Here is a 72,089-nt window from a genome sequence, read left to right on the forward strand (position 1 = left end):
TCCCTATCACCTATTTAACCCACCCTCCACCCACCCCATTCACTCTGGTAACCATTAGTTTGTTCTCTGTAGTTAAGAGTTTGTTTCTTGGTTTGCCTCTCTCTCTTTTTACATTTTTATTTATTTATTTTTTTTAAATCAGGCTCTTTTAACCTGTAGGAAAGAAAAGGCTTACAGTGTCATGGTTAAATTCCCTCTTGTTTTGAAATGATTTTACCCTGGACAAATTGAACACAAGAACTGTGTATTTCAGGGAAATTTAATCCTTACTTATGTCTGCTAACCATGTAAAGAGCTCCACTTTTCTTGCCTCAACAGTCTTATTCTTTTGTCTTCATGTTTGCTTTATCCACTGCTACCTTTGGATTGTTATTAGTGCATCCTCCTGTTTCAGTTTTTGCTTTGCCCTACATGAGGGGGATGTATCTTCTGGGTAAACACCTTCAATAAAAGTTTGCTCTTTGCTCTTGGAACTTGTGTTGTAATCTTGTACAATAACATACCCCTTGTGTGTGTGTGTGTGTGTGTGTGTGTGTGTGTGTGTGTGTAACTTTAGTGCAAGGCCTTTTACTGCTTTTTCCAACTCTTTCTTGAAACTTTATAGTTTTTATTCTTACTTTTTTTTCAGGTGCTCATTTAAGACATTATTGCCCCCATTCTCCCAGAATTGTCTCTCTTCATCCTTCTTTTCTCTGTTTTTCTTTATTCCTGCATGCTGTTGTCTTTTTCTGTCTTATTTCTTTCCTATCTTTCCTCTTGTTTGTGTCTTCATATCCTCATATTTTTTTTTTCTCTTCTAGAACTCTGGGCTAAATAAACTTCTCCCCATAGGATTCTTTTTCCTTAACTTTCCTCTGACACCCTCATTTTTCTTTTAACCTTTTCTTTTACTTTTATTAAATCCTTCCCTCCCCCCAAATCCATTAACTTTTTTTTATTTTTCAACTAAAAACCTTCCCTTCAATCTATTCCAAACCCAAGAGATGTTTGAATCACTTTCTCACCTCCGACTTTCATCTTGACCTTCTCCTGACCACTTTCTTGCCATCCTCTACACTGAAATTGTACTTGCCAAAGAAGTTCTAATGACTTCTTCCTGGACAAATTGAATGTTCTTTCATCTGTGATCCTCGTCTTGCCCGGCAGTAATTCTATCCATAGGCTGGTAGATCGTTTTGAAATTCTTTTGAAACACGATGGGCAGCGGCTTCTTCTTCTTCTTCTTCTTCTTCTTCTTCTTCTTCTTCTTCTTCTTTTTCTTCTTCCTCTTCTTCTTCCTCTTCCTCTTCTTCTTCTTCTTTGAACTAACAAAATATCTTCTACAGTGTGCATCATTTTGTTTCTTTTGCTTATGAGAACTAGTGAAAACATGCTGTTTGCATTTCTAATAGCTGTTTTAAAATAAACATTTCAGTTCGGTTTGAGGATCATTAAATGGCTTTCTGAATTTCGGTAGGGTCTTCTTCCCTGCCCCTTCCCTGAAGGACAGATTTCTGAGTCAGTGTTGTACCCAAACGTACACACTAAATTTGCCTAAATCTAATTTTCAAGTTATTACCACAATCAGGAAATCTATTAAATGACTTTTTGGAAATAACTTCCTGAGTTATTTTGGTTTTTATAAACAAAATTGAAACCTTCCCAAACTCAAATTCTGGTAAAAATTGGAATTGTAAATATTTCTGAATTAAACATGAAAGAATAAAAATTCCCTTCCACAAATCTAATTAATAGTGAAAATTGCATTAGCCTTTATGACTCCATAAATCTTTTTTTTTTTTTTTTTGCTTTTGCGACTATTTTGGTTCCTGACAGATTTTTTCATCATTATGAACAACAAGGGTAAAAAGAAGTTCCAGTGATAAAGGAAAATATGGTTTAGAAAGTATAAAGATTGTGTCTCTGTAACAAAAGCCTTAGAATTCCAAGTTCAGGCTGCCACTGTCTATTTTCGCCTGCTAAGTGCAAGGGGGTATGTAGCCTTAGACTTCTCTAATTCCTTCGTGCAGGTTTATGTCACTCTTATTAACATTATTTAAATATAGCTTTCTTAATTCCTGAGAAGGGTGCTGAAAATAGTGTTTTGACTAGTAAAATGGAGAATACAAAGAATCCACAGACAAAGGCAAGATATGCCTGAGTGATGTATGTCATTTTAATAACATAATTACTTGATAAGCACTTACATGATTTAGCTACTGATCTTCAACCTTTCAGAGCTGAGAAATGAATTGCTGATGTATTGTACTCAGGTACTGTCAAAAATTTGGAGCAATGCTATATTCTGTGGTATTTTAGTAGGCATATTCCTGAGTTATATCATCAAGTATCTCATCATGTAAAATAGGGCAGTTAAGTGAAAATATTTCATTGTAAAGCCAGATTGTTTTCTGAATTGGTGCTCTCTTTAATTTCTCCAGGCTGGAATGATTGTAAAGTAGGGAAGGAATAATGTACAATCTTTTTTTTCTGATTTATGAATAACTGGGAAAAATGCAGAAGTGTAATCTATTCAACATTCTACCTGGATTATGCAACTGACATTTTCTAGAACATCAAGTTTAGGCACTGTCCCTGCCTTGAACTTAGACTTATGCTAAAGAAGTGTATCTTCTGTGGACATGAAGAGGAAACACTGATGATATTTCTAGGAGTAAACATACTAATTAGTCTACCTGCAGTGAAATGTTGTGCTTGGAGTAAGCCATCCAATGTGATCCTGTCCAACTTCTCTTACATAGGTGAAGTTAGGTTAAAATGATCATTTATGGGCAGTCTCTAGGAGGTAAATGCCAATATCCATTTATTCATCAACTTTTTTTTTTTTTGTGGAACACTTATTTGATGCAGATACTCTTCTACGTGCTGAAGATGAAGCAAGAAATTGTCCTTAACTCACTAGGGGAGAGAGATAATTAAAATTACAGGCAATTCTTGGTTTTATGGACAATTACAATATGGTAGGATAAGTGCTATAATAGTCTTAAGCCCATGGTAGACTAGGAACACACAAGAGAAACATTCAGCCAGGTCTGGAGGTACATGGGTATGGTTCATGGGAAACTTCCTGGAAAAATTAGGGGTCAAGCTTATATTCAAATAATGAACAGTGTTGGGCAGATGAAGAGATGGCAGGGCACAGAGAATAATCCAGGAAGTAGAAACAGCAAGTGCAAAGTCCCAAGGGTGAGAGAATGTTACTCAGGGAATGTTGTACAGTGGGAGGGGAGGAGTGGGGAGAAATGAAGATGGAGAGAAAAGTAATGCCCAGATCATGACCAGTTTTTTTTTCCTGCTAAGGAGTATGATATTTATTCTAAGCATAATAAGGAGCTGTGGATCTATTTTCAATAGAGGAGTGATATGGACAGATTTGCATTTTAGATCACCATAGTTATATAAGGATAGGTGAAGTGGGAGCAGGGATGGAAATGGAAAACAGAGCCTGGTCAGAAGGTTTTATAGTTATCTAGGAAAGCGATGATGGTGCCTGAGAAGAGGAAAGTAGATAGGTTTGGGGGAGATGTAGGAGATAGAATTGATAAAATATGGTGATTGGCTATTGAGAATGAGAGAAGGAAGACAGTAGAAGGACTAAAGAGTCTATTTAGGCAATTTGAAAATGGTGGGGCAATTTAGAAAGAGAGAACAGGAAAGGAGTGGTATGTTTGGGGGTAGGGAGTTGAGTTCAACTTTGGATATGTTGACTGATTATGTAAAAGAAGATGGAGACAATCCTACTCTTGTTTTGAGGGTTATTAGAGAAAGTTTCTCATTGGCAAATTATAGAAATAGTATCAAAAAATCTTCTCAGCATTAATTTTATATTTTAGAACTATTTCCCAAAGAAAAGCTGATTACTCACAAAAATATTGTTGAAGCTTGGGGAGCGACTTGGGCTTAGCTTTTCTCTCAAGACTGGGAATAAGAGAGTGTATGGGTGAGTGGACTCCATTGACAACGGAGTTTCATTGCTGTGAATTGCCAGTGAGCTACCTGATCCATCTCCTTGAAGGAACAAGCAGGTTGGATACTACAGACACCAGACAAACTAAGGGAATGTCTGTTGTTAGAACAGTAGTCAGAAATGTACTCAAGGTAAAATTGAAGTGGAAGTATAATCAAGGTAGAAATTGAAGTTAAGGATGTGTTGTGGGTGTGGGAGAAGGATAAACTAGAGAGGAGAGTACAGTGTGTCACAAAAGGAAAGGAGTAAAGCAAATAATATGTGCTGGATTACCAAGCAGGAGAACTGGAGATTCACAGGCCTAGGATAGAGAATAATGGGTTAGGGTTGTAAGCAAATGAGCTGCTGTAGGCCTGTCCCAGAGACTGAAGCTGATGCTGGAGGCTGCCTTTTGGATATTTTTAGGGACATCATGCTGGCTCTATTCATGAGGTCACCAATAGGGCAGATACACATATTTCCATACTTGGGTCCCCTTTTCCGGTAGACTTGTATTGTAACCTCTTCAATTTTGGCAGTTTGAGTGTTAGAACTTCAGGTCTGAATGCTACTCCTGTGGGTGAGTAACATGCTTGGGATTTTGAAATGGGGAAGGATGTATATGGTGGGGTACCTATGGGATGTGCAGGCAAAGCTGGTGGCCAAACCCTGAGGAGGCCTATAGGTATAGATCTTCTGTGAGATTTTGGGGTTGTGGGAATCCTTTCAGAAGAGGTTGAAAATGAAGGGTTGATTTGGAAAATAGGTGACAGTAACTTCTTGGTGTTGTCTCTGCATGCAGTTCTAAGGAGGTGTTCTCTTTAGTCACTGGCCCTAGCAGGGGAGCTCATGAACATTTTGCTTGTAGGGAGCTTGGTTAGGTAGGAAAGTAAGCTTCTGAGATGCAGCTTTGTGATGGCTAATTTTACATGCCATCTTGACTGGGGCATGGAGTGCCTAGATTAAACAATATTTCTGGGTGTGTTTTTGAGGATGTTTCTGGATGAGATTGGCATTTGAATCAGTAGACTAGGGTAAAACAGATTACCCTCCCCATTGTATGTGGGCATTGTCTAATCTGTTGATGGCCTAAATAAAACCAAAAGGTGGAGGAAGGAGGAATTCACTCTCTCTGTCTGACTGCTTGAGCTCAGACATTGGCTTTGTCCTGCCTTTGACTGGGATTTACCTCTGGTTTTCAGATTGACCCTCTGTTTTTCAGAACTACATCACTGGATTGCCTTGGTCTCCAGTATTCAGATTGTAGATTATAGGATGTCTCAGCCTCCATAATCATGTGAACCAGTTCTTTATAATAAATTACACACACACACACACACACACACACACACACACACACACACACCCTATTGGTTTTGTTTCTCTGGAAAACATTGACTAATAACAGGCTTAGAATGAAAAGATCACCTTTGCCTTTCATTATATTCTGATCTGGGCATGGAAGCAGGTACTTGTTACCAGCAAAGGGACACAAGATACCTCTGCTGATGTCAGAGAGCGACATTGCCATGGAGTCAAAGGGCAAGTCTCAATGGTGATAAATGTGCAGCCTTGAAACTGGGACCATGCTGACTGGTCAGACCATTATAGCAAAAATAAATTTGGCTTTCAGCCCACACATTAGTTGTATAGACACATTGAAGGGCAGGTTTGGATGAGCATCCCCCTAAATTCTTATTTCTCCTTGATACCATGACCCAGGGTACTCATAGTTGAAAAGAGGTATGGGGAAGGCCCATGTATGCTCCTATCATTACACACAGGTTGTTGCATTCAGAGAGGTCAGAGTGACTCATCACTCTGATAAGTCATTGCACAGAATCTCCCTTGTTGGAATGAGCCCAGGGCCTAGGTTAGTTGGTGCTGTTGGTTATAAAATCCATACTGTCCCTATTGAAGTCTGTAAATCTGGCTTTGGGTGCATTTTAGTTTTGGGGCCTGTCAAACACCTATCTCAGGACAGTAAGAAAAACAGGGACTTTCTTATGCGGGGGACAGAAGATTCACACATTCTATCCATGAACATTCCTAGATAAACATGAGATAAGGAATGCCTCTTGCTTGAATTTCCTGAGAACTGTTAAGTCTACGTTTCTCAAAAAGTGGCACCTGTAGCACCTGGTAGACTTTACTCCAAAAAACTAGGAGGAATGACTGTGGGTGACATATATAGGGCTCTTGCCAGGAACATTTGTGAGCATGAATTCTACCCCTTTGAAGCTGACATAAGTTAGTGTAACCCATTCCTTTTCCCATGAGGGTCATTTCCCTGAACCAGTGCCCAGCCATCTGGTCACCTCAGCAGATGAACTTGGGGCATTCCCTCTAAAGGGTCCTAAGGGACCCTTTCTGCTTAAGATGGTCTTGATTGCATTTAGGCAGAAATCCTAAAAGACACATAATGGACTTTCTTTCCTGTCTAGGAACCTGTTGGTTTGGCTTTTGTGGGAATCTACTTGGGAGGCAATTCTGAATTTCCTATTAGCAGATGATTGTGGTCTCTTGTCATAGCGATTTGGGAGCTTTGACAGAAGGTAGGGGTGATTAATGGTGACAAGGATGGCCTAGATATATTTGGATGGTGTCAGTGCATATTTAACAGGCCAAATGGATTTTTGGCTCTTGTTTTTTTTTTTTTTTTTAATCCTCATACGCAAGGCCAATATGCTTATTCTGAAAAAGTTCCAAAGGGAGAAAATCCCATCCAACCATTATTCATCTATTTCAGTGTCTAACAGCTTTTAAATATCTTCAGATGTTTTTTTGTTGGACAGACAGGGAGCCATGTTTAGAGCATAAAACTAATTAGGATTACAAGGGACAATAAAAATTATGGCTTATTGGTTTCAAACTGTTCTGGAGAAGGCAAATGGAGGTCTGATCAGGGAGTGGGGGGGTTGAAGGCCTTGATTCTCATCCTCATCACCCAGATATAGTAGCTTTCATCCAGACTGTTAGGGAAGATTCATTTGTAGGGTGCATTTCTTGGCTAAGAAAAGGTCTAAAAACTATTGGTACAATTTATTTTCTTATTTCTAGATGTAGAAACTGGTCCTCAGAATGGTAAAGCAACCTGCTCAAGAACCTATAGGCATAGAATCAAGGCAGAATTTTGGCCTCCTTACTCCTGACTGGTTTCTTCTTTGTTTCCTAAATTCTCAGTATGATTCCAGGACAACCAATGACCTGAGTGATCTAGTCTTAAAGGACACATTAGAGATACAATAGTTTCATGTGAATTTATTTAAAATATGGTAATGTGAATATCAAACCTTTAACAAGGAGAACCAATATGTGCAGTGTCCCAAATTTATTTGACTATGGAATCTTCTTTTCATGGAGCAACTTAAGGGGCCAGTTTTCCGTGAAACAGACTTTGGGAAGCACTCTATTCAAATGTAGTAATCAATGAAGATCTTGAATCATTGGCAATTGAAAAGTATTTTGGATGTAGAATGTCCTAAGCAAAATATGCTCCTGTTGAATTGCATATGTGATATTACTGACTGACCAATTGGAAGTTGAGAGGGAAGTTGCCCAAGTAACTCAATAACTACAATTGTTGAAAATATCCTTTAGGGAAATAGTATTGGATAATGTAAATCTCCTCATGATAAAAATTGTATAGATGTTGTAGGCAATATTTGGGGGGAGGCCACATATCCCTTTTCTCATTCTTCTGGGTTATTATTATTCTAGGTAAAAATACCTTTATAATTACCAATACCAAAATACTAATTAACATGCCACTCTAAAATATTCTATCATTTTACTAGCTTGCTTACTAATCAGAAAAGATAGCACTGCATGTAAATTAATAGCACAGGCTACAACAGCAGATTTCCCAGGTTTGTGTCCCTACTCTGCCATTTACTGGCTCTGTGATTTTGAGTAAGTCACCTAACTCCTCTGTGCCTCATCTTCCTCATCTGTAAAATGGGGATACTATTTTTGGAATGCAGTTCTGAATTTTATCATGAAGATTTTGATTCTTTAAAAGGAAGTAGTGCCAAAGTGTAGAAACACTTCATCAAAAATGGAAAATATAGGGGCACCTTGGTGGCTTAGTTGGTTAAGCGTCTGACTTCCACTCAGGTCATGATCTCACGGTTCGTGAGCTTGAGCCCTGCGTCGGGCTCTGTGCTGACAGCTCAGAGCCTGGAGTCTGCTTCAGATTCTGTGTCTGTATGTCTGCCCCTCCCCTACTTGCTTTCTGTCTCTCTCTCTCAAATATAAAAAATAATGGGGCTCCTGGGTGGCTCAGTCGGTTGAGCGTCCGACTTCGGCTCAGGTCATGATCTCACAGCTCATGAGTTCAAGCCCCGCGTCGGGCTCTGTACTGACAGCTCAGAGCCTGGAGCCTGCTTCGGATTCTGTGCCTCCCTCTCTCTCTGCCCCTAACCCACTCGCATTCTGTCTCTCTCAAAAATAAATAAACATTAAAAACATTTTTAAAAAATATAAAAAATAAAACATTAAAAATTTTTTTAAAATAAATTTAAAAAATGGAAACTATAGTATTTTGCATTTTTTCCTGGTATTCCTCTTAAAGTTTATTTATTTATTTTGAGACAGGGGTGGGAGGAGAAGGACAGAGAGAGAGAGAGAATTCCAAACGGACGCCACACTGTCCGCGCAGAGCCGATGCCAGGCTCGAACTCGAACTATGAAGAGTGTTGGACGCTTAACTGACTATGCCACTCAGGTGCCCTTCCTAGTCTTCCCCTTAATCCCCACTGTGTGACCTGCTTTGAAGACTTTCTAGCCTTTATCTGTACTGGTTAAAAAATAAAATCTCTTTTGAAATTCTTATTTATTCCTCAGAATTCTTTATTAGAATTCTTCACATTTACTTACACAGCATTCTCTTCATCTGTAGAATACTTTTTCTTTGGAGCAGGAGAAAGAGTATGGTATGAGAACCAAACTGTCCCCCTACCAGGATGGAAGATGACCATTTTGGAAAAATCTAAAATACTTACCATTGGTCAGCTGGAATAATTCAGCGTACACAGCCAGGATTAAGGCCTAGACCAATAGTTCTTCCCCTTGACCTCCTAGGAGCCCTTTCACCTTCTTTAGGAAAGGAAAAGTAGAATTAAGAAATAGTAGAAGATACTGAAGATATGCAATGAAATTGCACCAGACTGTTCCACAGCTGAGACTATTTCTTAATACGTAAAGATGATTGGAAAAGTTACAGTTGCTACCTGAGATATTTCCAAAGGAGAGGGCAGATTTGACTAAGTAGGGATGGAAAGCCATGGGGGGTTGGACAATAAAGTTGGTATCTATTCTCACTCTTAGGATTCAATTCATTTACTCATTACATCCATTTACTTATTTGTGTTCCCATTGAAGATGAACTTCTGAATGGCAGTACTATACATATTAATCTTTCATTCAGCTTTGTCTTCTTAGCAATTGCAATATTGTGGCTAATCTTATGTTTTTACTGGGTATTAAAAATAAATTCCAGGGGTGCCTGAGTGGCATAGTCGGTTAAGTGTCCAGCTTCGGCTCAGGTCATGATCTCACAGTTTGTGAGTTTGAGCCCTGCATTGGGCTCACTGCTGTCAGCCCAGAGACATCTGTCTTGGGCTTCGGATCCTCTGTCCCCCTCTATCTCTGTCTCCCCACCCCACTTGCTTTCTCTCTCTCAAAAATAAATAAACACTAAAAAAAATAAATACTAGAGTTGCATTGTAGGATGAATTTTCTCAAGAAAATGATATAATCATTGTCTTAAAAGAACATGAAGGAAAGTGAAGGCAGTGGTTTCTGGATTAAATTTACTTGTTCAAGTTTGAAGCTGAGATAATTTTCTGGTTTAAAAGTTATAAAAGTCTACCAAATAATATGATAAAGTAATTGTTCATAGATGTAACCTAAAAACTATCCTAACTCTCAGAAGTGATTTTGTAGTCTAATCATTGCCTTATCCAAAATAATCCCACATGATAATCTTATAAAGAACACTCTTAAATGTCTCACTCTTAAATTTTATGAAGTTTTATAAATTCCCTGGGGAATTTTAATTTTTATTCAGAATTTTTATCTTCTTTACTTCCCAAAGTAAATTGAGGCTTCTCTTAGTAGTTAATTTCACTTTTAATTAATAAAGTTCATCTTCATTTTGAACCTGAGTCATTCTTCACTTCCACCCAAATACGTGCACAGTAATGTTTTATAGTTCTGATTTATTTTGGCATTTTACAAAAAAAATAGAGTCCCAACCTTCTTCCTTATAATACAGATTGGATTTGTGCATTCTACTAAGGATTTGATTGCTGTTGAATAAAGTAGTAGTATAATTTCCAGTTATTTTATTTAATGTTATGTATTAGAATGGGGCATCTGGTTTTCCTTTTGAGCCAGATTCATATGCTGCTTTGACTACCAGTGGCCGAAATGAAACATGGCCAACCATGTTAAGATGACAGTTCCAAGACCTCCTGGTTTCGTCTGCAGATCAGTTAACAGTAAGCACATGGTGAATAATTTAGTAATACTGTCAGTTAATTGAATCCCAGAAGAAAATTCTTCTATTCCCCAACTGCTGAATAGTTATAATAATTGTTAAAGCATTTTTTTATCATATTTTGTTTCACAAGTACTTTACAATTAGAGTAGTTAATTAGCTCAATTCTAGCTAATTTAATTAGCTCTTCATTGCAAGAAACATTTCCGGATATTTACCATTGTTATCCTCATTTTGCGGATGAGGAAACCTGTAAGGATTTGGTTTATGGACTTTTGTGAGTTCAAGGAATCATTTCTACATTTCATTATCCATTAACTTAAGATATTTGTAGAATTCAAAAGGGAAATCGAATAGAGTATTTTACTTAAGCACGAATATATCTGGTAGTAATTAACTCCTACTAATTTTAGAAAACTGTTCATGTAAAATTCCTGAGGATATTTGGTTTTAGACCCTTAATATTTAGGCATGTTCAGTGGGCTGGCAGGAAGTATAATTAGGGGAGTGCTTATATATTCCTCCATTCATCACTTCATCTGGGGTTTGTTTTGTTAAACAGGGGTTAGAATACATAGTAAATGTACATCCGACTTAAAAAAAATCTGAAAACCACAATTATCTGACCTATTCTCTGAATCATCGACTGTAATTAAACAAATATGAGGAAAAACAAAGTTCCAAGTCTGCCATTAAACATTTAAAATATGGAAATGTTAGAGATTCAGATTTTTTGGCAATATTCCAGAGCTTTTGTACAAATATCTTCTCTTATTCTGTTGTTCGATGTAGCTGTGGTTTACTTTTCCTAATATTTATTAAATGGAAAATCAGAGCAAAAGAAACATAATTCAGTCAGTCACCAATGTTTATGGAGACTGTTGAGGCCAGAACATGGTCCCTAATGTTATGGGGAATTGTAAAAAAGCCAAATCCCAGGTCCTTAGGAAAAAAAAAATCCACTATCTAATGGGGATTGGGGATAGATAAACAAATGGCAGTCCTTAGACCTTACTTCTGTCTCTATAAAAGGCCTGGGATAAGATTATTCCCTAAGGCTAGGACAGAGAAGGCTCAGGAAGGGGAGAGGTAGCAGATTGAAACTACAGAAGTAGAAGCACACAAACTGTAAGTCAAGGATGTGTGTTAGTCTGATAAAAACAAAACAAAACAAAGCAAAACTCTTCTAATTCCAGAAATGAAACTAGCATCAAAGTCTTGGATCTTTTATTTTATTTTTTTAGTTTAGTTTTGTTTTAAAAATTTTAATGTTTATTTATTTTTGAGACCGAAAGAGTGCGTGCATGCACACAGGAGGAAAGGGTCAGAGAGAGGGAGACAGAGAATCCTAAGCAGGCTCCGCACTGCCAGTGCAAAATCTGATGTGGGGCTTGAATCCATGAACTGTGAGATCATGACCTGAGCCACAGTCAGATTCTCAGCCAACAGAGCCACCCAGGAACTCCAAAGTCTTGACTTTTTTTAACCTATGAGTATTTATAAAGAGGCATAGGCACATAGAGTGTGCATAAGTATTGCTGCTAACTCCATATTTCCAAGATAAAAGAAGATTCTCTAACTAAAGAAGGTCATTGGGTTACAGTTTCTTACCACTCCTGACAGAGTTTTATCTCTACCAGCGTGGATGGAATTGTTCCAATTGCTGAGGAAAATGGGTCTTGTCCAGTCAGAGGGGGATAGAACTTTTGTTAGCTGATCAATGGGTAGATAAACAGTGGTGTAGACTGGCTATGAGTTCTTTTGAAGGCTGGTTTATAGAGGAGGCCCTTGGGTGTCTTAAAAGGCCAGTAGGTACAGTCCTGATACTTAGCTAAGTGACTGATTAGGCAGTGGTTAGGCTGCCCACATGGAAGTGTTAGAAGGGAGACAGATGATACTCTGCTCATTTTTCAGATGAGAAAACTAAAGCTCAGAGAGGTTAATTATATTTCCCGAGGTTATATGGATAATTATGATGGGCCTTGGGTGTGAACAAAAGCGTTTCTGACTTTAAGATCCATGCTTTTATTAAGATAATAAGGTGGATATGATAAATAGATGGAACAATTATAGAACCTAACAATGGATTCAGAGACAGAGAAACTAAAATTTGCTTCAGGAAACTGGGGGAGCATTTCTCTATGGTTTCTCACTATTATTGAAGATATTGACTTAGTTTACATCAAGATGCTTTAATGCACCACAAATGTTTCTCAAAGTTGAATACTGTATAGGCTCTTTATTTTAATTGTGTAATAATAATTATTATACTTTATTATTAACCTTTTTATTATAAGAAATCTCAAACACAAAGAAGTATAGTAAAATTAGCTCCCATATACTCATTATCCATCTTCCACAAATTTCAACATTTTGCCAATTTTATTTCACTGTTTTCTCAACTTTATCATTGCTGTTTGCATGAGTATTTCATTTAATTTTATTTTTTAAATGTTTATTTTGAGAGAGAGAGAGAGAGAGTGTGTGTGTGCACACGTGCACATGAGTGGGGGAGGGTCAGAGAGCGAGGAAGAGAGAGAATCCCAAGCAGGCTCCATGCTGTCAGTGGGGGGCCTGACATGGGGCTCAGTCTCACAAATCGTGAGATCATGACCTGAGCCAAAATTAAGAGTCGGTTGCTTAACTGACTGAGCCACCCAGGCACTCATACATGAATATTTTAAAGGATCAGACATTCTGTTGTTTTACCTGTAAATATTTCAGTATGTATCTCTAACAATAAGGGCTTTACAAAATATAACAATGATGATATTTCACCCTTAATAAAATTAATAGTATCTTCTTAGTATTATGTCATATTCAGTCCATAGTCAAATTTTCCCGATTGCTTCAAAAATATATTTAGTTTGTTCAAATCAGGATCCAAACAGTGTCCACACATTGCCTTTGGTTGTTCACGTCTTAAGTCTCAGTACTTTCCATCATTTCTTCTTGCTCTCCCCTCCCACTACTTGCTGCTGTCAATTCTTGGATTCTTGCATGCCATGAAATTGCTGGAGATATGGAGCCATTTGTCCTATAGAATTTCCCATGTTCTGCATTTGGCTGATTGCATCTTATGGTATTGTTTATGTTTTTTGTATTGTTCCTAAGTCCCCTCTGTTAACTATAAACTGGTGATTAAATTCGGAGGCTTAATTAGTTTCAGGTTCAATTTGTTTTTTGAAGAAAAAAAATTTTCTACTTCCTATTGTCTCACCTCGTGAATCACATTATATTTGGTTGTTCTACTTCTAGTTTGTGCAGTGGTTGTGGTATGTTGGCCTGATCTCTTCATTATAAATGTTCCCATCAACATTTTGTTAATGGCGTAACAGTCATTAATATTCATTGCCTAGAACAATTATTCCATTAGGAGTTAGAAAATGATGATTTTTTAGTATTATTATTCCTTTTACATTAGCTGGAATCCTTTAAATAATTTTCCATCATCAGCTTTTTGTTACCCTGAAATACGGTTTATACAGATGGAACAAGATACATGCTTGATCCTTTCATCTGATTTATCGGTTTTCATAGTAATGGATTGGTACCCTAGCAATCTCCAGTGATGACCAATGAAGCTTTTTAGTATCATTTTGAACTTATGTGTGTGTGTGTGTGTGTATATATATATAATATTTGTTGTATTTAACTCAGGTACAATCATTATTCTTTTTTAATGCTAAAATTGACCCATTTAAGGCCAGTGAGAACCCTTTAAGTTGGTTCCTGTGTTCTTTTAACATGACCACATTAGTCTTTGATAAATTTTTAGCTTTTCATCACAACAGATACTGGGGGCTTATCTTATGCATTTCAGGATCCACTTGGGATCCGGTATTTTTCCAAGTATCTCTGGTTCCTTTTATTGAGGAATGGTATTTAGAAGCAACAATCTGAGAACTAGAGAAAAACCTTATGTATTCATGCTAACATTACAATTCAAATGGAAAACCATGAATTTTTGGCTGAACTTTTATATTTTATGCTCATATTTTTTTCTTCCATTGCCTCTTAACAATATTAGAATAATTATTTATTTGCTTTATGCTACAATGTACCCATAACAGGTGCACTAATAATAACACCAGTATTAATGCTAACAGAAAGACTAATGAATGCAGTTTAAGATTTATTTGGTGTTCTTTTGTTCTTATAATAATATACCACATTCTGTTTTGAAGTTATTTCAAGTGTTTCTGTTCTCTGTGTGGTTATACTACCAACTTGATATACAGTTCAGTTCATTTGTTTTAATTAAAAAAATTTTTTTTAACATTTATTTATTTTTGAGAGAAAGAGACAGAGTGTGAATGGGAGAGGGGCAGAGAGAGAGGGAGACACAGAATCTGCAGCAGGCTGCAGGCTCTGAGCTGTCAGCATAGAGCCCGATGGGTGGCTCAAACTCACAAGCAGTGAGATCATGACCTCAGCTGAAGTTGGATGCTTAAACGACTGAACCACCCAGGCACCTCTCATTTGTTTTAACTTTTAAGAAATGCTTTTTTCCTTTCTGGTTGATTTTTAGTTATGGAAAGCACTGACCTGGTCCCAAATTCAAAACTATGTAAAAAGATACATTAAATCAAATGTTTTCATCCATGCTCCCTCCACATTTCCCTTACCTCCCCCAAAAAACCAGTTTTTATTAGTTTTGGTTTATTCTTCCATTATTTATTTTTTTTAATTTTTTTAAATATATGAAATTTATTGTCAAATTGGTTTCCATACAACACCCAGTGCTCATCCCAAAAGATGCCCTCTTCAATGCCCATCACCTACCCTCCCCTCCCTCCCACCCCCCATCAACCCTCAAATTTATTCTTGAAAATATAAGCAAAAGTGTATATTTACATTAATAGTAATACTCACCTTACTTACAAAAAAAGAGCATACCACAAACATTGCCTTGTACAGTGATTTTTGGTTTTTTTTTTGAGAGAGAGAGACATTTAAGGAGAGAGAGAGAGAGAACAAGCTGGAGTAGGGCAGAGGGAGAATCTTAAGCAGGCTCCACACCCAGCATGGAACTTGACTCGGGGCCCAATCTCATGACCCTGAGATCATGACCTGAGCCAAAATCAAGAGTTGGGCACTTAGCAGACTGAACAACCCAGGCGCCCCCCTTCTTTTTTGTTTTCTGTGATTTTTTAAAACTTAACAATATGTCTTGGAGATCATTCCTTATTTGCACATACAGTAGAGATCTTGCTCATTCCTTTTTACAATTGCATCATACTCTACTGTGTGATAATACAGTAGTGTATTAAACCAGTCCCCTTTCATGGATGTTTGGTTTCTTTCCAATCTTTTGCTGTTATAATGGTGCTGTAATAAGTACTTTTGTGCACAGAAAATTCATATTTTGCTTGCTTATGTTTGGAGTAGATTCCAAAAAGTAGATTTGGGTAGATCTAAAAGGTTAAAGGCACAAGGAAATTCCCCTTCACATGTAATTATACCATTTTTGAATTCCTGCCAGGAATATAAGAAGGCCTTATTTCTTCTAGACTTGCCAATAGAATATGTTCTGAAGCTTGATTTCAGGACATACCCCTTTTAAATATTTTTAAAAAGTTTATTATTTATTTTGAGAGAGAGAGAGAAAGGGAAAGAGAGGGGAAGAAAGACAGAGAATGGGGGGAGGGGCAGAGAGAGGGAGAGAGAGAATCCCAAGCAGGCTCCATGCTTTCATGCTGACAGCACAGAGGGATTGGGGGTCGATCCCACAAACCCATGAGATCATGACCTGAACCGAAATCAAGAGTTGGGTGCTTAACCAACTGAACCACTCAGGTGCTCCATGACAGATCCTTTTTAAAGAGAGAAAATTTCTGTAGACTCCCAGTGTTGATTAAAGTTATTTTTATTATTATATTACATAACTATGAGAAAACAAAACTATATATAGATTCTTTACACTTATAGTTATTATAAAACAATAAAACAAAAGCAAATATATATTAAATATAAACAAATTTCAAATCCAATACAATTTGTATTAACAAAATTAATACAATGAATGATGTTATTTTTCTGAAATGAAGTGGTCATATGAGATGTAAATATGATATTGACTCTCGCAACACTCCAATTCCTTACACTGCATGTGGATTGGCCAAGACCTTTTCGGTTACAGGGACAGAAACCCAATTAAAATTAGCTTAGATAATAAGATAAGAACAACAACAAAAAAAACTTTTGGGAATATATGGGAGCATATATACATAATTGGGAAGATGAAACCAGTATTTAGGAAATGGGTGGTCCCAGGGGTTACAATTTTTTCATTTAAATTCTGTCTCTACTTTTGCCCCTGGTTTCTTCCATGATAGCTTCATTCAAGATGACCCATGGGCAGCTCCAACTGAAATCATCTTTACAGATCAAGATCATCTGAGAAAAAAAAAATTCCCTGGTTCCCTCCTAGTGTCTACAATTACTCACCAAAAAGGACTGATTGGCTTATTGGGGTCTGTCTCCTTTGAACCAATCGCTGAATCTTCTAATTAGCCATATTCTCCTTTGAACCAATCACTGAATCTTCTGATTAGCCAGCCTGAGTCATATGCCCAACTCCAAAGACAAAGTTAGCTCTCTTGATTTTCAGCCTTACCAAAAATCCCAAAAGGAAGACCTACAAGACAGATATCCTCACCATTGTGGAATGACTCAATTTTCCCACTATTCTCTATAGGAACTATTGAAAAATCTTAGTTTGGTTATAGTATATACCATTATATGACTTCTTCATATGATATAAGTTTATCATTTACACATTAGGTCTGCTTTGCTCTTTTTTTCAGTCAGACTGTAACACTGAAAATAGAGTTACCTGAAAGAAACTTGGTCACTGAAATGACATTACGCTTCTCAGTTCTAAGAAGTCATTAAGAAGATAGTTATGTGATTTTAATTTGAGCTGTCATAACTGTGAGAACCCAAGATTAAAATATAAAATACTTCAAGAGAAAACATCCAGACCCCCACCAAATCTGTGCAGATGCTATTTGAGGATTAACTCTTTAAAGCATAGATAAACATGGAATAAATAATTTCACTAATATGATTTTCTAATGGTTGTTTAATGATTTGAGTGTTTTAAAATCTGTTAATAAATTGAATATCAAATTTGGTATCCAACTTATAATTTACAAAAGCAAATATAAACATGAATATAAAATAAAAACAAATGTAAATATAAATCTACAGGCCAAGTATAAAACTTGTGCTCACAAGAGCTTCAGCTTAATTGGGTTTACTTTAAACTCATTTTTGTGAAATCTTTTTTGTGTGGCAAGAAATCCAAGATCTCTGAATATCTCTTATGATGCTTGGGATTGAAGGGGTTCTATTTGCTATAATTTACCTCAGTCTCCCCTCTCAATTATACTTTATTGGGAGTAGAGTTTAAAGACTAGAGAAATCTGTACTGCCTAGAAAGCTCAATCCTAGGAACTGAGAAAGAAACTTTGAGAGACTCCTCTAACTATTTTTAAGGTGTATAGGTAAAGCTTAGTGGGCATTTGGAAAAATTTATCTTCTTAAAAAAACTATGTCTTTTTTATGAGTGCTCTTTTGTAGGTGTATGACTTTTGATTTCAGCTCAGGTCATGATCTCAGGGTTATGGGATTGAGCCCCACATTAGGCTCTGTGCTGAACGTGAAGCCTACTTGGGATTCTGTCTCTCTCTCTCTCTCTCTCTCTCTTTGCCCCTCTCCCATGCTCATGCATACTCTCTTTCCCTTTCTCTCTAAGATAAAAAACAAAACTGTATCTTTTTTTAAGTTTATTTATTTATTTTTGAGAGAGAGACAGAGAGAGGGTCAGGGGGAGAGATTGTGTGCACACATGTGTGAATGGAAGAAAGGCAGAGAGAGAGAGAGGGAGAGAGAGAATCACAAGCAGGCTCTGTGCTGCCAGCACAGAGCCAAACGGAGGGCTTGAACTCATGAACTGTGAGATTATGACTTGAGTTGAAATCAAGAGTGAGACACTTAACCAACTGAGCCACCCAGGTGCCCTCAAACTATTTCTTTTTAAAGGTAGTTGTACCTACTTCAGGTTGAAATGGACAGAGAGAAAAGGAAGGTTACTGGCTTTGCTTAGCTACAGAAGTCATAATAAAGACAGAATATCTAGCTAATTCAGCAAGTGTTTCTTGTGTACTTGATCTTTGTCTATCTCTACTAGCCAAGATTTTCTCATACATAGAATGATAGGTGGAGCTATATCATCACAAATTGTTGGCTTCTTTACTAAAGAAGTCTTTTGTGCTGAAGGAATAAGAGACTGGGTTAATATGGAGGTTAATGTAAGATATTAGAGAAAATTTGTTTCCCCATGAATTTTGACTTTTAAACAAAGATATCTTTTCTTCTCATAAGAACAGATATGGTAAAATGGTAAAATATGGAGAATCAGCCATGTGGCTGGTGTAAAGATATTAGAATCTTTGTTTTGAAGTACCAAATCTTCTGTACATAATGCTAGAGGGAGTTCTTACAGAAATTGAGGCATAGTTAAAAATGAACTGGAGTCAATCTTTATAAAAATTTACTTTAAAAAAATAACATAGTTGCATTAAAAAGGAGCACTGACTTTAAACAGCTTTTATATTTTGAAAAACAAAAATTTAAATGGGAGAAATGACCACCAACCATTTAGAAACCATACTGACATGATTATGAAAAGGCTGAGGGTGATTGAATTCAAGAACAGTGATGTTGCTTCACACGTGTCTCATGGCGGGGAAAAATATAAGATACCCAATCCTGAGGTAAGGTTGACTTCATGAATCACCCAGTTTCACGTAGATGCTTCCAATTTCTTAATGTGCCACAATTTTTGTGAGTGAATTTTATTAATGGTAACAGGATGTAGGTGCACAAACCCTTCCCTATGTCATTGTGAGATGGGAACCCTTAGTATGCAAAATTTCTATTGAAATTAAAGGTAATTTGCATAAGATCCACATCAGTTGCTTAATGCATAGTGTGGGCTGGCACCTGGTGCCTGTGACAAAACAACCTGAAAACCCCAAACACATAATGGCTTTGTGCATGAATGCTGCTCAGGAAAGTGCTAGCTATTAAATATTTTCATAGTATTAAATATCCTGATATTTAATCTTAAGCAAGACTTTTAAAATCACTTATCATCACATTGCAGTTGATATGTAAATTTTAAAGCAATATTTCAAAAGGAAGCAAAATAATGCAACTAAACTATTTATAAATGCTTCCATTTTAAAATAGTTTGCATCATATAAGAGTTAATTTGAACTCTCTCATATCAGTAAAATAATTATGTCATCAAGTGGAATTGAATCTTAGTTTCTCAGTTTGCACAAAAAAAGAAAATTCAAAAGCAGAATCAGAAATTAAATTGAAGTATAATCAATGTGTTTTTAGTAAAAAATAATAATAATAACATATGGCTGATGTTTTCAAAGCTTGGTTTTTATTTTATTTTTTAAAATTTATTTTCATTTTAAAGCTTCAACAGGGTTTTCCAGCAGGTGTCACTGTAGGCAAATATAAAATGATAAATACATAGTTCATACAGCTTGCCGTCAATGATTCCTTGAGAAAAGAGCAGGTTTATATTCAGACTTCTGAATTATTATTATGTGGTTGTTGTTAGTATCAGTTTTCTAGCATTATCTTCTGTCCTTGTTGATGCATTCATAACTTAGAAACACTACTTAGTTGAAGAAACAGAAGTGGCAGTGGGCACTATGAAATGAGAACACGACAAACAGCACCCATTTTGAGGGGTAGAACCTTTACCATCTTATAGATGAGAATCCTGAAATCTTGAAAAGTCAAATTAAAACATAATATTTTAATTCTGAAGCCTTTGGGGATCTTCCCCTAACAGGTTAATCCATAATTTCCAATTTTTATGGTATCTGTATATGCTTTGTTACAAAAACTAAAGTTTCATCAGGAAGGAAAAGCTTTAAAAATATTCAGCAAAACACTTATCATTAGTCTGGGATAAATATTAGAAAGGGAAGGATGGTAATAGTAACAATAGTATTATTGGTTCCTTGAAATTATGGCTCAATAGTTGGGTTAGAGTTAAGTTCATATTATCCACTTTGCAAAGAACATTTCATTAGACCACAGAGGAACCATTTCTGAACATATGATCACAAGGAAATCCAGACAATCCATTCTTTCTCTTTTCCCTCTTCTTTTTAGTATGCACAGCACAGGGAAGGGGAAGCAGAGTAATAATAAGGTACTGGCAGGAGAATTTTTCAGGAGTTATTTTTGCTGATTTCAGGTTTTCCGGTTTCCTGGTAGCTACATCTCCATGTAGCTTTCATAGTTTCTAAAGCAGTGTTTGGTCTGCATCTGTAGACTAGACTTGCCTGTTGACGATACGACATGTGCAGATAGAATTTAAAAAGAAATGCACGCAACGGAAAGTGGTTTGGAGTACTCTCCTCACCCCACGCCGATGAAAAAGACCCACACGATTGAAAAAGTTATGTTTTATACAGTTCATTCTTAGGAGGACAAAATTACATTCCATGCATCTACGCAGGTAAGTAAAAATATTATTTTCTCCATTTTATAATCAACTCACAAACTCTCAGGGAAATTGCTGCTTCCTGTGACTACAGTTCTCAAGCCCAAAATAGGATCCACATCTCCTGACTCACTTCTTTTCTCTAGAACACGTCACCTAAATTAGAGTTCCTTTTTGGCATCTAAATACATGTTTTCCTTTTAATAGTACTGCCAGACTTGACTGAGGCCTGACTGTACCTGGACTACGCTAAGTACTTCACACATGTTCTCTCAAGTAGTTTTCTCCTTCCTCCCCTTTCCTAGAAGCTGAGGACTATTGTCCCCATTTTACTGATACAGGAACAGATATAAAGAGCTCAACATGCACAGGATCCTGCAGCCAGGAAGGACGAAGAAGGATCTGGGATTTGGGTCTTGTCAAATCCCAAAACCTTCGCTCTTAACCACTACATGCCCACAGCAAAAGTGGCATTGTTATTTAGGGGAGTAAGTCACACAACGAACAACAACTCACTTTTTCGTGGGCTTTAGATTAGAGCCAGCTTCATCCTGCTAAGATGTTCAGCTATAGTCCTGTAAAGTGACTGGCTATATTTAGAAGAATAATCTCATGATCTCTAATGATGTTTCCCTGATTTTGCTTATTAAACACAACCATACATCTATACACTTAGGACAGGATTCTTAAAATCAAAGACTCATCTGAAAAAAGAGAAAACAAACTCTGAGCATTATCATCTCATGTCACATTTAAAGAAAAATAGCAAAAATAGTAAAAAAAAAACCACAAAGAACTAAGAATTAGTCATAGTTTAGTTTGCAACATGTTAGAACATTTCCATTTGAGGCCTTCCATTTGGGCTGTAACCTCTGTAAATGAAATGTGATTGAGAGTTTACAGTGGATTTGAAGTCAGAGAATCCTAGAGTGAAATCCTGACTCATTTCCCTGTTTCCTCATGTCTAAAATGGTGATAATAGCAAATAACAGCAAAAATGTATCCAGGGATTATTGTTTGCTAGCACTCTTCTAAATGTTTTATAGATGTATCTCACTTTTTTTTAAGTTCATTTATTTTGAGAGAGAGAGAGAGAGAGAGAGAGAGCAGGGGAGAATCCCCTGCTTGATTCTTCATGGCTCTTAAACTACCATGGGAAAATGCCTTCTTACATCATTACTATGAATATTAAAAGAAAAATTTAAATGAGGTTATGTATGAAAGGCACTGTCATATAAACAATGCTTGGTATATAGAAGAAAACCAATTTGTTTACTTGTTTGTTTTTGAAACTAAAAGAGGGAGTGTGATAAACTTATCTCCAAGATTATAAGGGAAACTAAAAATGTCTTAAAGAAGCTAGGAATCTGTCTTAAGGAATATTTGGATTTTATTTTCTCATTTTCCTGTTAGATCATTAATTCTCACTTACTTGGTATGCCTCTGTGTCTGATAATGACCTGCTCACCATTATCTCTGGAATCTGTTTTCCTGTTCACCTTCTTGTTTTTCCATAAAGCTACTGTCCTTTAAAAGCTTATGGACTTTGTTCCTCATGGCTCAGGTCCCTGGGGGGTGAGGCTTGCTGCCTTTAGTTGCTACCTGGACCCAGTACTTATATGTCAAGGTTGGGAGTTAATGCTTTTGATAGAAATAAGGTTATGTTCAAGCATGCATATGTGCGTGTGCATGTGTGCATGCATACACATAGTTTATAAAGATTATACAAGTTTTGTTAGAAATTTAAAAGTTTATATAAAATATCAAATTTACTTTTTAAAAGGTAACTATATTGTCAAAAGTAAAATATGCTTATTGTATAAAGCTTGGCAAATATTGAAAGTATATATAGAGAAATCATAATCCCATAAAGAGAAGTAGCTACTGTTAACATTGTATTCTTTTTTTCTAAATATATCCTTTTGCTTAATTAACCCATGTGACTTTATAACTGTTAAAAATATGCCTTTACATTAAAAAATTTATCATAGATTTACATTTTTAAAAAAACATTTGAACTCTCTTCTGATTCATGGTGAGCCATGGCACACTTGGCAATAGAGAAGTCACTGATTAAAGTGATTTTTTTTATGTATTATGTCATACATAAATAGTGACATAGGTGATGTCAGTATTTTCCTTTCAGTTTTGAATATAGCAGTTATCTATTTGCTTCTCTTAGAGCATATTAGACATGTCAGGGCGCTCTTGCAGCACTACTAAAGAGGGATGCTGAAGATTGGAACAAACTGGAGGTCATGGGGACTGAGGTGAGGTGGTGTGCTGGACAGAGTGTGGTCTTGCAGGGTAGGGGGAGGGAGCTGTATAGTTATAGCCTGCCTGTTGGAGAACAAAAAACATGAAGCAACAAAGCTCTGTAAGAGTAATGTCTTAGTCCATTCAAATTGCTATAACAGTATTGTAGACCTGGTGGTTTATAAACAACAGAAATCTACTTCTGTGGTATCCTTCTTGTGGTATCTACTTCTTGTGGTATCCTTACCTGGTGCAAGATGACAAGAGTTCTTTGGGATCTCTTTCTAAGGGACTAATCCCATTCATGTGGGCTCTAGCCTTATGACATAATCACCTACCAAAGGCTCCCTTCCCTAATACCATCACAGTGTGGGGTTAGGATTTTAACATATGCATTTTAGGGGGACACAAACATTCAGTCTATAGCAAGTAATTGCCCTTTAAAACAGGAAGAGACAATGAACTCAAACTCAGTAGAAGAGCTAAGGTAACAACAAGCTGATATTTTCTCTTTGATAAGTATTAGGAGGTTTTAAAAGGCTATAGAGGTTAAAACTCTCTGAGGTCTTTAAATACATGGACAAAAACAACAGAAAGATGTGAATATGCTTGGTTCTGTGGTTATTTGATGCTGGAGTACAAGGTATAAGAGAAGATAAGGGCTTTCTCCTAAAGTAAAATGAAAACTGGAGTGAGATTAAAATGGATTAATAATGCTTGAAGGTTAGTGGGGAAAAAATACTGAATTTAAATTTCTTTCAGTTTTGCCCTAAGTTATATATAATAGTTTCTTCTGGTTTTTGTGCCCTCCAATCACCATTGCATATAACACACAAAATGGTCTTGTAAAGAATTAAATCGAATTCCATCACTTGCCTACTTAAAAGGTTTTCTAAATGGCTTTCAGAATGTTACTGAATGAAGACCTGAATGAAAACCCTTCACTCATAATTCCCAGCCCCAATGATCTTTTTTGAACCTCTACTGAGCCGCTTCAACCTAAACCGGTCTCTCTTCCTCTATTCATTTGGTGGATGTCAGTTCTCAGCTTGGTGTCCCTCCATCCTGGACAAAGACAGATATAAGTCCTAAAGAGAATGGATGCATTATGTTCATGGAAAAGAGAACAGGTTGTCCCAAATCTTCAGGTAGTGGGAGTGATCTATGACCAGGAAATTATTTATAATAATTTATACACACACATATGTAGGTATACACACAGACACAGGTGATGTCATTTCCAGGAACACAAAGACATGTGATCTTTAGGATGACTTGAAACAAAAATTAAATGAGAGTAACTGTGGGGTTGAAGTAACTTTTGTAATTTGGTGTGGGTGGCTAACTGATATTAAATCAGGAGCAAATTTATATAGTTTTAAGATTAGTAGAGGAGATGCTGGTAAAGATGAAAAAGCAGTCACACATTTTTAAGGGACATTTGCTGCAAAATTTTAATGTTAATCTAGGCAAGTATGACTCCCGTGAGGAGAATGCCTAAGGCGATATGTCATTCATCCATTCATTCTGTTCACTTATCTATGTATCTTCCTTCATATTCCAAAAAAAAATTTTTAAGTAGCTTTCCACATTTCCCAGAAGAACTGGCTTTAAAGCATATATATATTTTTTAATCTGAAGAACAAAATTGGGGAAGATTGAAATTGAGAAATCCTCATTAACCATCTGAGAGCCATATGCTTTGAAATGGATCCATCTACTCATCCTTAATCTATCCATCCATCCATCCATCCATCCCATAAATCATTCATCCAACATTTATTAAACATCAGCTACATTTCAGATGCTATGCTAGGAACTGGGCTTTCAAGGGCACATATTCTTTTCCACTGATGGAGATGGTGAGCTTAAACTATGAAACAGTCTTAAGTTATAGAATGATCATTGGATTGAAAATCAGAAGAACTGAGTTTGACTTTGTCTTTACCCTTTATTTTCTTGTTTTCTTTTCTTCTCTGAGCCCTGGGGACTCATTTCCTCACATTGTCTGTGAAAGAAAAGTAGACCTCTGACACTTGAGAGGTGTCTGCTTGGCTGTAGGTATAGTACTCAACATATAGTCAGCTTTCCATAACATTTTATTAAATAAAAGAATGAATAAAGAAATTATTATGTCTTGAGGCCTTCAGGAATCCAAATTTGGGAATATGATATTAACATACTTTCCCTGTAAAATCAATCAAAGTATATAACCAATAGAGATGGGAGCAGATGGTAAATGTCAAGTTGAGAAGTGCTATCATGATGACCTTTCTCCCTAACTCAGACTATTTAATCCTTTCTTACTAAGAGTCACCCACAACCACCTCTGCATGCCTTCTCAACTTATTCCGTCCTCTGCCATTTGTCATACTTCATCTCAACTCAATCCTTAGCCAGTTTTATCAGTCCTGAGCTCCAGAACACCCTCCTCATGGGCCTTCTCTCATTTTCTTCTCTCCACATTCATTCACTGGCTAAAAACTCATAGTTATACAGCAGCTTTCCATAGGGCAGACTTCAAATGGAGGCCTCCATACAATGAGGAGTGACAACTTGACAGGCCAGTTAGGGGACTCTGTACTTCAAGATATAGGCTGACTTCTTGTTCTGGACATTGCTTTCTTCCTTTACGGATTTATTTACTCCTTTCCAGCTGTCTGTGTCTATAGGAAACAATCTACAAAACTAACCTCTCCTGAGGTGTGACTGATTCATAATGACTTAAGCTTGCCTTGGGAAATTAACCTTTTCAAATGGCCTCATACATAAATAATGCCCCCAGTGCACTCTGTGGTAGAATTTTGGCTAAATTCTGTAGTAACAGGCTAATGGAGGAGATCTTTTTGAGCTGTGGCCTTTCCTGGTGATCTCCATTCAGGAATGAACTAAAGACTGCTTATATCTGGACCTGTGGAATGGTGGCTCCATTTATGCATTCATTCATTTATCACACTCATATAGAAGTGTGCTTCAATATGAGTGCATCAATACTGCAGGAGGTTTATAAAAAGGAGGAAAAACAGCCCTGCTTCAAAGAGTTCATAGTCTACTAAGTATTTAGATGCATAAACAGATCAATATGACACAGCACGTTAAATGGAATGATTGAGATACAGCAAAGAGTATTGGAAGAGCAGCTGACCCATGGGTAGGGAGCTTAGGGTTGGTTAGAGAAGACAATGGGCAAAAAGGCTGGAAAGATCTTGATCCTACCCAAATCTAACTTATGGTAGGACCAGGGAGCTTAAGATTTGAGAGTGATCATAATAGAGTCCAGTCAGAAAGATAGAGCCTGTGGCAGATAGTTCAGTATAGGGAATTTAATATGAGGAAGTAGTTCTAAAGGTGTTGGAAGGAAAAGCTGAAAGACCAAACAGGAGACAGGAAGGCAATCCAGAAATTAGTAACAGCAGGAAGCTGCCAATATCCTAAAGATGGAGGTGTTACAAAGCCCAGAAGCCAGGACTGCCTGGGATCTGTGGGAGCTGAGACAAGAGAGGATACAGAGCTACTGCCAAAGACATTATGGAATCATAAAGATGGGGAGAAATTCCCTAGTCCATTTTCTCTGTGCTCTTGACTCATTTGTCACTGCCTCCCTTTGGCCAAGCTAGCTGTAAGCCAGTTAGCACGTGCCTGAGAATGGAGTTTACAGGGATCAGCCCTTAGTGATAGAGAGCAGAGCTGGGGATATGTGGGAATAGGTCTAAGAGCAAAAAGACAAATGACTAGCACAGTCATCTTAGCTGTCCTTATCTCACCTACTAATTTACAGAGGACACCAGGGCTCAGAGCCATCATTTGCCAAGGCTGTCCTATTCATTTTTAGTAGAGCCAAGTCTGGAAACTGGGAGAAAAGTAATGATTTAAGTAGGATTTATGGAGGCATTATTACTTTCCAGGCCATTTGCAAGGGTTCTCACGCATATTGTCATTAATTCTTCCAATATCTCTATTTAGTGATCTTCTGACTCCCAGTCCAGTTTATTCCCAAAACCAAATAACCTAACATTGAAAAAAATTAATGTCATCTTTGAGCCACAAAAGACTTATAGGAAAATCTTCAGGGAAAGGCTGAAGATCTTTTAGTATTGTTTAGTATCTATTCCATGTATTAGCTTGGAGCAGGCTTCATCTGTACATTAGCTTTCTAACAGGATAAGCTCAGGGATGCCAAGTGAGTGGAGCACAATGTGTGGGCTGGGAACACATGCCTTGTCAACTATAGACTTGGGGCTGTGTTCTGTCTTCCATGGCTATATTCTGCTATGCCACAAATGCCTGTCATTGCAAATGTGGTGGGGGAAAATACATATTTGTTTAAAATTATGACTCAATTCAGACTTGTTTTTTTGTGATTTTGTACACTCTCTAGTAGATAAAATATATACAACTGCAATCATAAAATTTTTTAATGTTTTTATTTATTTTTTGAAGGAGAGAGAGAGACAGAGCATGAGTGGGGGAGGAGCAGAGAGAGAGGGAGACATAGAATTTGAAGCAGGCTCCAGGCTCTAAGCTGTCAGCACAGATCCCAATGAGGGACTTGAACTCACGAACTGTGAGATCATGACCTGAGCCTTAGTTGGACGCTTAACCAACTGAGCCACCCAGGTGCCCCTACAACTACCATCATATAAGGTTGGAAAAGGGCTCCTCTTGCTTGGTAAGGTAGAGAAATTACCTTGTGAAGTATTGCCATGGAGAAGTAGAGTATTTTAGAGGCAGCTAGGCCAAATTAATAATAGCTAGCATCTGCTGAGAATTGTGCTTTACATATAATAAATCATCAATTTTCATGGCAAGCCCACAGTCAAGCCCTATTATTATTAAGACCCCCATTTTACACATTAGGAAAGAAAGGCACAGATGAACTGGGTAAGGTCTTTGAACTGATAAGTGGTAGAGCTAGGACTTGAACCCAGCCAGTCTGATTTCAAGGTTCACATTTTAAACCATTGCTTATTCTGTTTCTGAAATGTGTTTTTACTCTCCTACCCTATTTTTGTTCCGTCACATCAAGGTAAAAGTTGAATAAAAGGGTATAAGGAAGATGGCTATAGACCTGTAAAAGCCATTGGCAACAAATGATTAATAGGCATTTTGGGAAACTTTACTTATATTTTTTAAAAGCCATTTTAATATTGGTATTCTTTATAGGTAATGATAAAATATACATATATATTTCTCCTCATTTTCAGACTCACAATAATCATGTAATTTCCTTCACTTATGATAGAGCAAACTGTTAATAAATTGAGTGGTTAGTGCTTAAAGACTGTTAAAAACCACTTCAAATAACATGACAATCCCATCTTTACAGTAATACCAGGTTGTTAATTAGCTGAACTACCCAAATACAGAGATCATAGTTAAAATGGTTTTGAGTGGGAGGTGATAATGATGCACTGCCTGTTTTACAACATGCTCTATGCGGTGCACTTCAGCTCATATTTTTTAAAATAAAAATTTCCAACACTATTTAAAAGCTCCTTTTCTTAAGAGTAAGATTCCTCTGAAAAATAAAGGTCTTGTTAATTAAATAGTTATATAAACAAAGCATCTTATACCAATGGGGAACTATATATGAATGAAATGTTCAAAGTAAGGAAGTTTTCCCTACTCTACATGCAGAGAGGAAAATGTCATCCCTTGGAACTTGTTGGAAATGCTAGTTTTTGAAAACTTATGATGGTTGAATTTATAAAAAAATATTTTTATTTGAAAAAAAAGTCATTTTTACTTCTCAATAGTAGCCACTGTTAGATCACTTGAAACACAGTAAAAATTTCTCCAGTCTTTTAAATTTTATTTTAATTTTTTAACTTTATTTATTTATTTTGAGAGAGAGAGAGAGAGACAGAGAGAAGGAAAGAGAGAATCCCAAGCAAGCTCCGTGCTGTCAGCATGGAGTCCAATGCAGGGCTTGAACCCACGAACCATGAGATCACAACCTGTGTCAAAATCGAGAGTCAGGTGCTTAACAGACTGAGCCACCCAGGCATCCCTATTTTATTTTATTTTATTTTATTTTATTTTATTTTATTTTATTTTGTTTTGTTTTGTTTTGTTTTATTTTATTTTTGAGACAGAGAGAGAGACACACTATGAGTTGGGGAGAGGGCAGAGGGAGAGAGAGAAAATTCCAAGCAGGCTTTGAGCAGTCAGTGTGGAGCCAGATGCAGGACTCAATCCCACAACCCTGGGATCATGACCTGGGCTGAAATCAGAGTTGTTCTCTCAGCCTGCTGAGCCACCCAGCACCTCAAAATTTCTCCAGTCTTCATTTCACTGCCCATTTCCAGAGAAGGATGTGTGATCTTTTTGCTGAGGAAGAAGGACCCATGGTCTATTATTTTTTCTACATTCCCAGTGAGTGTCTCTCATTAGGGCTGTGTCTTGAGCAACCACATCACATCCATTTCATTCCATAGCCAAACGGCATTTACTGAACAAATATTTTTTGAGTATTTTCAGTGTTTCAGGCCTTGGGCAAGATTGAGGAATAATTCATAAGAAATGGGTCCTGACCTGAAAGAGCTGCCCATCTAGGAGAGGAGTCTGAGATATAAGGGGAAAATTACAGTGGATTTTTTTTCATTTCAAGAGAGATCCCATATAGAGTGCTGTGGGAACAGAGGCAAGAACAATGATCTACACCTTGGTTGGCAGAGGAAGGGAAATAGTGGAGTATTGCTGGCCAGGAGAAACTTTGGAAAGAAAATGATAGTTGAGCAACTGGAATGATAAGTGAGTGCCAGGAAGAGAATTACAGCCAGGAGGTTTAAAAGCATAAAGTCTAAAGTGGTGGGGTGGAGAGCAGAGGCTGAAGAATTGGACAAACTTGAATTTGAATTCTGTGCTATGTAATCTGAACAAGCAACTTATCCTCTCAGAATGAAATGGGAAGATTAATGATAATGTATATAATATCCCTGGGAGAGTGCCAAGCACAGGTTTCAAGGAGGGCTGCTTCTCTTCATTCAAGTCATTCATATATAACTTTAATGTCACTTCCTGACACCTTTTCTAAAGTTACCTCTCACCACAGCTGGATTCTTTATTTGGTTACGTACTGATTGCCATATCCCCCACCACTAGAATGTAAGTTCTATGAGTACAGGGATTTGTCTTGTTCACTGCCATATTGCCAGCCCCTAACTACTGCCTGGCACATAGGAGGTGCTTAATAAATATCACCATTATCACTAATGTTATAAAGTCATGAAAGTAAATGGTGGTGATTCATAGATACTCTATGGCTATAGATCAGGGCTCGTTGATGGGGCGGAGAAGATGAAGCTAGTGACATACTCAAGGTTTTAACTGTAAGTTTCTAAAGGTTCTGGCAGGTGTTTCAGTAGATCTTTGGACAGGAATCAAAGTTCAGATTGTCAGTAGGCACCAGGAACAAAAAGTCAGTAGATTTCTTGCTATTGTAATTTAAGAGATACTGAAGCCTCACCTACTCTGACTTTGAGGAAATTCTCTGTTTGTCTTTTCTATTCCTTTGTCTTAAGGCACTGAAGTCCTGTGTATTTGAGAGGAGTCACCCAGACTTTCTATTCCAGCCAAATAGTATTCATCTTCTCCATCAAGAAAATAGAATCTTTATTATTTAGATAAACTGATTGTGGCAAAGTTAATTGTCCATGTAGGATCAGAGAGTATTGGAGCTGGATCCACTCTTAATTTGGTGACAGAGGAACAAAGTCTGCGCACAGTTGCAGAGCCACTGTTTCTTCAGTCTGTGTTCCTTCCGCTGTGCTCCACTGTCTTTCCCTCATGTTTTATCTGCCTGTCTCCCCTACTCCCCTACTGGTGGAGCTGTCATTCACAAACCTATTGCTCTGGATAACAGTGATTGGTTCAGACATGGACACCTGACTCAAACAGGGTCAGTTAGAATCATCCCTGAGGGGGACTTATGGATGTGTAAAGAATTACTTAGATGTTTCAATTAAATGTCACTTATTAAATGAGTGGATTGAATAGGCCATATTTATATTTTGTCAAGTGGAATTGCCATATAGCAACTCACAAAATAGAAACTCCCAATTTTATGATAGAATACCTTCCTGAAAACCTGGAGTATTATACAAAAGACTAACCATGAGGTGTTTAGTTATTTGCTGGATGGATGTTAAATAGCAAGTAGGGTGGTGAAGGCATCAATGCAGTAAAATTGTTTGGCAACACCAAATTAACAAATCCAAAAAGGACACCTACCTATCGAATGTATTTCAACCAATTTATGCTCAATGTTCCCAATGTCTGCCAAAAAGTTTTATGATTAATTTGTCAAAACAGTTTTGTTGAAATTGTGACTCAGAGTGCTTTGACGATATGGATGCTTAACTTTTATAAATATTTTTGTGTATCTCACTGTGAGCTGATAGTTAACCTTGCACCTTAACATGTATTTCACAAGCATTTTCTGCCATATTTCTTTTTGCCATTAGCTACTATACTGCACACTAGGTTCAGAGTTTCATTTCTCCCTTTGGGCTGAATGGTTCATTTTTTGTCTATGGTGTAATAAGTGTCATTTACACCTATGTTGTAGAAACAGAGTCTCCAGTCCCTTGCCAAAAGGGTCTGTGCTTTGTATGGTATTTATAAAGATGATTAAGAAATGATTAACCATGTCTGCCCTCAAGAAAGTCACAGTCCAATGACCAGGTTACTGGTACAGAGACCCTCTTTCTGTAGAGATAGGCAATATATATATATTCAGGGGACACTTGCCCATGTTAATTCCAATGAATTGTTATTTAGAGAGCCTACTGATGACTAGGAAATTGGTAAGGGATTTGGTGTGCCACTAACTTTTTCTCCCTTTTGATCCTCTATCAGTGGAGTACATATACAAAGACCTATGACCACAAGAGAAATGAACTTTTGTTTTGTTATTTGATGCAGATGCTTCTGGTTAATTCTGTCATAGAACTGGCCTAGATTTGAGACTGAAATGAGGTTTCTCTCCTACCAAATTGAAATGGTCAGGCTCACAAAAGTCCTGATTCACTTAACCAATAGGAGAGAACCTGGAACAGAGAGAGATAAAGGGTGGCCCAGTTCTGTTGTGTTTAATATGGAGAGACAAAAAGCATGAGCAGGACTGACATATCCAAAGGGGAATGTGAAGAAATGGCCAGAGTGCACTTGACACATGAGCACTAATTTAAATTTTTTTTTAAATGTTTATTTTTGAGTGAGAGAGACAGAGCATGACCGGGGGGGAAGAGCAGAGAGAGAGAGGGAGACACAGAATCTGAAGCAGGGCTCCAGGCTCTGAGCTGTCAGCATAGAGCCCAATGTGAGACTCGAACTCATGAACTATGAGATCATCACCTGAGCCAAAGCTGGATACCTAACCAATTGAGCCCCCCAGGCACGCCAGCACTGATTTGAAAAAAAAATTTTTTTAATGTTTATTCGTTTTTGAGACAGAGAGAGACAGAACACAAGTGGGGGAGGGCAAGAGAGAGAGAGGGAGACATAGAATCTGAAGCAGACTCCAGGGTCTGAGCTGACAGCACAGAGCCCTACGTGGAGCTTGAACTCATGAATCGTGATATCATGACCTGAGCTGAAGTCTGACACTTAACCAACTGAGCTACCCAGGTGCCCCAATACACTGATTTTTAAGAGTGACCTAAATCACTAGTAAAATGTGTCCAATGAATGTCATATTTATAACCTTGACCTTTACCCCAAATCTAGGGCTTATAGACTATAATAGTCATTGTTTTATACCTTTATTTTTTTTCTTTTTATTTATTAAAAAAAATTTTTAATGTTTATTTACTTTTGAGAAAGAGGTGGGGGGAGGGGCAGCAAAAGAGAGGGAGACACAGAATCTGAAGCAGGCTCCAAGCTCCGCGCTGTCAACACAGGGTCCTGATGTGGGGCTTGAACTCACAAACTGCAAGATCATGACCTGAGCTGAAGTCAGACGCTTAACAGACTGAACCACCCAAGTGCCCCTATTTTTTTTCTTTTTAAACATAATATGGCTCAGAACAATCTGCTTAGAAAATTTATCCTTCATGAAGAATAAGTATGGCATGAGAGGAAGGCACCAGGGATGTTTTCTATAAAACTGGAAAGGAAAAGGAGCAGATTTGCTTTTCTGTGACTTGAGGCTAAAATGTGAGATGAGGGAGAAGCATAAGGTGTTTGTAGTAGAGTGAGCTCCACAGGGTCAAGAGGTGAAAAGGAACAGGTCAGGTTTATTGTCTATCTGGAACTTTAAAGCTCAAGGGCTAAATAAGGAGAGTGGAAAGAGGCTTGATATAAAGCTGGAGAGTCAAGCTTAGAATGGATTATAAAGAATTCTATTATCTCCATACCTCAAATTTAGCCTTTTATCCTGGAGGCTGTAACTTGTCCTTGAAAATATGGAAACGAGGGAATGACAGGATTAGATTTGAATTTTAGCCAAAGCTCTTTGGTGAAAGTAGATTAGAAGGAATCTGTTATGAATTGAACTGTGTCCTCTTTCAAAGAAGATGGTTGAATTTCTAACCCCTAGTACCTCAGAATATGACCTTGTTTGAAAATAGGTTCATTGCAGATGTAATTAGTTAGGATGAGGTCATACTGGAGTTGAGTGGTTCCCTAATCTAAAATGACTAGTGTTGTTATAAAAAAAAAAAAGGCAATCTGGACACAGAGACAGACATGCACAGAAGAAAGATAATCTGAATAGACAGGGAGAAGATGACTGTGTTAAAGTTAAAAAGAAAGGCCTGAAACAGTTTGTTCCTTTATAGCCCTCAGGAGGAACCGACCTTGCCAACACATTGATTTCAGACTTTTTGCCTCCAGAACTGTGAGACAATAAGTTTCTGTTATTTAAGCCCCCCCCCCCATTCATGGTACTTTGTTACGGAAGCCCTAAGAAACAAATACAGAACCCAAAATTGTAGATCAGTTTAACACTAAGGTGTGGGATGGGGTAAAGAGAAAGTATCTGGAAGTATTCAGGAAGTAGAACTGACAGAACTTGGTGACCAATTGAATGTGTGGAGTTATATAGTGATTAAGTTAGACATAGATTTTGGTCCTGGCTCACTCACTGCTTAGCTGTGTGAACTTGAGCAAGTTACTCATCTTCTTAATGCTTCAGTTTTTTCATCTATAGAGTAAGTCATTAGAGTTCCTATCTCATTGGGTTCTTATGACAGATAAAAGAATGCGTGTTAAAATTATATGATGGTGGTTTGGAAAATACTTAATACTTAAAGTATTCAATATTAAGTACTTAATATGGTAATATTGGCAAATATAGCAAACACTCAACAAATGGTTTTTTTTGTTTGTTTTTTGTTCTTTAATATATGGATCATGTGAAAAGGAATTGAGAATGATACCTGTTTCTGACTTGGCCATCAGATAGGGCTCTGATATTATTCAGAAACAGGAAAAATATTGGGGAAAAATGTGTTTGGGAGGCAGGATAATAAATTCCATTTCAGTTGCATTTTATATATATATATAAGGAAATTATCTATTACTAAAATTATACCCTCTTATTGATTATACCTCAGTTTAAAAAATAAAATAAAATAATACACTGCCTTACCTTTTATATTGGCTTTCATGAAGTTCAAGTTTGACATTTTTAACTTAACAAAAAGTTTATGTTGTCCATTGAAGATAATCTCACATGGAAAATGAGGTGAGCACCATTGTGTTTCTAAGTTATTAGAGAAAACAAAAATCATGTTTATTTAAAAACCTTTTAAAAGCCTATATTGATTGAATTGACTGTTACATTGGAGATAGAAGTATTGACTTTTGGCAACTTGACCAACAATTAGTTCTTAATTAACCTGAGGTTTTCAACTTATGATCATCTTTTCTCTTGGATGAATGATCTCAGATGTGGCAATCTGGCAGAGAAATTGAATTATCTGACAAAAATTATCCTTGGCTAGGTTTCAGGTCTAGGGTTGCCAGGTAAAATACAGGATACCCACCTAAATTTGAATTTCAGATAAGCAACGAATACTTTTAAAGCATAAATATGTCCCAAATATTGCACAGGACATATATATACTAAAAAAATATTCACTGTTTATCTTAAATTCAAACTTAAATGATGTTCTGCATTTTTAAATGCTAAATCTGGCAACTGTATGTCAGTTCTCTTTGATGGAATGTGCTTCTGTGGAAATATTTAAAAATAGGCTAAGTTCATAATCATCCTGACTTGAGGTATAGTTTGCCTAAAACTTGGTCTTGATTTCTTAAGAGGCTTTCTTGAGCTCAGGGACATGCAATTAATGATTTAATGGAAAACATGGAAACAAGTACATTGGGCGTAAATACTGCTAAAGCTAATGCAGTATTTAACTGTTTATAGGGATCAAAAGGGTCAACCACATATACAGGTTCTCAGAGTGATATATATTTTTTATCAGGCTTTATTTAACAGATTAATTTCCATGGGCAGCTACTTTGTTTTCTCTCTACTAATGGTAGATTAGGACATAATGAGTATATCTGTTTGTTTAATGAAGACAAACCTGCATGTTGTGCTTATCTTTGTATAATATAATGTGCTTTTGTATACAATTTATTTGATTATATTCTAAGAAATAAAACCACAAGCTATTTTTGAAATGATTAGAATCATGGTAACATTTTAAGTAAATAGAGGATGAGATGAGATGAAACTATGTGATTTTAATTTGGGCTTTAAATCTATGTACAGGGCCCTCTTTGTTTTCTTTCAGCTCATCTATTCCTTTGCCTTTTGAGTTTGCCAAGAAGCCTTCATGGGACCATTCTGCCCCAGTCTTGAACACCCACAAGCAAGGAATGGCACATAGGAGACAACTAGAAAGTTTTGCTTGTCAATCTGGGCATGCGATTCTGTTTGCTGCAGATATTGCAGTGGTTAATTTGTGCTTGTTCACTTAAAATTAATCAGGTCTTTTGCTATAAGCCATGCCACTTTGACTTTTCAGAATCATTTATCTTCTAACTCTCTGTGACTTACTACATTGCTCGTGAAGTAATCATGCAGAGATGAAAATTACACTTTTCACTTTCCTCAAGTATTTACATAAATATCTTAAAAATGGGTATTAGTTATTTAAAGAGCCTGAGGTGAATTAGGAACACAAATAAGTTGAGCCTCACTTCTAAGGAGAACAAAGTAACATCAGTCATTCTAGACTACAGATTCTGAGAAATTTACTTATAAAATTCTTATATTTGAAAAAAGAAAAATGCAATAAAAGGGGTTTCCTCGCCAACTTTTGATGGCCCATGGTTACAGAGCGGCTTAGACCAACTGGCCACCTCTGGAGGACACCAGTGAGAAACAGTTTCCTTTTTCCTCAGCAAATGAACATCCCTTTATCCTCCCATTTTTTGTTCTTTAGATTTAAGGTGCTGGGAGAGAAGGATGGATGAATAAATTCACTATAAGAACCCTTAGCCTCTACCCTGTACTTTGTTACTACGTGGATTTAGGGTAAAACAGTGCTATAAAGGAATGTTATAGAACCTCAGTATGCAGAGGGGGCTTTTAGGAGGAGTATCTAACCAATGCCATGAATCAGGGAAGAGTTCTTAGAGGAAATGCCTTCTAAGTTGAGAAAGAAAAGATGAGTAGGAACTGATGGTGAAGAGAGTATTGCAGGTAGAGAAAGGAGCATGTGCAAAGACCTAAGAGCTGAAGGAGAGCCACTAATTAGTTAGAGAATTGAAATTAGTTTAATTTGCCAATGAGAGTTCTAGGCCAGATTAAGAAAAATGTCGTAAATCATTTTTAAAAAAGGATTTTTTTCCTGAGAGCTTTGTTGAAGTATGAATGGGTGGTTTAAAGTTGTGGAGGGCATAATAAGATTTACACTTTTTGAAAGATGTGGAGAATGGACTTGAGGGGGATAAAATGAGAGCCAGGAGAGCCGTTACAATGTTTTTCCAGTAATCCAGGTGAGGTGATGGTGACCTGAACCAGGAAATTGGCTGCCAGAATAGATCCAAGAAATACTTAAATGGCAGAGTTGACTGAACCTGATGATTGGCAGGTCATGGAGAATGAAATGAGGGAGGTTGTATGATGACTTTCAAGTTTCTGTACTGGAAAATTGAACTATGATAGGATAAGAAATAGAGGAATAGGTTTGTACATGAAGGGGTTAAATAAGAGGTAATGAGTTCAATTTTAAGCATATTTTAGGTACTTGTGGATACTGAATTAATTTATTCAGTCCACAAATATTTATGGAGTACCAGTTACATGCTGGGCAATGTGAGTGAGGGTCCCTGGAGAAGAACAGTGAATGTAATATTTTAAAGATTCTAGCCTTGTTGGGAAGATATACAATAAATTATGAATATAGTAAGTGTATACAATAAATCTGAGCACTGGTTATGGAAGAAAACACATTTATGTATTTATTAGTTTTATTTATGAGTAAGATCGCAGATGTCAAGTAAGACACAGTACTGCCTGGCAATGCCTTATCAGTCTCTGGTCCAACTTCTCTTTCCTCAGATCTCCCTCAGCCTCTCTTTTCTTCTCATTTTCAACACAATTCACAAAAGGAGAAACAACTCATCTTTCCAGCACCAGGTCCGCCAGCCTAACTGCATTTGTATCCAGGTACTCTACCTTTCCACTGTGGGCAGGGATGAGCTGTCCTTGTCCTTCCCAAGGTCAGGTCCTGCTTGTGCATAGGAGCTAGTCCCTTCTTACCTATTCAAGCGCATCATGTAATAATCCTGCCTTAAAACCAAAACTTTTGATTTAATGTCATCCTCTACCCACTACCTTATTTCTCCATTCCCCCACCCCTTTATTTACTGAGAGAGAGGGAGAGAGCATGAGCAGGAGAGAGGGAATCCCAAGCAGGCTCTGTGCTGTCAGTGCAGAGCCCATGCAGGGATAGATTGCAGGAACCATGAAATCATGACCTGAGCCTAAATCAAGAGTTAGACGCTTAGTCAACTGAGCCACCCAGGCACCCCTACATTTTCCTTTATAGCAAAAGTCTCTAAATGAGTATACTTTTTTTTTGAGTTTCAGCTTTATTGAGGTACAGTTAGCACATAAAGTTGTAAAATATTTAAAGTGTACATTGTGGGGATTTGATATATGTATAATAATGAAAGGACCCCTTCCCCCATCTAGTTAATTAACCCTTCCTTCCTTCCTTCCTTCCTTCCTTCCTTCCTTCCTTCCTTCCTTCCTCCCTCCCTCCCTCCCCCCTCCCTCAACCTTTCTCTTTCTCTTTTTCTTTCTTTCTTTCTTTCTTTCTTTCTTTCTTTCTTTCTTTCTTTCTTTCTTCTTTCGTTCTTTCCTCATAAGGACATTTAAGTTTTACTTTCTTGACAAAATTCAACGATACAAATTCCAGTGCTGAATTAATTTATGACAGAATAGCTAAGATTATACAATGAGGAAAGGATAGTCACTTCAATAAATGGTGTTTGGAAAATGGACAGCCACATGCAAAATTGTTGTCAATTTTTGATGCTCCAGTTTCCCCATTTCCCATTCTTTTTGCAACTCATACCAAGCTGGTTTGTTCCCTCCACTCCACTGTAGCCTCCTTTCCTAAGGTGACCAACAACTTTAATCTTGCCACACTAATGGTCAGTTCTGACTCTATTTTACTTTCAGTTATCATTGAAATCTCTTTCTGAAATACTATCTTTACTTAGCTTCTTTGACACACACTTTCATCAATTTCTACCCATTGTCCTTGGTCTCCTCTGCCAACTCTTTTCTTTAGCTTTCTGTTATGTAATTCTAAATATAAATTGCCTCTTGGTGATCTTACCTAGTCATATGGCTTTATATACCACATTTTTCCTGATGATTTATAAATTTATATTGATAGCCCCAACTTTCTAGAACTGCAAATTCATATCCAATTGCTTATTTATCTCCAGCTGGTAACAGAATTCTTGATTCTGTATGTTCCTACCCTTGCTTCTCCAGCTATACCACCAAACTTGCTCCTCTACCCACTATTAACCAGATGTGAAGTTAAAAAACATAGGCTTCAAAACAAACAAACAGACAGAAACTTTAGTCTGCTTGCATACTCCCCATGTTCAGTAGGTTCTGTTGACTCAATGTTTAGACTATATGCCAGATCTAATCAAGTTTTACTAACTTTACTATCCAGCTTAAGCCACCACTGTGGGTTAATTCTGTATAGCTCACTATTTTTCCTGTGTTTCCACTTCTGGTTCCCCTCATAATTCTTTCTTCACATGATAGCCAGGGTTTTCTCGTACTGTCCCATCACATTTGGAAGAAAATATTCTGACCTACCAGGCCTACTAAACCTACCTACCTCTTCATTTTGTACCATTCTCCCTCTTACCTTAGATCTAATTTCTTGCGATTGGGATCTGTAGGTGGTTGATTAATTGAAAAAGTCAGTTTAAGAACAGATTCAGTAAGAATGGTACTTACAGGACTGAATATTTTAACTAAGAACATGTACATGTATAGTCATTCATGTTCTTTTTTAATATAGGGCCAATGTATTTTCTTTGTGTAGGGATTCATTAATTTAAGTTTTTCTTACATAAAACACATCCATAATATATTGTATAGTATTTCCCGGTTTGATTTCTATAAACCGGAGCAAAACTTGCATTCACTCCTGAAGAAACCTCAAAGCAAAAAACTTCTAGACTTTTATAATTTTCTCCATTCTTTCAAAATTGTTCCCCCATATCTGATTCAACAGGAATTACTTTTTAGTTACTTGCTCTTATTACAAAGCATTAAAGTTTATTTATTTATTTTGAGAGAGAGAAAGAGAGAGGTCGGGGAGGGCAGAGAGGCGGGACAAAGGATTTGAAGAGGGCTCTGTGCTGACAGCAGAGAGCCTGATGTGGGGTTCGAACTCACAAACCACCAGATCATGACCTGAGCCAAAGTCAGATGCTTAACTGATTGAGCTACCCAGGGATCCCTCAATATATATTTTTTATAGTATATATTTTTTTGTTCTTTCATGTTTCATCAGATGTACATTAATACTAATTAAAATTATAGACTCACAATAGCAATTACAATTGAAATGTAGAAGTTTAGAAATTCATCCAATTTTTGGTAAGCCAATATAGTACAACTAGAAGGTGCACTTGTGTTTAGATTTTTCTAGGGAGTGATCTACTAGCAGTGAACATTAAGTATGCCTTAGGCATCAGCCACTGTACATTTCATAGTGGGACTGAAGAGCATTTAAGCTGGTAAACTGAATAAAGAGAGGTTATTTATGACAATTTCTACTGTGTATATGTGCTAGATCTCACATACATATAAATAAGTTATAAATATATGTACCCAGAGTGTAAATATTGAAAGCCCTAGTTTTGGGGGAAAAAATTCTCACAATGGCTTCCAACCCCCTCAAAGTAGAGTTGGTGATAGAGATGTACAAGATTGGAGACCAAGATAGCAGGCATCAATCTGAGTAGAAATTTGCTAACTGCAGAGTGGCATCTTTAAAGTGAAAATAGAAATAAAGGGACTAAAACGTCTTTTGTTGAAGATCAAAGTCAACATTTTAGCGCCCCCAAAATGTGCACTTGGACCTAATGACTATGTTTGGCAAGAAGGAGGATTTTTTGGGATTGAGAGCATCAGATGGTAAAGATAGCCCTGTCAAGCTTGAGAGCAGGGCTGTGTTCCTGTTTGGGAGGGCTCTGGTGTATGTATCAACAGAACATCCTTAAATGTCAGTGTTCACCAACACAAATGAAGTAGATAATGATTGTTAGTCAATGACTTGTGTTAGATAAATTAAAGCCTTAACTATTGTCTTTCAAGTCAACAAACATTTATTGATTGCCTGCTTTGAGCATGGCCCTGTGGTTTCTGCCGGGGATGCACAGATGAAAAACATGCATCCACCACAAGTTCACACTCTGGCACCAAGCAAGCATTTCACAACTGATTATGATCTAAGTAAATTAGAAATTACTAGGATGTTCATATCAAATTCTGTCAATTTTCTTTCCAGTGAATTTTGGAAGAAAGTCAACTGGTTTCATGCTTCATGATATAGGGCAACTTACATTACCACTCTAACTTGGTGTAGATTTCCCAAGTGTGCTAGCCATGTTTTGGAAGGCAGTGCACATTGTTCAACTAGGTAGCTCCATTGAGGAGATACTGATCCTGTATTATTTATGGCTAAAGAATTTTTCTTTGGGGTCAGACTTCTGTATTATTCATCCAGTGTTTGTTGTCATTGGAGATTCTAATTGTCTGTCAAACACCATTCATGGAAATAGGCATGAATGTTAAATCAAGCACTTCAGAGGTCTCTGGAAGTTAAAGAATAGTCTGGCTTTACTTGGTGGCCGTCTCTTGCTTTTTAACCAGTCAGTTCAACTTCTGCCCATCTTTGAGATATCTGCACACTTCTTTTTAAAATTTTTTTTTCAACGTTTTTTTTTTTTTTTTATTTATTTTTGGGACAGAGAGAGACAGAGCATGAACGGGGGAGGGGCAGAGAGAGAGAAGGAGACACAGAATCGGAAACAGGCTCCAGGCTCTGAGCCATCAGCCCAGAGCCTGACGCGGGGCTCGAACTCCCGGACCGCGAGATCGTGACCTGGCTGAAGTCGGACGCTTAACCGACTGCGCCACCCAGGCGCCCCGAGATATCTGCACACTTCTAAATGGTGGCCTTCTCCCAGTTAGGTCAAAGCCGACTGCCGGACACTGTCATAGGACCATGTGCCTTGTCTTTAGAGCTCTTATCTCAGTTATAATTTTACATTATTTGGGTAATTTTTCAGCTCCTATTTTTCTGTCACTCTATTCAGTTAACTAATTCCAGTTGACTTTAAATTTAACATAGCAGGAACCATATATATATTGCTCTTTATCATTGCTTCGGTTTTTAGCTCAGTGGTTGGCACTGAGTAGGGGGTAGGGAAGATGTTGCTGGTGACTTCTATAAATTTGCCATCCACTTTTTCCTTTTAGTGTCCTAACTTTATTTCACTGAAGTATCAAAAGGTGCTCCTCTCCCATTTTACCAGGGAACAAGCCTATGACCACACTACCCAGAACACTTACAGTTGTATAAATTTTAATCAGGTGCCCTATTAAATAGTTCCTTTTCCAGGCTCAAGAAGCCAATATTTCAATATGCCTCAAATAGGAACACCCTAACCCTCCAAACATGTTAGTTGCTATTTCCTTTTCTGTTTGTGCCTTCTCTGACTTCATTATTAACATTTTTGATATGTGACAACCATAATGTCACATGGCATTAAAAAGGGTAAGCACTTTAATTAGTTCCTCAGAGAACTAACAGTGACTTCCATGTATGTGTTTTCTCTGCCTAAAGCAGAGAGTTTAGAGCTATTCATTTTATATACTGATGCCACTTATCATAAAATATGTTACCTTATACTAAGCCTACTTACAGCTTTTCTAGCCACTTGTACAAATCGGTGAGATTTTCATACCTATATATTACCTTTTTCCTTAGCTACAAATTTGGAGCTTTCACATAGAATAAATTTGGGCTTTCCGAACATTTATAAATGTGTTAAATATGGTTGGCATCAATGTTGATTCACAAAGAACTTCACTCTAGAGGAAACTACACATTAATCCCTATTCTGAAAAAAGTCTTTCCTGATCTAACTATGATAAAACTGTCCTATGGTGCTGTGACCCATGGGAATTTCTGTCTTCCTTTTGTTCAAAGATGGGTGATTATGCAGCCAGCGTGCCCCCAGTATGGCTGTACTGATGGGTTATGGATAATTTTCATTCTGATTGATTGAAGATTTTTTTTTCTGATTGTGTAAAGCCCAAGGATAACCTGTTGTTAATATTTTGAATATTGAAGGTGATCCATAAAATTATTAAATGACTTCAGGATTACATATTAGCTCTTGGTTTTAATCATTGTTTGAAATTACTGAGTTTTTACTTCTCCTAGTTGGCTAAAAGACCAAGAAGCCATAAAGTAGGCTGAAGTAAACTTCTGGTATAAAATAGAGGATCTAGATTGTCTGCAAACTATTAACCTGAATAAATGGTGATTTTATAGGTCTACCTTTAAGATCCTACATCTGTGGCTTCTGGGAACTGAAAGTTCTTTGACTCTTTCAGGTGATGTAAGGACATATTTTTTTATCTCAGGGAAAAGGAGTGGATCCATTAACTTGATGTCATTTCCCTTATTTCCTTATAAAATAACAAACTTATGACATGTTTCTGTCAGCATAGTCAAAATATACCAGCACTGTCTAAAGATTCTGATAGGCTTAGTATTTAAGGGGCTGCGCTATCATTGCAGAGTCTGTACTAGAGGTACACCAGTTCTTTATTTTTCAGGATTTAATTGGAGCCACATAGATACAGGAGTAAGAAAAAGGGAATGCATCCCTAAACTATCACAGAAACTGCAGTTTGTATGAAGATCTAATTGTTTATTTTTTAATTCCATAAACTACTAGTAAGAAGGAATCCAGTTTGGATTGACTTTAATAGATTGAGATCAAGCCAATTATTTTTTATTAGTTTTGCCTAATTGTGTAAAATTTTTCTTAAGTTGTTGCTGAAGTTTCCCATGGTCTGGCCACTGGCTCCAGGAAGAACCTGAAAATTAAGATTTCAATAGGTACTTAAATGTCTTATTATTTTTTTGGAGTTAGTATTTTCTCTGTCATTGGTCCTGAAGAATGTTCAAGATTGGGCTTTATGATCGGTTTGTGGGGGATGTTGTAGACAAATCCTTGCTCTTCAAAGTTGTCCATGCATTAGCAGCTTTGGTATCACTTGGGAGCTTGTTAGAAAAATAGACTTCCTAAGGCCTTAGACCTACTCAGAACCCATAGTTTGACAAGATGCACAAGTGATGTGTATATACATTAAAGTTTGGGAATCTTGAAGGACAGAGTCAGGAAATGGCCCTGGTAGGTCTAAATGACCTTTCAAGTTCTGCACCTTAAGGTTCTATGCTATACTGAGAAGTAGCCTTCAACTGTATGTTTTTGGATTTTCCAACATATAACTAGATGAAAGATGGTAGATGGTAAGCTCTTAGTGAAGACTTTCGGATGATAATTTAATTTTCTTTCGCTTTTCTTGCTCTTCAGTGTGTATATGGTCCTTCAGTAGTTCTGAATATTACCAGTTTTGATTTTGGCCTTATAAAAAGACATCTATGGTTTTGAAAGCCCTATGAGAAAAATCTTGAACTGGATTTGGTGTTTTATGATTTATCATTATTTATTGGCATTTATATGATCATATATTTCTGATTTATAATTTAAAGCTGGAAACAATGCATAATGTAATTTAAAAAATAAAATATGCCTCACATTAGATATTCTTGGTTTTACTGATGTAAAAATGTAATCATACTTGCTAATTTTGTGCACGAGTCTTTCTATAGTGAGAATATTTATTCAAATTTTTATTTTATTTAGCTATAAGCAGTTCTTGTTTTTTTCCCCCTTTTGCCTTTGGCTCTGAAAGCAGCTTTAAAATAGGATAGTATTTAAATAATTGCATTTTGAAGAATTAAATTCATTCACAGATTCATTTTATAATTCCTCACAAAGCAAGGACATATGGACTAGTGCACACACAGTCTTTAAAAGAATATTTTGGGGGCACCTGGGTGGATCAGTCGGTTGAACGTCTGACTTCGGCTCAGGTCATGATCTCAGGGTTCATGGGTTTGAGCTGTCAGCCTGTCAGTGCAGAGCCAGCTTAGGATCCTCTGTCCTCCTCTCTCTGTCCCTCCCCCGCTTGCACTCTCTCAAAAATAAACATTAAAAAAATAATAAAAGAATACTTTGAAAAGTTTTTAACAAATGAATTCAAAGTGCATTTTCTTCTTACCATGGTTTCTGAAGCCCTTTTCCCACTGATTTCTTTAAATCTGTTAAATCATCTGAGGTGATTGGCAAGTCAGCAGGTATTTGTGGTTGTGACAACTGGGGCATTTGAGGTGGGGAGGTGCCACTAGTGGGTAGAGGCCAGGGATCTTAGTAAACATCCCACAGTGCTCAGAACATCCTTCCAATAAAGAATTAGCCGGCCCCGAATGTCTGTCAATAGTGCCAAGGTTGGGAAGCCCTGTATTAAAATAAATTGGTTAATGTTTAAACTTGAGTTAACTTTATGCATGGATATATGCTATTTAGAGTCAGCAAACAATTTATTGACTCCAAATATAAAGAAATTTAAATATAGTATCACTATTTTTACAAAAGCAATGCAAATCTCAAAATTCAGACTAGAAGGTAACATGAGTCCATTAGAGTTTGTTCAGTGTTACAAATATCAGAAATAAGTTTGGGAGTATCTTCCCTCCCTTTCCCCCTCACTTCGGAAGTTGCATAGGTTTCCTGTTAAGGGAAGCTAAGCAAAATACTGTCGTGAAAATATTGGATATTCCAATTAATAAATTCCAAATAAAAGTGGAATTAAGCTAAAAATTATAAAGAGTCCTTGAATGGCTTGTTGATTAGAAACTAATGTAACTCCTTGTCTAGGATAAAATACCAAACAGGCAGCAGCTGCTGGTAATTTGGTGCAAGTAATTGTAGAGCCAATAAGTTGAAGAAGTGCTTATTAAAAGAAACTGCTTTCCTATCTGCTTGTAAGTTCAATTGAGTAATGCACTCTACATGTGGTCTGACACTGGGTAAATTATACACCTGATTTAAAAACACTCCATCCATAAGAGCTCCTATTTTGCTCATCCATAAAATTTTTACTTTCTTCATTACTACTTGCAGCAGTGTATGGCATAATATCTATCAAATTAGGCTTTGAGGACATCTCAGGCTGGCACCCTGCTGACTTGAAACATGTGCTTAATATTACTGCAGTGCTTTTAACCCCATGAGTGCCCCGGGTTAACCCACGTAGGCACGCAGAGTCTGTGACTCTCTCTTTGCTGCTGCATCCTCTACCTACCAAGAATGAGAAACATCAAAGATAAAGGGGGTGGGGGTTGCATTGGGATTTAGTCCCTGGGTAGGAGAAATAAGTAGTTGAAATTATATAAATAAGACAGAGAAACCATAGTCTATGATTTCACAATTTTCAAAAATATCAGCCAAGAGTAAATCTTTGAAATCAAGGTATCCTATCTATTTGAACTAATAAACTCTGAAAGGCAAGACAAAACACCCAGCAGCACTTTCTGGATAAATCACATGAAAACAGACATTGAAATGTGTTTTATTTATATTTATAAATGTCTGGATGACTTTAATAAACACTTATTGCTTTATGTTTACCAGGTGCCAGGCACTGGTGGTAAAGATACAGTGATGAACACATGTGGCCCTTACCATCTTGCAGCTGAAATTCTTGCAAAGGGGTCAAGATTTCAACAAATGACTATAACGTCATGGTAAAATATAAATAATTTCAAGGCCCTTGTTCAACATTCATTCATTCATGGAAGATGATGTTTGACCCAATTGTTGGCCCCACTGGCAGCTACTGCCTTATTGTGCAGCTGGATACACCTGTAAATCTTAGCCTGATGCTGTTAAATATTTGATTCATGTAATTAATTCCTCCTTTTCTTATTTTGTGCTGACCTAGGAATCTTCTGATTATAATTTGGCTTCCCACCTGTGTCTATGGGGAAAAAATGCACTTACCAGAGAACTCCAGGGGCCATTCTTTTTTGTAATAACACTGCTTGTTCTAAACTACAGATCAGTATATTGACCATGATTTAGCTTCCTGTGTAATGCTCTGGATTGAGGTCCCTTTGATAATCTACTTTTCATTGTAAATGAAAACTTTTTCATTAGTCTTACGAGATTGGTTAATGTGACTGTCCTCAAAGAGATGGACCTACTTTCTGGGTTTTGACAAGTTAGGTTTGTGGACCCACCAAACTCTAGAAACTAATGTAAAGAGTAGAAGCCACTGGAGGGTATGAACCTTTTCTAAATTATAAGGACTGGAGAGAGAGAAGGTAAAAGATAATGAGAGACATAGGAAGGCTAGATTTGGAAAAGTGTCAACCAGCAAAGAAGCAGAGTAATAAATGCAAAAGGAAGATTGCAGACAAGGATAACAGGAACCAAGAGAGAAAAGGGTCTGTCTGCTATGGAGTTAGGAGGCAGAGATGAATGAGCCTGAGAGACAAGGCACTGGATAAGGCAATTCAGAGATCCTTCAAGAGAGCATTGCCAGCAGACAAGTGGGAGAGGGCAGGGAACCAAATTGCATGAAGTTATGGAACAAATGGCTGGTCAAGAAGTGGAAGCCCTGTGTGTGTGGGCTTCCCTTCAAGAAATTTGACAAAAGAATGGTAGCTTGAAGGGCTGACTTTTGAAAGAGAGAACCTCATGTTTGTGGACAAAGTACAAAGCACTAACAGAGAGGAAAGGGATGAATGATAGAACCAAATTCCAGGTAAGGCATTCAGATGTGTCTTGAGTTTTCACTCTTTCCTTCATTTATGTAGAGAGGACATATGGGGTGCCTGGGTGGCAGTGGGTTAAACGTGGGAATCTTGTTTTGGCTCAGGTCACGATCTTGTGGTTTGTGAGTTTAAGCCCCGTGTCCAGTCCCATGTCGAGCCTAAAATGATGGGAGCCTGCTTGGGATTCTCTTTCTCTTCCCCTCTCTCTGCCACTTATGAGTTCTGTTTCTCTCTCTTTCAAAATAAAAAAAAAATGTTTAAAAAAAAAAAGTAGATAGCATAGAGTAGTGGTTAGGCACACAGATGCTGGACCCAAATGGCCTGGGTTTGGATTCCAGTTCCACTGTTACAGCCTTGGGCAAGTTGATTTATCTGTGCCTCTTTGCACCTGCCTCAGGGGATTTGTAAGGATTAAATGAATTAGTATTTTTAAAGTGTCTGGAACTGTACCTGATACATGGCAAACACTTAAACATGTTTGGTAAGTAAACAAAGGAGTCTGGACAAGGGATACCTTGATACCTGATCCTGTAGGAATCAATGACAAAAATTTTTCTGTGTTTCCTGAACTTCTTACAAGACTTTGTATCTGAGATCCAGAATTACCCAGAGCCTGCAGTGGATAAAATTGCTATCTACGTCAGCACAAAATGTTCTGACAATCTTATTCCTAGGTACAACTAGCTAAAATTGCAGAATTCTGTTAAGAAGTTAAAGGAATTTCCTGAAGAAATTGCAAACTAATTTCTGTAACATTTTGTGGAATTTGGTGGATGTTACTCCAAGCTTTTTTCAGAATACCTGTAGCAACCTTTGGCTTCATATTTTTCTTTGAATTTAATTTGCCCTTTCTACCCTCTCTCCTTTATTCTGGATATCATTTGGAGCTCATAGAAGTTGATCTGTAAAGTATTTCCAATTTTTTTTTCTTATTTTATTTCATACACTTCTCAGAGCATTGGCTCAGAGCATATAGGGTTAATTTAATAAATGCATCAGATGGCTCTTCCCGTGGGCATCTTAGTTGATGGGAATGAAATTGGTTTTTAATTGGTCAAGAACATTCTACTATTAATGAGGAAAGGTAGTTGAATAATTCACTAAACTCTTTCCCTCCTTTCCTTCCCTACCTCTTAGACATATTCTTTAATAGGTTTATAAACATTGTTTGTTTTTCTAGTGGTACACTATTTTTAAAATTCAGATAAATAGATGGTAGATGATCAAAAACGTTCACTTTTTACAAAAGCAAGTGATAGTTTGCTTAGAACAGCAAGCCTATCTCCCTTTTCTCTAACCTGTTGCTAATCTTGGTTTACTTTTCTTTTTGTTGTGCAAGGAGAGAGAATGCTTATACATGTTATTTAATGTTTAAGTTGCATATTGAAAAAGGATCCTGGTGGCTATGTTGACAGAGAACTGTCAGCAGGTATCTATTCTCATCCTCGCATCTGTCTGGGGATTATCTTGAGGGCTGTAATAAAGGATTCTGAGTGAGCTCTTCCTAGGGTTCACTTCCATGGCTCATCTGAGGACTTGGGTCTAGGAGTAGGTCTGGGACAAACGTTTGATTGGAAATGGGACCTGAAGGGGCTATCCAGTGGGCAGAAGGCATGCCATTTAAAATAGAAAGAGTAAGTTTCAGTAAGCTTCAAAGAACTGAAATGCTGTTCCAAGACTGAAGGCACCACCCTGCACGCTCACCAGGGTGTAGTCACAGGCCCATGGGCTCTGTGATCTAGTCCAAAGTGCTTTACTTGCCTTAGACATCCTCCTTAACTTCTGTAAGCCTCAGTACACTGCAAATGCTGATGTTTCTCTTCTGTGCCTGCACAGGGTTATAGTGTGAATTGGAAGAAAGAACTTTGTGTACCACAAAAAAATATATACTTATTAGTATTATGATTAGGATGAATCTTAATATTAGTTTTAATGAAGTTAGTTAAGTTAGAACACCAGGTAAAGAAGTTGCACTTTACCTAAGAACAGAATTAGTCTTAGTTACTTGATTGAATAGATTTTAAAAAGATTAATTAGTTGATTTGAGTAGATTGAGTAGAGTTTAGAAAGCAGATTCCTTTTAAATAAACAGGAAAGTGGAACAGGGAAAAGATAGCCCACCACAGACACTTACGAATGTGGCTTGAATAAGTGTGTCATTAGAGATAACTAAATTAGTTTAACTTTCTCCTTTCTAGTTTTTGTTTTTTCCCCCAAGTTTTTAGTCTTAAAATCATAAAAACAGGGACGGTTGAGCATCCGACTTCAGCCCGGGTCATGATCTCATGGTTTGTGAGTTTGAGCCCTGCGTCGGGCTCGCTGCTGTCAACTCAGAGCCCACTTTGGATCCCCTGTCTCCCTCTCTCTGCCCCTCCCCCACTCATGTTCTCTTTTTCAAAAATAAATAAACATTAAAAAAATAATAAAATCATAAACACCATATATGAAAAAAAATACAACAACAAACACAAAATGTGGAAAATGAGAGTACCACAGAGATAGCTGGGAATGGTAGCAGTGACAGTCAGAGGAGGAGACTTGAGTGCCTGTTCAAGAGTTCACGTTTGGGGGCATTCATGTGTTAGACACCATGGGAAGTGCTGTATATGCTTTATTGTATTTAATCCTCTTAACAAACCTAAATAGTAGATGTCCGTATTATCTCATTGTGCAGATTAGGAAAATGGGGCATGAGTCCTATAGCTGGTTGGTGGCCAAGTCAGGATTCAAACCCAATTGGTGTGGCTCTGAAATCTGTGCTCTTAACACTGAGCTATGGTAACTTCTGAGATGATGTGGACAATTTCCCATCTTGGAAGTCACTATCAGGAGGTGCAGAAACAATTCAAAACAACCCACCGGATCTAGATCACTCATTAATCAACAAACTGTGCCTTTGAACTTCAGTGTCTCTTTCCTACTTCCAAGCTGCGTCCTGTATTCTGGGTCACCCTTATAATTTACTAAGCATTCTAAGAATCTGGTGCTTCTAGCTTTTTCCCACGTGGAAGTGTGACTGTAGCTGCTTCTTCTAGAAGGGCTAGATTTTGTTTGCCTGTCTCGTTGCCTGTGTCCTTTTGTACAACTCAGGGGCACACCAAAAGCTTATGTTATTAAGGGACACTCTTGTAAGAAAAAGAATACATAATTACAAATTCAAGGTGAAATAAATAATATTTATTTAAAATAAAAAGGAATGACAATAGAGTACAATTTGTTTTAAAAGCTGATAAGTACCTCAACTCCTGGCATTGCTGAGGTTGTTCTCAAGACTTTACAAATGGCACATATGAGTGAGAATGTCTGAACTGTCTCTGAGTCACTGTCTCTGCCAGAGCTCCATCCTCAGAACAACTGAGGATGAATACTGTTGTGACACAAGTTCTGTCAGCTCCTCCAGTCCTACACAAAAGAGCACGAAGCCTTTTCTTTTGGTCTCACACACAAAATAAAATTAGAAGTTAATAATTAAAAAGTAAACAAAACAAACATAAGCAAGGGCTGGTCATAGTAGAACTTGAAAAGATGGATTTGATATCAGATAAACTGGAAAGCAAGGCAAAGCCAAGAAGCAGGTGTAATGCTACAATCTCACCCTCCATGTATTCATTAGCAGAGGGTCTTCTAAAGAGTGAGTCTGAAATGCCTCTGTGACCATGTGAACTTTTAGGTTGGATACCTATGTGTTACTGGAGCCAGAGAAAGTGGTAAGTAGAGAAGTCTCTAGGCTTCTCTCCATTTTGCCTTAATTCCTCTGAATTGACAGGGAAGCCCTTGATCTTTCCATTGCCTTTGTGCTTCAAGTGATGGTATCTAAATTATCCTCCTAGTGGCCACTGGGGGGTTGGACTTGCCCCTCCAGTGATGTAGAGTCATTCAGATCTCAGTGGTATAGAGGGAATCAAGATTCTCTTCCATATTCTGTCTTTTTTTGTCAAACCAATGAAACCCTAAAACTTTGGGAATTGAAATATCTGGATCAAGATAGGGCCATGGATTGAAGGCTCAACAAAAATCAAAGTAAGCTTAGGCTGCTGCTGACAGCAACAGAAACATAATGATTTTTAAACTTGGCATAGTAGTTTATTTATACAAAGTCCTTTAATTTGCTGTTATTAATACAACAGATGACCTTGAGAGGTAGGTGTTTTAGTGCAAATTTATTAATAACTAATATTTCTTGGGCTGTTACTATATACTAACCACTGTGCTAAACCTTTAGAAGGAGTGTCTCATTCATGTTATAATATCCCTATGAAGTTAGTTGCCTCCACTGTACACACTAGGAAGCAGAGGTTCAGAAAGCAAAATAACCATCCACAATCACACATCTATGAGCAGGGCTGAATTTGCATCCTGGCAGGCTGGCTTCATGGGTGCACTCTTACCATTAATCTGTATCGTTAGCTACTTGCATCAGGTCACGAAGGATAAAGCTGTCTCAAACTCAGGTTTTTTTATACCAAGTTTGCTTAGTCTGACCAAAACCCCAAAATCATGTTTAGTGAGAATAGTGGAAAACAAAATGGAGGAAATGGCCTGAGTTCTAGCTTACCACAGCTGTGTCTCTAGGACCTTTCTAAGTCACATTTTTTCCTCTTTGGAATGGGTGTAATTCCGTCTGCAATCTACCCCACCAAGATAGCGCAAAACTCAACTGTAGTGAAAATGTTTTGTCAAATGAACTTCTCATCACAATTTAAAATATGTTCTTAAGCACAGTTTTACTGACTCAGTAGCATTTTAGAAGAGTCTTAAAGGCATGAAGAATGTTTGAAACCTTACCTGGCTTACACTGTTAGCCATACTGTATGCTACCTTACATACAGACCCAAAGATCAATGAATGAGCTTCAGATATGAAACACACAAAAATAATCCATTTTATTTGTTCCCTTTATTTTACAAGAAGAATAATTCTCCAGAACCTGGCTTTACTCAGAGTTCTGAAAGTATCACTGGATATAGGAAATTAATTCTTGGAAGTAGGCACTAAAATGATATAGCATCTAAGAATATTGGATAAAGAGCAGAGAAGAGATTTAAAATGCATTTTGTAGGGGCGCCTGGGTGGCTCAGTCGGTTGAGTGACTTCGGCTCAGGTCATGATCTCGCGGTCTGTGAGTTCGAGCCCTGCGTCGGGCTCTGTGCTGACAGGTCAGAGCCTGGAGCCTATTTCAGATTCTGTGTCTCCATCTCTCTCTGCCCCTCCCCCACTCATGCTCTGTCTCTCTCTCTCTGTCAAAAATAAATAAACATTAAAAAAATGCTTTTTGTAAGTATCCTACTTTGTATTTAAGTAATATAGAAAAAATTGGCACCTTTCAGCACTAGAGTGATTACCACCACTGTTACTAGAAGGACTGATGCTTGGCCAATACCTACAGTGAAATTGGATTAATGGAATTGATTTGTAGGCTCATTTTTTTTTTAAATATGAAGTTGCTTTTTGAGAAAAAATTACAGATTTTCACATCATTTAAAAAATTTTGCCTAAAAATTACCTATTTCTAATTATAATAGACTTTATTCTATTGAAGACAATTCTAGAATAGATCATGACATTATTGGGCATTTCATACTTGCTTTGAACAACACAGCGATGAAAGCAAGGCTGATAGCACTTTTGTAGACAAGAGAAAGCATTTATGGGTGCTTCCTACATGGCAGCACTCTCCTGATCACTTCACATATGTTGACTTATTTAATTCCTCAAGACAACAATGTAGATATTATTATTATCATTATCTTGTTTTTGCATGTAGGAAAATTGAGGCTTTAGAGAGGTTAAGCAATCTGTTCAATGTCACACAGCCAATAAATGTGGACCTGGACTAGAACCCAGAGTGTCCAAAGCTTTTCCTCTCTAGACTTGATTTTATCATGAAATAGTGTCCTAGTGTCATGACTTCCTCAAGGAGTGAGTGGCACCCTTGGCTTTCATTACTGTCATCTGATTTAATTTTGCTATTCAGCAACTTGTGTGCCAAGGAGATTTCTGATTCTTGAGAGGAGCCATTTGTCCTCTTCTAATCACTTCAACCTTATTTTTATGGGTTGATGGTTGTGAAAAATTGGGAAAAAATGAAGATAATTGGTAGTTTAAATGTATTTAATCCACTTTTTTGGAATAGAAGAGACAGGATTTTATTATATTGACAGCTCTGTTGTGATTCAGAGGGATATTGTTACTGAATACAAAAGTGAAATCATATACTTTGTAATATTTTCATGTTTTCTCCATGTTCTGTAAATTTAGTTTATTCACATTGGAACCAAACCAAAGTCAATGAAGTGCAACAATAATTACATATGAGTGTGCACACACACATTGTTTAGGTACATTAATTGATAGATAAGGTATATAGACTTTAGCTAGGATTAATGTGACAATTCTGTATACCTAAGTTCAGTGGGTAATTATTTACTGAACCTATAAAGTCCAAATTTCCACTTGCAAAAGAATTCAGTCTGGAATCTCATATATAAATAGCAGCAATAGCAGTAATACTGGCTAACATTGAAGCAGCAATGCTTTGTGCCCTGCACAGTGTTCATTGCTTTATGTGCACTGTCCCGCTCTCACCCCCACCCTGTAGATGAGGCACCTTCTGAGATGAAGAATTCTAGCAGAGTCTCACCAAGCCTGAGCCATATTCAAGCCCAGGTCTGTCTGGCTGACCTAAGAGCTTGACCCTTATCTCCTGTACCATGTGACCCTTGGCCATCAGCCACCAAATATTGGTATATTGACAATGCATTACTTTCTTTGAGTGCTCCTTTCCCCCTACTCTGCCCTGAATAGCCCCAGATAAGGATCTTGAAGGAAAATGTGCTCCTGACACAACTTTTTTGTTGTTGTTGTTGTTGTTGAGAGTCAAATCTGTTGTGGCTCATCATGGCCATCAGCTATGCCCTTGGGCTTGGTCTTGAAATGTGTTACTAAAATGCCACCTGCAAGTGTTTATGTGAATAATATTGACCCAGATCAGGCCTCTCAGGAATACCTGCTAAATAGCCTATAGTGCGGATGGCATTGTCATTGGCTTTCCAGTGGCAGTAACTTGCTGTAGGCTGGGTAATTTTTCTTTCTAATCCAGCAGAAAGGGGCAGAACATAGGTAGAAAACATAACAACTTCTTTGATGCATGCAAAGTACTTCTTCAATCTTACTAAAGTGGAATGAGAGACCTGTCTGTACATTAATATATTTCTGCATTTGACCAGCAAAGAAAGATTGGTGTGGGGTTTCTTCTTGATTCTAAAAATTCTGTGAATTATTTGATGGTGCCAAATTGGTGAAATAAAATCGTTTTGGTTTGACTTTACAATCACTTGTGCAAAATAGTTTTTAAAAAATCAATCAAACAAACCAGCCACAAATGAACAAGATCTATACAAGGTGCAAATTACTATATTAGAAATTTTTAAAAAATTTAAAAGTCAACAACTTGAGTTAACTTTGATACCCACTGTTTAAATAAAAGCGTTATTTGTATAACTGAATAGCTGTTATTTTCTGGTTCCAGGTGCAATACTAAAGAGGGAAGTAAGTGTCTAGCAGGTTTATGGAAACTTTGTTTCCTTGAGTCAGAAAGTGTGCTCTGTGTTCTAGAGTGCTCTGTGGGGGGGCTGAACACAGAACACCCAAAGTGGGGTTTGGCTTAGCAGGGCCAAAAAGCTGGTTTCTTCCAGGCACAGAAAGAGCCACTGGAATCTTTGTGGTGGACTTCGCAGGAAGGACCTTGCTAGTCATGCCATAGACTTGGGGTTTGGTCATAGCTGTGCCAACATTTAGCTCTGTGCTTTGGTGAAAATCACTTCACTTTCTCTTACCTTCATTGTCTCTCAAATGAGCAAGTTGCATGAAATGATTCCAAGGCCTTTCTAACTTGAAAAGTCTAAGAACCCTCACTCTGATGATTCACCTGTTGAAGCCATGTATGGAATTTTGAGGATTTGTTTGTGAAGGACTATGAAGCCTTTGTAAAAGTTTCAACTTAGAAAATAACCAATTTTACATGTTGACTGGATGAAACCCTTTATGCATGTTTCTGGAAGGGAAATCTGACCTCCATGGGGTCACTTAATTTTTTTTTTAAGAATACATTAGTTGTTCTCCAGTGCCTTGTCTTTTTTGAGACAAGCATGTAACTTAGACCTTACAAAGGCAGCTTCATCAATATTTTTGTCTGGGCATATATGATATTATCAAATACAGAAAATGGAAGTCACTGGATGAAATGCTTTTGGTTATGACTGAGACACTTAGCTTGTTTGGTTCTAGAAAAAGTAACAAAATACAGGAATCAGAAAGGTCTGGGTTTTGTTTTGTTTTTTCTCTAAATAATTTAACTAGAATTTCATACTTGAACATCTATAGAAGCTTACTTAAGCTTTTTATTTTGACTGTAAACTCATATCTTTATACCATCTCCCACATTATACTGAAGTCTTGTCTTCCAAATAGCCTCTGAATTGTTGCCTGCCACTCATATTTGTTACATAAATGTGTGGTGTTTCTTGTGAAAAGAATTTAAGTAGTATATATACATCTGTATGTTTGTATATTTAGAAAGATAGAATTCCTTAATATATGAGTGACTTTTTAAAGTGTTTATTAGAGAGAGAGACCGAGGTGGGAGAAGCAGAGAGAGAGAGAGGGAGAGAGAATCCTAAGCAGGCTCTGTAACGTGGGACTCCATCCCAGGAACTGTGAGATCATGACCTGAACCAAAATCAAGAGTCAGACGCTTAACCGACTGAGCCACCCAGGCGTCTCAATATATGAGTGACTTTTAAACACGTACACATGGTCTCTTTTATATGTAGGCTTTCAACTGATGAAAAGTTGTGTTCATAACACTTTTCTCTGCATAACGCCTCAACAGAATGTGGAAGAAAAATCCTGCTCCTTGACAAATATTTTCAAGGGACAGTAGCTGCTTTTCTGATTGTAAAAAGCAAGCTGATGCCATGCTAGAAGAGAAAACAGTGGACCTGGTAGAGGAACATTTTATACTTACAAAAGACATGCATATTTAAACAGAGGACTTTTTAATGAAAAGGCAAGAAGGTTTTTTGTTTTTATTTATTTTTGTTTTTACATATAAAAAACTCTTCCACAGTCAAAGCTGTTTTTTCTCCTGCAAGAGGCTTAGAACTGTATAGAGATAGTTATATACACGGGCATCTCAAATGAGAGGGCACCATACACACATGTAATTGGTTGCTTTTTTTCTTTCCCTCGGCAGTCTGTAAAAAATGTGAAAATGCTCCTGCTTCTGCCTAGCCATTAAAAGGCAGTGGCTGCACCATACTGTGATTTGGGAGCTGAAGAAAATGGCCAGAACTGACTGATATCTGATAAACAGTAACAGGAGTCAGTTTATTGCACCAATCGTTAAATAATGGTGCTGATTATAAGGCTGCTAACTGCAGATGCTGTAATTGTCTGTCATAAATCTTAGTCATTTGTGACAGGAGCACAATGAAAGGGAGCATCTGCTTGAGGGCAAATGACTTCTGATAAATATCAGCTCTACGAAAATGTACTTGGATGTGTCTCAATATTTTGGAGAGCCATTCATGTTGCTTCCACAAATGTGAAGTTATTATTGGTTTGTATTGATTTTGCCACCCTTTTTTTTTTTTTAAAAGAGACAGAGAGTGACTCAAGGTTGAGTTGAATAGCATCTCAGCTCTTTATCTGATCTACTCATTTCTCTCAAATGCATGTTTGAGTGAAAAAAAATAATTGCACTTTTTTCAGTAGATTGCTGTTCAGAAACACAGCCTGGGAAATTCAATATGCAGCTTATAAAAAAAATAACAAAAGCCAACGTTTGTGGAAAGGGGGAGGAAGGCCTTAGGATTTTTACAAAGGTTATTTTTCAGAAAAGATTTTAAGTCTTTAAATGCCAGTCTCTAATGAATTTTAACTGAATAAAAATGAATTACATGTTCTCCTATTATGCATATAAAAATAATCATATTTATTGTAAAATTTACCCTTTATGTCAGAAAGATGTCTTTAAGTTACAAAACACTTGGGAAAAGTTAGTATTACATAAAGCTAATATCCGTGTTTTAAAAATAGCAGCTTTTTCCTAAAATATTTATTTCATATTAAACATTTAGTTACTGCTTCAAAGACAGCTTAGAAGAAGTACAAATCTAATAGAATGAGGAAATTCATATTTCCTAATGTGGAAATTTACCCTTGTATTGAGCTCGAACTTCTGTGGTTTGAAGATGGTGAGAACTATTAATGAATACAGGTTGTATCTTTATAGGTCTCTTACCAGATCTTTCCATGTGAAGAAAGTAAAAGTTTTGTAGTCTGTTCCATGTGATTGCTCAGTTTGGGAGAGTCCAACTGAGTGGTCCAGGAGTGGTTCAGGGCATGGGGCTGAGGGGACATGGGGACACATCATGGGAGGGGGGCACTAAGAGAGGAACTCAAAGAATAGCTTTTACATGGGCTACCCAGAATGTTTTTTCTGAACCACTCTGCCTCCATTTAGAGCTCAGTGCCACTGAAATACCCATATAAAGTCATCCATACACCCACAGAAAAAAGACTGTAAGGACTGTTTTGGTGACCATGTGTATGGTTTCACCATGTTTTTCACAAGGAGATACAGATATACTTTTCGTAAAAAGTCAGCCCAGACTTTTCCTCCTGTCCTTGACCATAAAACAACGTGCGTTTTTCCCTAATGGCTTTAATAATTGTAGATAACCAGAGCTTCATGGTTAACAGTGCCCAGAATGTAGGGCTGCCTTTAATTAATGATTCCTTTAAAACAAAGAGCCTCTGGTACTATTGTAACTAAATTTTCTGGGAGAATATCTAAAACAGAGTGCTCTATAGTGACCCTAATTTTTAGAAAGGCAAGTTTGGCAAGGGAGGTAAGATGTGATAAGTATTTTTAAGAAATAGGAAAACAAGCCCTAAATCTCAACATTGTATAAAGACATGGGAGGAAGGGAGATACACAGAAAAAGTGTATATTTTGATGTCAGACCAAACTGGCATTGATTGTTAGCTCTATCAGGCAAGTTCTTAACCTTTCTCATTTGCCATTTTTATAAGAAGGACTATTTCTATTAACACTAGGGTTGTAAGTAAGATGTAGTATCTATAAATCATTTAGCACAGTGCTTGACACAAAGGAGACATGCAGGAAATATCTATAGCTAATGTTCATTTAATATTATTAATATTGCATATTCATTAATAGTATATGTTAATAACAGTTACAAACTGCATTCTTCTCTGTGTTTGCCTTTGTATGTCAGGCTCCTCCTGATTTTAATGTTGTGATTTCTCTCTCTCTTCTGGAAAGAAGCTGCTGGGAAACTTAAGTGTGACTTTCTATTTTTATGGGCATATTTCCATGAATGGGTACAAAAATGAAGCAAATATATGTTAAATAGCTGAGTTTTTTCCTACTGGGGTTGGAGATGACAGAAGGGGTACGAGGAAAAAATCGCTCTCACAGTCGTCCCTGCTTCCACAGAGCTTGCTGCATTGTTAGAGGGACAGAACTAGCAGTTAATTATACATTAATTGTCTCATGTGTATTCAACAGCGTAGTGTAATAGTTCTTTCTGACTAGAAAGAACTAGAGTAATTGGAAAAGGGACCTGAGCTAAGCTTTTAAGGCCCAGTGTGATTCGGATAGGTCTAGTCACCTGATTTCAGCATGAACAGGGACGCGAGTATGACACCGGACATATAGAATAAGTATGAAGCATTTGGGGGGAGAGTTGAAATAAATCAGAGAGTTATCTGTTGGGGTAGAGTGGGGAAATAAGTGAAGTGGATTGGTAGTGGTAGTTGAGGTCTGAGTAGTATCACTTTTAGTATCATTAATAGCCAGCACTTATTAACTATAATTATGTGCCAGGCATTCAACTAGGTTCTTTTTGTACTTAAACTCAACAGCAAGCCCCTGAGATAGGTAATATTAGTCCCACTCTTCAGGTAAGGAAATTAAAGCTTAGTGAGTTTACAAGAGAGTCAGTATGGTATGATGGTTAAGAGTGTCAACACTATAGCCAGACTGTCTGGGTGTGAATGTTGGCTTTACTAATTACCAGCTGTGTGACTGGGCAGTTGTTCATCTTCTGTGTTTCTTTTTCCTCATCGGTAAATGAGGATAATAGCATTACCCAGTTCATAGGGTTATTGGAAGGCTCCAGTGAGTTAAATTTACATTTATGTAATATACACTTTAGAATACTACGTGGTATATAGTTACATGTTATATGTGTTTGCTGTTATTAAGTAAGTAACACATGGATATAAATTTTGTGGAAGACACAGAGAATTTTTATATGAGTACTTCTTATGTTGACCATCAAAGTTGAGAGGATAATATATAAAAATAATTAAGATTTGTTATAGAGAAGGTAGAACATACCTAGAAGACAATTTAAAATCTTTAATTACCCTCCTTCTCTTACATAATCATTATTTTATTGTACCTTATTTCAGAATGTATTTTTATGAATATATATATATCTCTTATGACCTGACTTTTCACTTAAAAATATTTAGAATCTAAAAACAGTTTCTATATCAACAACTATAGCTACATTATAGTTTTTAATAGTCATGTAGTAATATGATACATGGATTTGGCATACAAAATTTAACAATCACCTGCCTTTATAGGCCATTTGCAATTTCTTTTGCTATTACAAACAATGCTGCAATGAAAAACTTCATGAATTTATGGAATTATTTCTTTAGGATAATTCTCAGGAGTATAAATCCTAAGACAGAATTATACCCATTTGGCAAATATATTATATCCGTGCATATGGCCAAATTACCCTCCAGAAATTTTTAATAATTTCTACTTCCATCAACAGTGTATGAGAATTCTCATCTCCCCATACCTTTGCTAACACTGATTATTGCCAAACAATCAGTAAAAGTAAGTATTTCCAATCTGATATATGAAATGCCATATCATCATTTGAAATTTCTATTATTACTATTGACCATTAAACTTTTAATATGCTTACTGAACATTTATATTTTTGTAAATTATATGTTTATATTTTTTCCCCAATTTTTAACAAGTTGAGGTGTTTTGTAAGAAAGAAGATTTTATGATTATGATAGTAACCTTGTATTGGACATATTTTGAAAATATGTTGTGAATATGCTTTGGTTAGTTTTAAAAGAGGAACAAAGAAATGAGTTTGGATCCACTAGAAGTTAACAAGGAGACTTTTAAAAATTCAAATCTAAACGTGTTCTACTCTTGTTTTAAAACCTCTGATTGTTTCCTTTTTCCATGGAATAAAGTCTGTGTTTCAAAAGTTGGCATGCTAGGTCTACCATGATCTGGTTTAGTTGACCTTCCTTGCCTCTGTCCCAGCCACCTTCTCATATGTCAGTGGTGTGCTAGAGGACAGGAACTTGTGAGAGCCAACTGCGCACCTCTCATCACAGCTCCATGTTCAGTGATGTCATCATACTGGTAGTTTGAAATCAGTCATGGGAGAGTATTTATACCATAGGAACTGGCAAACACTAGAAATTAGGGCTCTCCCCCTCCACCCCTGCTGGGGACTCAATTGTTAATTATTTATCAGCATTCCACTAGATTAACCTTAAACTCCAGGCATCCTAAACTTCTTAGCATTCCTGGTCCAGGGCAGGACTGAGACACATAGTCACCCCAGACAGGGAATAACCAGTTGCCCCCTTCAGACCAATATTTGGTCGATACACATAAGTGATGTGTGGGAGAAGCAGGAAGTGGGCCCACTAGGGGCAGTGCTCAGCCTCTCTGCCTTGGTTCCAAGCAACCCAGTTCCAACCCAAAGTTGCCCGTCCCTTTGCAGTCATGCCAAGCCCGCAGCTAATTGACTTATGTTTCTTATGAAGCCTTTGACCTGACCTTTGGCAGTCTCATCACTCCCTCTTTTCCAGCTCAAGTGGCTTAAAAAAGCAGTTTTTCAACTACATATAGTCTTTTCCTTGGGGGGAATTATGCTCAATACATTTTTCCCCCATCTTGTTTTAGTGCCCTTATAGATTGATTAGGATCTAAGGCAACAGGCTGGCTAGCCCAACCTTTAACCTGAGTCTGCCCTCAGTATAGCTTCCTTCCCTCATCTGTTTCTGGTACATGTATTCTTGCTTTCTCTTGCCTCCCCCAGACCACCTGGTTGATATGTTATTTCCTCAATGGACCCATTCTTGTCTGGACCTTTAGTAGTAATACCACTTATCATCATGAGCCTTTCCTAGCAATAATACTGTTATTCTCATCAAAGAGCCTTATATAGTAGGCCCAGATTACACTTGGCTGAATGGATGTTCTTGAGGAGACAGTACCACTAAGGGTACGTTATAGTAAGGTGAATATTTGGCAGCAGTGTGCAAGATGACTGAAAGAAAAGAAATGAAAAGGTCACTGTTAGGAAGGCTGACTTGGGTGTTGAAATCTTGTAGAGAAAATAATCTAGTCATGAGGGAGTGGTAAGTTCCTGGAGGTGGGTGGTAGTAATGAGGATGGAAAGAAAGAGCAGTCATGAGACAAGGCAAGGAACTATGGAATTTGGTGAGATATAGCCTGGAAGAGGAAAGAATAGAAAAAATTTTAAAAGTTCTTTAAGCTTCTAATTTAGAAACAGATGCAAAGTCATTTGTGTAAGACTATGGACTCATGAGGAAGAGACTTAAAAGGAAACACACACACACACACACCAGAAAGTTAAGCGTTAGGAAAATCTTTTCATCTGGAAAAAGGGTACAGAAAAGAAGAAAGAGAAAAATTGTTAATGAACTAGAAAAAGAATCTGAAAATTGCAGTATTCTGAAAGCTAGGGGAAGAGAGTTAAAAAGAACAAAGATTGTTTCAAGATTTTGAAGATTAGTTAATACATTCAAAAGGCAGAGAAAAACAAAGGGGTGAAAGGACTAAAACAATTATCATGGGGTTTGGCAAGAAAGAAATCTCTAGTAGCATTAGAATGGACAGCTCCAGAGGTAGTAGAACAGTAGAAAGCCACTGGACCACAACTCGGTGGATCCAGTTTGAATTTCTGTGCCAATTACTGGCTGTGTTACTTTGACTATTAATCTCTCAGAAGCTCAGTTTCTTCTTTTATAAAGTGAGGATACTTTTGGTTCTACTTACTTCACAGGATTATTGTGAGGTTCAAAAGGAATAGTGAAAGTATTTTGTGAACTGAATTAAATATAAATGTGACACATTTCCATTATTATAGTCATAATTGGAGCCAAATGGAAGGCAAGACGTTGGGAGGTTAGTGCAAAGAACAGTAAAGGATGGGAAGGAGAAAAAGGGGTGATTGTGAAGCAGCTAGAAGAAGGTGTGGTAAAATGAAGCATTTGTTTATTTTTATTTGATGGCAGGGAGACCCAGGTCATGGCTGAGGATAGGAGGGCAGACTTTGAATGTGCAGGAAGGGTAACTATGGGAGTAGATCCCAGGATAAATAAAGGCTGTGATCTTTAGACAAAAGGTCAGAAACCTCTTCCTCTGAGCCTGGTAGGAAGGTTGAGATCCAAATTTAGAGATGGGGACATGTCAGGATGAAGATGGCATAAATGAAGTTGCCCTTGTGGGACACTCTAACCATGTGCTTGAAGGATGAGGGAAGGCTATCCAAGGAGGGCTAGGAAGAGGGGGATGGGATCTGGGAGGAAAGTTAGAAGGCAATAATATTATTTAAATTACTGGTATGGTTTCTCAGGATCCACATAAGAGTGAAACCATATGGTATCTGTCTTTCTCTGTATGGGAGGGAGGGGCGGGTGGGTGATGGGTATTGAGGAGGGCACCTTTTGGGATGAGCACTGGGTGTTGTATGGAAACCAATTTGTCAATAAACTTCATATAAAAAAAAATTGAAAAAAAAATAAATAAATAAATTACTGGTATGGTATCCTCCTATGCCCTGCACTGTTATGTCCTTTGAAGACATTGCCAAGTCCAACATCTATGATCTCCACCCTCCTAGTCACTGGGCATTAGCTCAGTCCAAGTAGCACTACATGGCCTAATAGGAAAAGGAGTTATGCTTCTATGCAATTGAATTAGATGACAAATATGATAATCTTATTTTCTGAACTGAAGATTTGGGTACATGGTTGGATACAGGATTTATATATATTTTCCAGTTGTGAGAAGACATCTGGGAGGTGAAGTTTGTACATGGAAATGTTGGACTCTCCAGGACATTTTCATGGGATGTGAGTTCAAAAGCGAGAGTTAAGTCTGCAAATCAGGCCTGCCTTAGAAACATGAATCATCTATGATGACCTACATCTTGGCTAACAAGAGACTCACATTAGGATGTGGAAGTGTAAGATATGGATGAGATGGAATGAGCATGTGTCTCTGTTCTAGCCTGGTTGGAAATAGTTGGAGCCAAGTAATGCTGCCTGTAAATGACTTATCCTTACAGTTTGCCATAGATGCCTCTACTTTCATTGATCTGTTATATATGATGGCTGAGGATCAGTTATCTTCCAACATCACACAGGCTCTGTTGCTTCTTATAATGATAATAATAAAAGTTCTTTGATTTCATGACTCTATGAAAGGAAATGGCAAGAATGAGAGGCTTACATGGTTTACTGTTTTCTTACATGCCTGACTCTGGTAGGCATCTGAGTTTGGGGATCCTGCTATAACCCAACAGTTCTCAAGCTTAGTATTATGACACATTAGTGTATTAAGATCAGTCATGAGGTATGTCAATCTCTTACTAAGAATATCTAAAGTTGGGGTAATTGTGAATATTAAATTTTGGACACAACCACTGTTCAAATTTATCCTATAGTATTCCTTCTTAGTCACCTGTATTCTGATATAATTTCTTAAGCAGGACAGAAACATCATGTTAAATGTCACTTCTCACTTGTCATGTGTGTCCCAGAGGGGAAAAAAAAATTGAAAACTGTTGCTCTGACAGTTGGTGGAGCAATGAGTGTATAGTCCTTTTTATAGCACCAAAAAGTCATACATGGTGGAAGGTTATCTGCAAAGTCCTAATTTTTTCTTAATTTAATTTTTATCAAAATCAAACGCATAGCTCAAAAAGTCAAATAGTTTTATAAGATTCATCATGAAAACCATATGTCTCCTGAGACCCCCTTGGGACAGGGGGGGTCTACTGTGTTCCTGTTCCCTTGGGACAATATTTGGGTTAAATGAATAATTGGTGTTTACATTATGATGATGTAAATTTTCTTCATAATTACACTATATGGTATGCTTTTATCACATTCCCCCCACCCAGACTCCATCATTGACTCATAGTTTTTTTAATTTTCTTCCTTAAATTGTCTGTTTGAGCTATATCCCTCTCAATACGGTCAAGTATTCCAGATAATCTATCAGTTTCATTTTGTCCTATGACACCCCTCCTGAAGCCTTCCTTCCTTTTGCTCCAATCCAGACTCATTGCTCTTTAATAGGACACATAAGCATCATCTGGGATTTTCCACTGTCATCATTCTAGGAATTCATTTCTCTCTTGGGTTGGGTCCTATGGCTAGTTTTTCTCCTTTACTCTCTTATTGTGATGAAAATATGTCCTGGTAATTTCCTGAGAAAGTGGATAGGGGGTAAATACTTTTGAAAATGTCTGAAATTGTCTATAGTCTACCTTTATACTTGTCCAGGTATAGAACTTTGTTGTAGAAGAAATGTTTTCTCAGTATTTTGATGACATCATTCCATTGTATTTTAGCATTGAAAGTTCTTGTTGAGAAGTTTAAATTTTGGTTGATGATCCTTTACGTGTGAGTACCTTTTCCCCGCTCCCCATTCTAGAAGCTATTAGGATTTTATTTTATCCCTAAAGTACTAACATATCATAGTGATAGGTTCTGGCATACAAGTTTTGTTGTCTATTTCAGAATCTATAAATTTAAGTCTTTTGGGATTGGAATGATATTGTGGGTTAATTCTTTATAATTTCTTTTCCCTGTGCTTTTCTTTCTGGAACTCCTACTAATTGTCAGATTTTAAGATTTCTGGATTGATTCTTTACTTTTCTTATTTTTTCTCTCCTATTTTTCCTTTACCTGTCTTTTTGTTCTGCATTCTGTAAGGTAGAACTTGACTTTGTCTCAACTCTTGTCTTCTAAACATCCTACTGAATTTCTTAAAGTCTTACTATCATATTTTTTAAGGTTTCAAGAGGTCTTTATTGACCTATTCCTGTTTCATGGTTGCAATAGTTTTCTTATCTCTCTTTTAGGACACTGATTTCATATTCAATTGTTGCTCTCTGCATTGTCTCAATTTTCAGTTTGTGTGTTTATATTTGTCTGATTTTTTTTTTCCTAGAGGCTTTTCTAAGGTATTTCGCGATCTTTGGCTTCATTTCATATTTAAAACACGAGGCACCAGGAAAATATTGGGAGGTGCGTGTGTGTGTGTGCGCGCGCGCGCTCATGCCCACACGTGCGGATGTCAGGGGCAAGACAAGATTTTCTATTGCTAAGATTCATTGGCTGTTTCATTTGTAAACCCTTAAATGTCATTAGCCATAGGCCTTCAATCTGGGCTGACCAGTTTCTCCATAGAGAAATCATTTAGTATCTTGCCTGGAGGTAAAAACCTGACTGCCATATTTTTAAGAACACATAATAAAATATTTGCATTGGCAGTTCTCAAAATGTGGTTTATGGACCCCAGAGGCTTCTTAGACTCAGGGATTCCAGAGTCAAAACAATTCCCATAATAATACTAAGATGGTATTTGCTTTTTTCACTGTGTTGATATTTGCACTGATGATGCAAAAGCAACCCTGATTAAAAAAAAAAATTGCTGGTGCCTACCACTAATCAGCGGCACCAAACTCTACTAGCCATCAGTGCATCCTTCACCACTATGCACTTACAGTTAAAACAAGCACAGCCAGTTTCATTTAAAAATCTTTTCAGTGAATAGTAAAAGTGATTAATTATTATTTCATCTTGACCCTTAAGTGCATGCACATCCTTTTATTGTTCTCTTTGGAGAAATGAGAAGTACACACAAGGCACTTCTGCAAATGTACCAACGTACCATGGTGTCTTGAGGAAAAGCACTGTGCAGTTGTTTGAGTTACAAGCTGCACTACAGGTTTTTTTCCCCAGAGCACCATTTTTACTTGAAGGAGTGACTTACATAGGATGGTCATTGTAATGTGGCTATTTGGCAGACATTCTCTCAAGAATAAACAAGGTAATTTTGTCACCTCAAGAAAAATATCTCATGATATTTGTTGCCAATAATGGAATTTGAGAAAGAAATTTAGGATTTTGGGAGACTTGTATTTTCAACTACCACAAGCTTGAAATCTTCCTAGTAATGAGTTCAGAAATGAGTTACCAGTGTGATTTTTTTATTTTATATAATAAAATGTGCCAATACTTGCAAGATCTATCTAAATCAATAAACTGATTCTTTTTAAATGACCAGTGCAGAACATTACAAAACAATGCATGGGTGAAAGTGCAAGATAGACAAATGACTTTTAATGTAACAGTAAAAAAAGTTCATTGGTATGGTTTCAAATTCACTATCACAATTCTCCTTTCAGAAGCTACCACTTGTTGAATTTTGGTATAGTATCAAAGAAAAATATTTACAATTATCTGAAAAGGTTATTAAAACGTTCCTCTCCCTCTAAATGCATGTTGCTGTGAGGCTGGATTTTTCTTCATCTTCTTTTACCAAAACAACATGCGTGATCAATTGAATGCAGAAACAGATATAAGAATCTATTTTCTATGAAGCTGGACATTAAAGAGATTCGCGAAAATGTAAAACAGTGCCACTCTTCTCACTTTCTTTAAAAATATAGTTATGTTTCATAAAAATGTTAAAGTATTAATATGTAATAGGCTTCTTATTTTTATTTAAATGATTTTATAAATATTTAAATGTTTTCAGATGTAATTTATAATAAGACAAATATTGATGCATATAACCAAAATAAACAAAAAGTCACTGAGGTCCTTAAAATTCTTTCTTTTTAAATTTTTTAATATCAAATTTTTTTAATGTTTATTTATATTTGAGAGATACACGGAGAGAGAGAGACAGAGCACGAGCAGGGGAGGGGCACAGAGACAGAGACAGAATCCGAAGCAGGTTCCAGGGTTCTGAGCTGCGAGCTGTCAGCACAGAGCCCAACGTGGGGCTCGAACTCACAAGAAGTGAGATCATGACCTGAGCCAAGGTCAGATGCTCAACTGACTGAGCCACCCAGCTACCCCAAGGTCCTTAAAATTCTTAAGTATAAAGTGGCCCTAAGAACAAAATGTTTGAGAGTACTTGTTACTTAATACCCAGGTTTTCTGTATGGTTGTACACCCCTCCTCTCTGTTACACTTAATGTCTCCTAATCTAGAGTTTTTCTGATCAAGTCCTCTGGTTGGTGCAGGGACAGGGGCATCTGAGGGTCTAATTTTCTCCATACAGATTTCTAACCACTCCTTCCTCCTTGGTGCATGAATTTGCAGGCTTCTTGCTGCTTCTCCCTAAGACCTAGGTTTTAGCTTTCCTCATGCTGCTAAATCAGTTACCACTTACCATTCCATTCCAAAATATTAATCACGGTTGTTGTTTTTTTTTTTTTTTTTTTGCTTCCAGTCATCTCCTCTATTATTCCTTTATTCTTGTGGGTTTATCAATTATTTTATTCATTTTCTGTCATATTAATGGAGATTTGGGAGGCAGTGGAGATATAGGCATCTATTTGACTGGGAGTTAGTATATGATGGTTTTGGTATTGTGTCAATTGTGTCAACATTTGGTTGGGTAGATAACAGTTAATTCTGACCTCAACATCTGCATTTTATAGATGTTCTCTTTTTAAGACAGAACTCCAAGAACTCTGTTGATTGTTTTTTTCTAAATAACAAAGGATATTCTAGCTGATATCTAATGGATATTCTAGCTGAAAATATGTAACAGATATTCTAAGTATCCATTTATTGAATAAAGATTTCTAATTTCTCTGTAGAATTCTTTTTTATTTAACATTTTTAGATTAACCTATTAAAAAGAGGTAGTAATCATTAGCTTCCTTATACACGAATTTGGCTTATATATGGTTTTTAATATAAAAATAGTAACATTTAGGGTTGAATATTGACCCCTGCATATTTAAATCCATTTAATAACAAATTGCATTATCAGAGTTTATGCAATGTTTCTAAAGCATGTTGTGAAGAGTATATTGACCAAGAAAATAACAGTGGAAAAGTTTAGTGGATTTATGATTTCATGCCCTATCACAATGATTACATTTTTAAGTCAAGGAAACCTCAGCTCTATGAGGCTAAAACATTAAGTGAAAAATGGCTTTAAGTGTGATTCATTTCTCAGATGTAAGAACAAAAGGTAAATAGTCAGACCAGAGACTAGAATTGTTTGACTTTGACACTTACATTTGTGATACTGGGGGCTGGTTCAGAAGGGGAGGTTAGGATAAATTGAGATACCATTTTAGAAGATAGGGATCAGAAGTAACAATGATCTTCTTAAATTGGAAATAAAGAAACAACTCACAGAATACAGAACATCATAGAAACTAAGAGGTGGAATCCACCTTGGAAGTGATCGTTTCCACTGCCACATTTAAAAGATGAAGTCATGGGGATCCAGAAATGTGAAGAGGCTGGTCCAAGGTCATAATGAAAGTTATTAGTAGGTGTACTAGAACCTAGATTCCTACGCTCTGAGCCCAGTGTCCTTTCCAGTGCATCCATTTCTTTAGGGATGAAGTGGGATTGTGCCTTGGGGAAGAGGGAAAACACACTGCCAAGTCCACATTCCATTCTCTCTCTGTGCATGTAAGTCTTCTACCTACTCCAAGGTCCCTAAAAGCTTCCAAGCCACTTTTACTTCATTACTGCTTCCCTACCCTGTGATTTTCATTTCATCTGTACCCCTGTCACATCTGTCTCCCCTTAAATAGCATCTTAACATTTGTGGTTCTGCATGATTGTCTATTTCTAAATGTAGGTGTTCTGTCTCCCCAGCTAGATGCTAGTACTTTTGAAGGCAGAACCCTGCCTCCATATTTCCTCCAAAGTGACTGTGACTCTGCAATCAGAGATGCTCAGCTCGTGTTGCTGTCAGGTCATTCAAAGGTCTGGTTGATTATGTTTACACCACTCAAAAAATTCTCAACGTCACAGGGAAATTAACACCATTGAAGCTGTAGCTTAGAAAGTAAGCATAATAGGGGCGCCTGGGTGGCGCAGTCGGTTAAGCGTCCGACTTCAGCCAGGTCACAATCTCGCGGTCCGTGAGTTCGAGCCCCGCGTCAGGCTCTGGGCTGACGGCTCAGAGCCTGGAGCCTGGTTCCGATTCTGTGTCTCCCTCTCTCTCTGCCCCTCCCCCATTCATGCTCTGTCTCTCTCTGTCCCAAGATAAATAAACGTTGAAAAAAAAAATTAAAAAAAAAAAAAAAGAAAGTAAGCATAATAGAGAAATAGACAGGAAAATGGCATGTAAGAACAGAAAATTCATGATTTATTTTTTTTAGTCCTTATCAGGCTATTTTCAAGGTTCTGCTAAGCAGAGGGTTACACTTAAAAAAAAAAATAGAGGTAAGAACCTGGAAGGGGTTTGCTTTCCAAGAGAACAATGCTCTGTGGCACATAGATACTGTATAACTAATCCTATTCTCCAAACACAGAGGGCTCAAAGGGCTGCCATGTGTGGCTCTTCAGTTTGTTCGGCATATAAATATGCCTGACCAAAGGACAAGGAGGGAGCACTTTTTTCTTCACTCCAAGAGGCCCTTTTCTAATTGGCCTTTCTGGAGAGGGGCACTTTTTAAAATGATCTGCCCAGAGGGTGGCATCTTCTCCTAATTCTCACAAAGGCACCTTCAAGGCAGTCTCACTGGAAAATGAGTCCTGAACTTAAAGGTCAGAAGGAATAATATGTAAACAGTGGTTCACTCCCTGGCACACACAGGGTTGGAGAGGTTAGAGGAAAGGCATAGGAGTGATAAAGCAATATTAAAAAAAATACCTCAGAGGCGTTTTAGGAGGAACTGAAATGATTTAACTTGGAGAAGAGAGTACATATTAAAAGATGCTTAAAAAATTAAAAAAAGGAACCGTTTCAAAGAACAGAATGACATGTTGCTCTTTAATTTTATCCTGAGGAAATCAATAGGGTTTTATTGAAGAAACAGAATCACTTCCTGACAACAAAGACTTAACATTAGAGGTTGTGGTATTTCTTCTTAAGTAGACTTCATAAAATGAGATGCATTCCCATCTGGGAAGAGTGTTAGTTGACTCTGTGTAGACATTAGCGGGTTAGCTAAAGATTTCTAAATATGAAGGTGCTGTTGTTGTTCATTGTGATGAAAAGGAAGTATTGGAGGCCCTTGACTTTCATGGAGACTGTGTTCTAGAGTTCTTCTCTAGTGAGGAGATTCCTAAGTGCCCACAATTAGTGTGCAGAGAGCTGTGAAGATGCCACGGGCCATGAGTCCATGAATCAGGAGATCATTATGCTAGTACAAATATCTCTCTTTGCAAAAACGCTTTTAGCCTTTTTCTCTTCTGCTCCCTTACCTTTCTTTTCCTACAATCAAATCTAGTTTTCCCTGGGACCTGTCTCATTTGTTTGCAGGTTTAATAAGTAGTAACTACTGTTATTAATTATCATGTGAATCTCCTGCTCTGGGCACACAATGTTCTCAGTTTCCAGAATATGCTCCTTACCTTTTCATCCATTCATTTATTCTTGTATTCACCATACAAATGTTTATTAGAACTGTGGATATGTCAGTAATGTGCTGATCATTGAGGATTAAATGGTGAGTTAGATATGACCCCTACCCTCAAGAATGTCACATTTTAGAGGAAAGATAGTTGAGTAAACAAAACTGTTTCCTAGGTCAGACACTCATAACCTAAAATGGTTTCCTGCATCTGTCAAATACTGAGATTCTATCCAGTGCATTACTCAGACACTGACTATTCCACACTTACGGCATTTTAAATTTGTTACCTTATGTACAGAGTGTATGTATGCATATGTATACACATGTCTCATGTGTATATACATATATGTATATATGTATATACACATATATACATCATGTGTGTATACATATATACATCATGTACATATCATTATCTATCTGGTCCCCAAACTAAATTTTGAGCTAAATAATAACAAAAGTAACAACTAATATTTTATTGATAATTTACTTGATGTTTGGTGTTGTTCTATGTGTTTTTCACATAATCATATTACTTTTTCCTCACAGCAAGCTCTCTGAGTATTGGAACAATTATTATCCCCACTTGCAGATGCAAGTTACCTAACCAAGAAGTCAGGTAACTTGACCAAGGTTATGGGACTAATAAGCTACA

Source organism: Lynx rufus, unplaced genomic scaffold, assembly GCF_022079265.1.
Source record: "Lynx rufus isolate CCGP_SWC_20201006 ecotype Redwood Valley unplaced genomic scaffold, mLynRuf1.p SCAF_5, whole genome shotgun sequence".
Taxonomy (NCBI): Eukaryota; Metazoa; Chordata; class Mammalia; order Carnivora; family Felidae; genus Lynx; species Lynx rufus.